The sequence below is a fragment of the Malus sylvestris genome, chromosome 15 (genome assembly GCF_916048215.2).
Source record: "Malus sylvestris chromosome 15, drMalSylv7.2, whole genome shotgun sequence".
Taxonomy (NCBI): Eukaryota; Viridiplantae; Streptophyta; class Magnoliopsida; order Rosales; family Rosaceae; genus Malus; species Malus sylvestris.
Genome location: NC_062274.1, coordinates 27,455,742 through 27,527,567, shown reverse-complemented (window position 1 = coordinate 27,527,567; position 71,826 = coordinate 27,455,742). Strand labels below are relative to the sequence as shown.

Genomic DNA, 71,826 nt, shown 5'->3' with positions numbered 1-71,826 from the left:
AGCGGAACAAGCATGGGAAAGAGGCAGATCTAGTAACCTTTTTCCGTGAATGTCATACACGAAAGGATAAAAGTTGGATTGATGAAACGTCGGAGCATACAACGGTAATTGATTTTTTCGTGTTAGTATTTTGTTATTAATTTTTATTATCTATAGCTTATTTTTCTGTTTTAAGATTGTTTGAATTTTTATTTTTAAAAATTGTAATGCAAGGCAACAATGGAGGGCAATTTGCAAACCTTGATTGAGTCGAGCCAAGAGAATAACGAAGAACTTAGGACCCGTGTTTATGTTGATACAATGGGTCTTGAGAGTCAATAAAGTCAGAGGATATGGTCATGGGGTGACTCATGATATGGTGTCCTATGCATCTTCTTCATCTTCTACATCAAGTTCCTCCAGGAGGTTATCTAAAAGTGCAATGACATTGCTGATGACTCAAAATAATGAGTTGAGAATGAGGGAAGAAAATACTAATAAACGGATTTCAGACCTAGAGGGTAAGATTGAACAAAGTAATCAGTTGTTTGCTATGGTTCTCCAAAAATTTCAGCCGTAACCACATTATAGCCCGGGAACCCAATAGTTAGGTCATAGTCAGCCTTCTCAACAGTCAGGCCAAAGTCAACCTCAACCTCCCCCTGCATATCCGTATGCTGGCCATAATCAGTAACTTTTATAGCATATGTATCTGATGCCTACGCCGCCCATGACATACATGCAGCAGCTGCCCATGCCGCCCATGCCATATATGCAGTATCCTCCCATGTCATACATGCAGCAGTTGTTGTCTTATCAAATGCCAGTATATCGACCCGAGATGGCTGCTCCTGCTGGATTTTGTCCTGAAGTTCTAGCTGGGGGGTTTTCTGGAATGCTTGCGAGTGATGGATTTGATGTGGACTTGACAAGGATTTTTGTAGCAAATGGAGGATCTCAAGGAGGAGAAGGAACTGGGCCACATTCAGGCTCAAGTTCGGTTGAGTAGTATATTTGGTTCACTTTCTTGTCGGATAAATATGACACATTCGTTCTATCTTTTTGTTTTAGTATGTTATGTTTGTAATGTCGGATTTAGTGTTTGTTGTGATGGATGAGTTTTTGTATATTATGTGGAATGTTAGATGTAAAATATTTGTATATTTTGGCACTATTTTTCTTGTTAATAATTTTTATTAATGTTTGTTTTGGCCAATACTTGAAATTTATTAATTTGGTTATACAATTTTTTTTTTAGTACCAATTAATTGAAAATGAATGCAGATTCACGTATTTTTTTTATTATTAACAAGGGTAGTGTCAGTTAAGACCGTTACTAGTTTGAATATTTTATTTATGTAATTGTTTTCTGACGTCGATTTAGGTATATTTTATTTATTTAATTTCACCACAATGTCGGTTAGAACCTACAGTAGGATGGATATATATTATAATTAAATTGCTAAGTTTGAATATTTTATTTATTTAATTGTTATCTAACGTCGGTTTAGGTATATTTTATTTATTTAATTTTATGACAATGTCGGTTAGAACCGACAGTAGGATGGATATATTATACTTAATGTTCAAGTATACGTCGCCTTAAACCGACATCAATGTCAGTGTCGCTTTTAAACAACGCTGCATAGTGGCGGATTAAACAAGCAAACCGACACTGAAGGCCTTTTGTGACGCTAGCATTAGTGTCGCTGTTCCAATCCGGCATTACATTGTTTCTATCGGATTTTTGCCAAATTTTCGACAGAAATTGGGTTTCTTGTCGGTTTTTGCTTCGCCAGTGATAGCCTATATTGTAGTAGTGCCCTACCCCTCTCTCTCCCTTTCATGCTCTCTATTCTATTTTCAGTTCAAAGAATTAGGGGCTTGTGCATTTGGAATTTTGAAGAATTTCTAAAGTTTAAAATTTATGTGCTTTTAATGGACTCCCACGAAATCCGTGTGAATTTTGAGCAACTCTGAATTTTAAGTTAGTTCTCTCAAAGATTCATTTTAAGTTAGTCCATAAAAAGTGAACACTTAAAAAGAAGTATGAAATCTCTTCTAATTCCAATAAAATACTTAATTTAAAAATTAAATTTTTATGAACTTTTATAAACTCTTTTAATTTTTTATTGAATACCTCTTTTACTTTCAAAAATTCATTTAAAATCATAGTAAATTATAAAATTCTTCGGCCCACCTGAAATTAGGGCTAGGTTTATCTTGTTTGGGCATGAAAAATAAAGGAAAGTATTATTCACACACTTATTTTTACTTCTCATACATTTTTATTAATTGTGTCCAATTCATTCAATTCTAGGGTTGGAAATTCATGTGTGGGTAAAAAATGAAAATAAGTGTGTGAAGCACTACCAAAAAAAATAGGGAACTTTAACGAAAAGTTCCAAGTACTATTCACTTTAACAAAAAAATCATATTTTTACACTAAAAAGTAAATCCTGATACTATTCATTTTACCCTTTATTTTGTTTATTTTGTTCTTTTCGTTAAAACTCAAAGTTTTCAAGTTATTTTCATTAGTTTTTCTAAAAAAGAAAATATGATTGGTCATGACCTTAAATAAATTCATGATCGAAGAAAAGGTATCAACGTATATGAATAATAATTCTTCTAAAGGAGGAACGTCCTCATTTTTCACTCACGTTTTATTATTTTACTATGTAAACATAACAATTAAATACATTAGTTCTCTTTATCATCTAAGGGCTCATTTAGATGTGCTTTTAAAATGACTGAAAGTTTTTTTAGAGAAAATATTTTTAGGTTTCAAAAGCACGTAAAGTGTTTTCTGTAAGAATCATCAGCTATATTCTTCTTCCATGAAACACTTTAAGTGCTTTTTCAGGATTTCCTTACATCTAATGATTGGTTCTAAAAATATTTTCACCAAAAGCGCTTCCAGTTATTTCAAAAGCACATCCAAACGAGTTCTAAATATCATTTCACAAAAAAAAGAATTATTAGATTTAGAGCGATTTAGGGGGTGTATTCAATTGAGAATTTGAGAGACTTTCAACAACAACAAAGCCTTTTCCCACTAAGTGGGGTCGGCTATATGAATCCTAGAACGCCATTGCGCTCGGTTTTGTGTCATGTCCTCCGTTAGATCCAAGTACTCTAAGTCTTTTCTTAGAGTCTCTTCCAAAGTTTTCCTAGGTCTTCCTCTACCCCTTCGGCCCTGAACCTCTGTCCCGTAGTCACATCTTCGAACCGGAGCGTCAGTCGGCCTTCTTTGCACATGTCCAAATCACCGGAGCCAATTTTCTCTCATCTTTCCTACAATTTCGGCTACTCCTACTTTACCTCGGATATCCTCATTCCCAATCTTATCCTTTCTCGTGTGCCCACACATCCCATGAAGCATCCTCATCTCCGCTACACCCATTTTGTGTACGTGTTGATGCTTCACCACCCAACATTCTGTGCCATACAACATCGCTGGCCTTATTGCCGTCCTATAAAATTTTCCCTTGAGCTTCAGTGGCCTACGACGGTCACACAACACGCCGGATGCACTCTTTCTATCCAGCTCGTATTCTATGGTTGAGATCTCCATCTAATTCTCCGTTCTCTTGCAAGATAGATCCTAGGTAGCGAAAACAGTCGCTTTTTGTGATCTTCGCTAGATTGCTCCGGTCATTGGTGTGGATAAGTATATAAATGGATAGAGATAGGAAAGCAAACACAAGATGTACGTGGTTCACCTAGATTGGCTACGTCCACGGAATAGAAGAGTTCTCATTAATTGTGAAGGGTTTACACAAGTACATAGGTTCAAGCTCTCCTTTAGTGATTACAAGTGAATGATTTAGTACAAATGACATTAGGAAATATTGTGGGAGAATGATCTCGTAATCACGAAACTTCTAAGTATCGGAGTGTGGTGTCGTCTTGACTTGCCTTATCTGTCTCATAGGTAGATGTGGCATCTTCTCTGGAAGTACTCTTCCTCCATCCAAGGGTGGTATCTTTAACTGGTGGAGATGCACAAGGTAATGTATCAATTTCACTTGAAGCTTACTTGTAGTTTCAGGCTTGGTCAAGCGCGATACAAACCATGTAGTAGGAGTCCCCCAAGTCGCCGAGCTAGGGGGTCTGCTGAAAGAGGTGACAGACAAGGTAAGCAATCAGAGCTCCGACTGATTGTTCACCTTCTCCCCATCTTGCAGCAGCATGAAGGATAAAGAGAAGAAAAATGAGAAGAGATGATATGAGATACTTTTGCTTTTGAAGAAGTAACTTTCCACAGGCTTATTCTTGAACTGAGCTGGAGGGTTTTCTGGTTTCCTCCAGAGTATAAGGCCGACTGAAGAATTTGAGGGTCAAAACAAGTCCATCAAATCTAGAGTACGTTCCACCCTGCTGATATGGGATACTTTTGCTTTTGACAGAGTAATGGATGTATCGGCACGTGTGCTGTTACGCTTGTCTCCACATGCTTCCTTGTATCCTTCGCACTTGCCCTATCTGTTCCTCAAGCAGATGCGGAATCTTCCCTGGGAACATAAGATGTTGAAGATGAGTACTCGAGAGCAATGCCAGGTAAGTAATCAGGTAAGGGGTTCCAGGCAGTCAGTTCCTGGATGGAAGCTTGATTCCAAGTGCTGACTGATTGCTCTCTTTCTCCTTGTCTTGCAGGTAAAAACAAGGCCAAAAGAAAAGACAGGGAAAAAGCATGATATGGGATACTCTTGCTTTTAACCCTGATGATATGAGATATTCTTGCTCTAGTATAGCTTGTTTGCAGAGGTATTATCGGGGGGAAAGAAAGCTGAATATTTCGAAAGGCTTCGTTGGGAGTGCCCTCTCAGATATGATGAAGGGTTGAGCATTTTTGCAGGTCTGCCTGTCCGTTGGGGATAGAGGTCGACATATATAGGAGTCTCCCTAACAACAAGTAGTAATGCTATTCCTTTACCCTGCTTGGTCATAGCACGGTAGTGGGAGCTGCCAGTTTCACATGTTTTAACTCTGTCATAGCACTTTGAAAAAGTGGTCTGTGGTATCTGGCTCTCGAGATTCGGAGAACGATGCCTCTTCGATTTTTGAGAAAGCAATCATGCTGGGGGTCTGACTCTCGAGATTCGGGGAGCAGTGTCTTTTCGATTTTTGAGGAAGTAATCATGTTGGGAGTCTGGCTCTCGAGATTCGGAGGGCGGTGCCTCTTCGATTTTGGAGCAAGCAATCTTGTTGGGAGTGTTGTCTCGAATGTGAGTAAAGGTTGGGCATGTTTGCTAGTCTACCTTGCCACGAAGCACAAAGGTAGTGGGAGCTGAGCTGCAAGCTTCACGTGCTCAACTTTGGCAGAGAACTTTGGCAAAGTTATCTGTGGTACCCATGAGCTATTGTTGCGTGTGGGAAGTGGGTGATTGAACAGTAAGATTCATGTGCTTTCTACTTCACCAGAAGTCTTCGACAGAATGCCCATAATTTCTGCAAAGCTGAGTGTGCGTGTGACAGGTGCTGACAAGGCTAGAAAAGTAGGTGCCTCTTCGAATTCTGAGATCGGCCCTCGTGGTCTCTGAGCAGCCCAGCTTTTGAGAAAGCGAGCGCCTCTTCGATTGATTCGGAGAACGATGCCTCATCGATTTTTGAGAAAGCAATCATGCTGGGGGTCTGGCTCTCGAGATTCGGGGAGCAGTGTCTCTTCGATTTTTGAGAAAGTAATCATGTTGGGAGTCTGGCTCTCGAGATTCGGAGGGCGGTGCCTCTTCGATTTTGGAGCAAACAATCTTGTTGGGAGTGTTTTCTCGAATGTGAGTAAAGGTTGGGCATGTTTGTTAGTCTACCTTGCCACGAAGCACAGAGGTTGACACACAGGGACTTTCCAATTATCCAGCAATGGTACTGTTCCTTTACCCTCTCTTCGATTTTTAAGAAAGTAGTCATGTTGGGAGTCTGGCTCTTGAGATTCGGAGGACGGTGCCTCTTCGATTTTGGAGCAAGCAATCTTATTGGGAGTGTTTTCTCGAATGTGAGTAAAGGTTGGACATGTTTGCTAGTCTACCTTGCCACGAAGCACAGAGGTTGACACACAGGGACTTTCCAATTATCCAGCAGTGGTACTGTTCCTTTACCCTTGTGGGTAATAATATGGTAGCTAGACCTTCAAAATTTATGGGTCTAAACTTTGTTAGTGCTGTTTCTTTGCTATTCTTTTACCCTTCTTGGTCAGAGCGATGTAGTGGGAGCTGCAAGCTTCACGTGCTCAACTTTGGCAGAGAACTTTGGCAAAGTTATCTGTGGTACCCATGAGCTATTGTTGCGTGTGGGAAGTGGGTGATTGAACAGTAAGATTCATGTGTTTTCTACTTCCCCAGAAGTCTTTGACAGAATGCCCATAATTTCCGCAAAGCTGACTGTGCGTGTGACAGGTGCTGACAAGGCTGGAAAAGTAGGTGCCTCTTCGATTTCTGAGATCGGCCTTCGTGGTCTTTGAGCAGCCCAACTTTTGAGAAAGCAAACGCCTCTTCGATTTCTGAGATCAACCCTCGTGATATCTAAGCAACCCAGCTTTTGAGAAAGCAAACGCCTCTTCGATTTCTGAAGCTCCGTCGAGTGCAGATTTTTATAGGGGCTGGCATTAAGTTCCAAAGCACACTTGAATCTCCACTAGTAGAAGCTTCATTCTTGCACTTCTAAGATCTTGATTTGTCCGACCTCTTCTCTCTTCAACACCTTTGAAAATGTCTGGCCCCTCCGACCGTCGTTTTGACTTGAACCTTGTTGAAGAGGCAGCCCCGCCTTCTCCAGACAACATATGGCGCCCATCCTTCGTCTCCCCTACTGGTCCTCTTACCGTTGGGGATTCCGTGATGAAGAATGATATGACCGCTGTGGTGGTGGCCAGGAACCTTCTCACTCCCAAAGATAACAGACTACTTTCCAAACGGTCTGATGAGTTAGCTGTTAAGGATTCGCTGGCTCTCAGTGTTCAGTGTGCAGGTTCTGTGTCTAATATGGCCCAACGCCTATTTGCTCGAACCCGCCAAGTTGAATCATTGGCGGCTGAAGTGATGAGTCTCAAACAGGAGATTAGGGGGCTCAAGCATGAGAATAAACAGTTGCACCTGCTCGCACATGACTATGCTACAAACATGAAGAGGAAGCTTGACCAGATGAAGGAAACTGATGGTCAGGTTTTACTTGATCATCAGAGATTTGTGGGTTTGTTCCAAAGGCATTTATTGCCTTCGTCTTCTGGGGCTGTACCGCGTAATGAAGCTCCAAATGATCAACCTCTGATGCCTCCTCCTTCTAGGGTTCTGTCTAGTACTGAGGCTCCAAATGATCCCCCTCCGGTGCCTTCTCTTTCTGGGGCTCTACCGACTGCTGAGACTTCTCCTAAGCAACCTTTGTGAAGGCTCCCTCTTGTGTGTTTATTTTGACTCATGTATATGTACATATTTGTAACTTATCGGGGATATCAATAAATAAGTTTTCCTTCATTTCAACGTATTGTGTTAAATACACCAAAGCCTTCTTCGCTAAGTTCTTTGAATTTTCTTTTGTTGAAGCTTGTATGTTGAAGCTTTCTGAGTGGAGCATGTAGGTTGGGGTAGTGTTCCCTTAATTTCCCGAGTGAGGAAAACTTCTCGGTTGGAGACTTGGAAAATCCAAGTCACTGAGTGGGATCGGCTATATGAATCTTAGAACGCCATTGTGCTCGATCATGTGTCATGTCCTTCGTTAGATCCAAGTACTCTAAGTCTTTTCTTAGAGTCTCTTCCAAAGTTTTCCTAGGTCTTCCTCTACCCCTTCGGCCCTGAACCTCTGTCCCATAGTCGCATCTTCTAATCGGAGCGTCAGTAGGCCTTCTTTGCACATGTCCAAACCACCGTAACCGATTTTCTCTCATCTTTCCTTCAATTTCGGCTACTCCTACTTTACCCCGGATATCCTCATTCCTAATCTTATCCTTTCTCGTGTGCCCACACATCCAACGAAGCATCCTCATCTCCGCTACACCCATTTTGTGTACGTGTTGATGTTTCACCGCCCAACATTCTGTGCCATACAGCATCGCCGGCCTTATTGCCGTCCTATAAAATTTTCCCTTGAGCTTCAGTGGCATACGGCGGTCACACAACACGCCAGATGCACTATTCCACTTCATCCATCCAGCTTGTATTCTATGGTTGAGATCTCCATCTAATTCTCCGTTCTTTTGCAAGATAGATCCTAGGTAACGAAAACGGTCGCTCTTTGGTATTTCTTGATCTCCGATCCTCACCCCTAACTCGTTTTGGCCTCCATTTGCACTGAACTTGCACTCCATATATTCTGTCTTTGATCGGCTTAGGCGAAGACCTTTAGATTCCAACACTTCTCTCCAAAGGTTAAGCTTTGCATTTACCCCTTCCTGAGTTTCATCTATCAACACTATATCGTCTGCGAAAAGCATACACCAAGGAATATCATCTTCAATATGTCCTGTTAACTCATCCATTACCAACGCAAAAAGGTAAGGACTTAAGGATGAGCCTTGATGTAATCCTACAGTTATGGGAAAGCTTTCGGTTTGTCTTTCATGAGTTCTTACGGCAGTCTTTGCTCCTTCATACATATCCTTTATAGCTTGGATATATGCTACTCGTACTCCTTTCTTCTCTAAAATCCTCCAAAGAATGTCTTTTGGGACCCTATCATACGCTTTTTCCAAATCTATAAAGACCATGTGTAAATCCTTTTTCCCATCTCTATATCTTTCCATCAATCTTCGTAAGAGATAGATTGCCTCCATGGTTGAGCGCCCTGGCATGAACCCGAATTGGTTGTCCGAAACCCGTGTCTCTTGCCTCAATCTATGCTCAATGACTCTCTCCCAGAGCTTCATTGTATGACTCATTAGCTTAATACCCCTATAGTTCATGCAATTTTGTACGTCGCCCTTATTCTTGTAGATAGGCACCAAAGTGCTCGTTCGCCACTCATTTGGCATCTTCTTCGTTTTCAAAATCCTATTGAAAAGGTCAGTGAGCCATGTTATACCTGTCTCTCCCAAAAGTTTCCACACTTCGATTGGTATATCGTCTGGGCCTATTGCTTTTTTATGCTTCATCTTCTTCAAAGCTACAACCACTTCTTCCTTCCGGATTCGACGATAAAAAGAGTAGTTTCTACACTCTTCTGAGTTACTCAACTCCCCTAAAGAAGCACTCATTTCATGTCCTTCATTGAAAAGATTATGAAAATAACCTCTCCATCTGTCTTTAACCGCGTTCTCTGTAGCAAGAACCTTTCCATCCTCATCCTTGATGCACCTCACTTGGTTTAGGTCCCTTGTCTTCTTTTCCCTTGCTCTAGATAGTTTATAGATATCCAACTCTCCTTCTTTGGTATCTAGTCGTTTATACATATCGTCGTAAGCCGCTAACTTAGCTTCTCTGACAGCTTTCTTCGCCTCTTGCTTCGCTTTTCTATACCTTTCACCATTTTCATCGGTCCTCTCCTTGTATAAGGCTTTACAACATTCCTTCTTAGCCTTCACCTTCGTTTGTACCTCCTCATTCCACCACCAAGATTCCTTTTGGTGTGGGGCAAAGCCCTTGGACTCTCCTAATACCTCTTTTGCTACTTTTCGGATACAACTAGCCATGGAATCCCACATTTGGCTAGCTTCCCCCTCTCTATCCCACACACATTGGGTGATTACCTTCTCTTTGAAAATGGCTTGTTTTTCTTCTTTTAGATTCCACCATCTAGTCCTTGGGCACTTCCAAGTCTTGTTCTTTTGTCTTACTCTTTTGATATGTACATCCATCACCAACAAGCGATGTTGATTAGCCACGCTCTCTCCTGGTATAACTTTGCAATCCTTACAAGTTATACGATCCCCTTTCCTCATTAGAAGAAAATCTATTTGTGTTTTTGACGACCCACTCTTGTAGGTGATCACATGTTCTTCTCTCTTCTTAAAGAAGGTGTTGGCTAAGAAGAGATCATATGCCATTGCAAAATCCAAGATAGCTTCCCCATCCTCGTTTCTCTCCCCAAAACCATGGCCACCATGAAAACCTCCATAGTTGCCTGTCTCCCTGCCCACGTGTCCATTTAAATCTCCTCCTATAAATAACTTCTCCGTCTGAGCAATTCCTTGCACCAAGTCTCCAAGATCTTCCCAAAATTTCTCCTTCGAACTCGTATCCAACCCTACTTGAGGTGCGTACGCACTAATCACATTGATAAGTTCTTGTCCTATTACAATCTTGATTGCCATGATTCTATCTCCTACCCTCTTGACATCTACAACATCTTGTACCAAGGTCTTGTCCACGATGATGCCAACACCGTTTCTCGTTCTATTTGTGCCCGAATACCAAAGTTTAAACCCTGAGTTTTCTAGATCCTTTGCCTTACTACCAACCCACTTAGTTTCTTGTAGGCACATAATATTTATCCTTCTCCTCACCATAACTTCCACTACTTCCATAGATTTTCCCGTTAAGGTTCCTATATTCCACGTTCCTAAACGCATTTTGCTCTCTTGAACTCTACCCTTCTGTCCTAGCTTCTTCACCCTCCCCCGTCTAATAGGATCAAAGTACTTCTTTTGTGTGTCCCGGGTAAAGATAAACTATCTTAAAATTCTAATTGAATACATATTAAATTTCAGAGAATCACTTAAAATCATGATTGAATACCCCTAGATTCATTAAAAGACTTAAAATCCCTCAAAAGTCCAATTGAATACACCCCCTTGTCTTTCAAAGAATATAAATTTAATAGTTTATTCATTTATTCAGTGATCTCAAGTATTAGGATTTATTCATTAAAAAAAAGCTTTATTTCTTTTTGTTGGATAAAAATACTTTATTAAACATCAAGAGAATATACATATACATATAGAATAATGATACTAAATTGTTAAATCAAATTTGCAAATCAAATAATGTGTAACCAATAAGATAATCAACAACTAATTAACAATCCAATCAACAACCATCATATTATTTGATTTACAAATTTAATTTAAAATTTTGGTCTTCCTTACATTACCTGTATACAAGATTCTAAAAGATACTAGGTGCTAGTTAGGCAGCATGCTAGAGCCTAGCACCTAGCCGGCTAGGCGGGCGGTAGGGGAGGACCTAGTAGACTTGGCAATTTTTTACACGACCCATTAACACGACACGTAAACAATACGAAAATAACGGGTTTCGAGTCGACATGATAACTAATCGGGACCTTATCAGGTCACACGATAAGAACTCATTAATAACGGGTCCTTAACAGGTTTACATGAGAGTGATACGCAGGTAACCAGTTTCGACACATTAAGAAAAAAAAATTATTTTGATGATTTTAATTTTTTAGACTACTAAAAAAAACTTACTATAAAATACAATAGCCATAGTGTATATGTAAATATTGTATATTAAAATCTGTATTATTGTATTATTATTCTATATAAATTTTAAAAGCTTAAGTTTTATTTATTTTTACAGTACACTATAAGCAAAGAGTGAGATTAAAAAAAATTATTAAACACATTAAAAATAAAAATATCAAGTAATTTAAAAAATACCAAACACATTAAAAGAATATAATAATTAATTTACAAGTGCGAAAAATGTGAAAATCCATACAAACCCTCAAGAATAGTATTTTTAAGGGAGTTCAAAATAAACCAATATCATTTCCCTTAGTGATTGATGAAAGTTAAAGTGTTTTATTGTCAACAACGTGCAAGGTTTCCTCAACCTTGAAACACAACTCCTTTCATTTTGCATCTTTTTGAACATTTGGTATTTTGTAGCAAGGTTCTAAAAAAACGCTAAGCGCTAGTCGGGTGGTGGGATGGCGCCTAGCGCCTAGGTGGCTAGGCGGGATCTAGGCGGGTGCCTTGGCGACCTGGCGGATTTAGGTAAATTTCATATATTTTATATGAATTAATTAAACTTACTATATCATATGTAAATAATTATTGAATAATATGTTATTTCTTATAGAAGAACATACATATGTGAATGTTTTATGTACATATATAATATGCTTGCCTAGGGAAAAAAAATATTATCTAAATAATTTATATAACATTTATATACATATGATATAGATATACACCCCAAACTTTTAAAATATAAAAACCCTTTTTAAGTCTATATCAACTTGCATAAAAGCATCCCGCACCATGAAAAGCAGGGATTTCAAAAGCTCTGACCCTTTGTAAGTGGGGTGGTTTTCAAAAATATCAACTTGCATAAAAGCAAGGATTTCAAAAGCTCACGTAAGTGGGGTGGTTTTCATGATTACAACCATGAAAAGCAGGGATTTCAACTTGCACGCAACCGGTCCTTTCAGAACCTCAAAATTGGTTTTTTTCAATCTCTCTCTCTCTCTCACTCTCTTCCATCATCTTCTTCTTCACCCTTTCAGATCTCTCTCTCTCTCTCGCTCTCACTCTCTTCCCTCATCTTCTTCTTCGCCTTTTCAGAACCTCAAAATTGGATCTCAAATCCAACTTGCACCACCACAGATATTCGACTTCTCTTCTAGCAAACAGAGAGGTAGACGGCGAGACTCGGGGAGACAAGAAGGTTGTGAGTCTCACGACTGAAGTTTCTTTTCCAGGCCGCCCAGCGTCTACCGAGCCCGCCCAGGCAGCCGCCTTATACTGCTTAATGTCCTTGCCGATTTAGTGAACGATTTCTAGTTAATCGCTGCGGAGCACTGCCGCCTAGCACCTAAGCGCCGCCTAGACCGCGTTTTAGAACACTAATTTGTAGTAATGTACTAAAGTTTTTTCATTAGACTCTTATTTTGGGGTATGTAATACTTAAAAGATAAATGTTGTTTTGTTTTCAATTTTTTTTAGGTCAAATTATGTTTTTCATTTTCATTATTTATTGATTTAAAATATGTTGATGCACAAAACAGGAAATCTTGGAACAACGTAAATCCGACCACGAATATGCAAGAAATGTAAATAACACAAGATGTATTGTGGTTCACCCCAAGGTTTGGGCTACGTCCACACTGATTATTGTATTACTCTGAGAGGTGAGGGAGAGAACCTCTGAATATGAAAGGGGATGTGAGAGGGGTGAAAAGGCCTAGGAATTAGCCTCCTCTAATTGTAAGGGTGAGGGGTCCTTTTATAGAATAAGGACTCCTCACTTATTACATATTTGCCCTTTCCTTTATCACATAATTACATTTAAGTCCCTCAGTATTTGTACGAGATCTAAATACAAGGCCCTAAATATGGTATAAACAGTAGTCCCCCAAGTCTTCAGTCAAGAGAGTCTTTTGGTTGGAGACCTGAAATTCAGTCCATGTGTGGGCCGAAGTAACTAAATGTTGTTTTAAACTGATGTTCAATTTGAGGAGGTGCTCAATCTGAAATGATGCTCAACTAGAAGTAGCACATGCTGGGAGGCTGCTCGGCTCGTGGCTTATGTTGCCTTGGTTGGCTCGGTTTGTGGCGTTGAAGGTGAGGGAGTCCCTTTTATAGAATAAGGGATCGCTCCTCAATACATAAATATGGGCTAGAGTTGATGCTCACGACAAGGCGGTTGCTCAGTAGGCAGCGATTCTCTCTAATGATGGTGAGGGAGTCCCTTTTATCGAATAAGGGCTCGCTCCTTAATACATAAATGATGGGCTAAAGTTGATGCTCGCGGCGAGGCGGTTGCTCAGTAGGCGGCGATGCTCTCTAATGGTGGTGAAGGAGTCCCTTTTATAGAATAAGGGCTCGCTTCTCAATACATAAGTGATGGGTTAGGAGTGATGCTTGCGGCGAGGCGGTTGCTCAGTTGGCGGCGTTGCTCTCTAATGAAGGTGAGGGAGTCCCTTTTATAAAATAAGGGTTCGCTCCTCAATACATAAATGATGGCCTAAGTCCCCCAAGTACTTTTCATGAGGCCCAGTTGAGGCCTAATATATGGTGTATAGTGTACTCCCCCAAGTCTTCGGTCAATAGAGTATGTTGGCTGGAAACTTCAAATTGAATCCATGTATGGGCCGAAGTGGCGGTTGTTCGGAGGTGGTATTTGTATACCCTGTATTGAAGCTTTGTAAGTGAAGCTTTGCAAGTGAAGCTTTAAAGCTGGAGCTCTGTAAATGAAACTTTTGAAGCTAGAGCTTTTGTAAATGAAGTTTTTGAAGCTAGAGCTCTGTAAATGAAGCTTTTGAAGCTGATTGACATGACTGATGCTCATGAATGTTTATGTTGATTGACATGAGTGATGCTCATAGATGTTGTCATGAGTGATGCTCATGAATGTTAACATGAGTGATGCTCATGAATGTTGACATGAATGATGCTCATGAATGTTGACATGAATGATGGTCATGAATGTTTATGTATGATTGTCATGAGTGATGCTCATGAATGTTTATGTATGAATGACATGCGTACTTTTGATCACCTGATTGGGGGCATGAAGGAGAGTACGGGTTGTACATTTCATCACCTGGTTGGTGGTAATAGCGGCAGGTTGCCGAATAATTTTTGGAGTACTGGGCGTACCTGGTTGGTGATAATTTGCCGAATAATTTTAGAGTACTGGGCGTACTTTTGATCACCTGGTTTGTGGTAATAGCGACAGGTTGTCGAATAATTGTAGAGTACTGGACGTATTTTTGATCACCTGGTTGGAGCTATTTTGGGCTTATGGGCCTTTGCCCTCTACACAACATTCCAACCCATTTATTTTGGGCTTTGCCCTTTTTTTTTTTTTTTTTTTTTTTTTTTACCCTTTGATAGGGTTTATACAGATGTCTTTGAAAGATAAGAAAAATAATTTACACCATTCAGAAACAAGAAAGGTAAATCACATCATTCTGGTGAGGTGTTTATTCCTTGCTTTTGCTTTCTGCTTTCCGTCGCACTCTCTCTGTCTCTTCACCTGGTAGACAATAGGAACCTTATAATTTTGCCCTTTTTCTTCTTTTTTCTTTTCCTTTTCTGCTTTACTTTTTCTTTTGCTTTGTAGAGTGCAGATGGAACTCAAGTTCTCTGTTTCTTTTCCTGTAGCTTTACCGGTGGTCTCCCCGCTCCTTGCTTTTTCACTTTTCAGCTGGAAAGCTGAAGACCCAAGACCATCTTTGCTACTGAATGCCCAGATGCGCCACTTTTCAGCTAGAAAGCTGAAGACCCAAGACCATCAAATGTTGATGCGCCACTGCCACCTGGAAATTTCGAACCTAAACCCTAGCCCGAGAAGAACCCGATTCCGATTCCGTCTGCATCGCTGAGATGGCCCATCATAGACGGCCCACTGGGTTTGTCAGAGGAAGAGTCAGTGAGCCACTCCCGCTCCTTGAAATTCCGGTCAGCGAGCTGCCATGTCGTGGCAAACAATCACGTTGGGCCTGTCGGGCAGCGACAGGGAAGGCGACCCAGATTGCAGAGCAAACATGGATTTGTTAAAAGGGTAGTGAAAGAACTCGAAGTAGAACCTAGACTCAAGCTCTTCGAGGGTTTTGATCGGATATGAGATGGGTACGGCGGGTTGGGTCGGGTTGGGTCGGGTCGAACGACGGAGGGGTCGGGGCGGAGGATTGGTGGTCCGGGGCGGATATTTTGAATAAGGGAAGGCCATTTGGGCTTTTCGACGGATCAGGCGGAGGAGATTGTGTGCATGCTTCTGATTCAAAATCGTACCTCTTCCTTCTCTCTATGTGGAAAGCCAGAGATAGTTAGAGAGACTATTTCAGAGTTGCGAGGCCCATTTCATCTCAATACTAACAGAGTTGAAGAGAGACAAGCAATGGCGAGCGGTGCAGAGCTGAAGTCGGAGAGCTTGCTGGAGCTGATGAAAGAGCACCTCTAATGCAAATGTCGAGGTTAGAGAGGCTCGGGATGCTCCACCATGATGTAGTGGCTCTGGGATCTCCAGCCATGGTTGGGGAATTTTGAAGAAAGGAGGTGGAAGAGTGAAGGGATAAGGCGAGGGAGGCAGTTACAGAGAGAGTTTTCCTAGATAATCACCATCTCCGATCTTTGATGCCGGTGATAATCTTTTTGAGATGATGGAGTCCAGTTCACGTGAAGGAGGAGGCGCGTCCTGATCTTGCGTTTGAAGGCCTGCTCCTCGTACCTGGCCGATTCTTCGTGCGTGCTCGGGGTGGTGTTGGTGTAGACGACGATGATATTTCTGTGGGATAATCTGACTAACTTTCTTCTGATTGTTCTGAACCACTTGCGAGTAGTTCCCCTGTTCTTGTACAGTTTGGTTGTAAGAAGAATGCGAGCTTTGTTGGGGCATTTCTCCACTTAAGAGCATATTCAAAATGTGGCGTGAAAGGATGAGATGTGGCCACCATGTTTTCTCAGAGAGAGAGAGAGAGAGAAAGAGTTTTCTGCTTATCTCTGTATGGGTTTTTGCAGATTCACGGCGGAGGTGAAAATTTGAGAGAGAACCGACATAACTTTTTGTGTCAATTTCCACAGACGGCGCCAAATGTTGATGCACAAAACCAAAGGTCTTGGAACAACGTAAATCTGATCGTTAATCTACAAGAAATGTAAATAACACAAGATGTATCGTGGTTCACCCCAAGGTTTAGGCTACGTCCACACTGATTATTGTATTACTCTGAGAGGTGAAAAAGAGAACCTCTAAATATCAGAGGGGATGTGAGAGGGGTGAGAAGGCCTAGGAATTGGCCTCCTCGAATTGTGAGGGTGAAGGGTCCTTTTATAGAATAAGGACTCCTCACTTATTACATATTTGCCCATTCCTTTATCACATAATTATATTTAAGTCCCTCGAGTATTTGTACGAGATCTAAATACGATGCCCTAAATATGGTATAAACAAAATATATTTCCTTAACAGGTAACGAGTCGAGTCATATTATTTGATAATAATAATGAGTCGATTTCGAGTCGAATCCTATTACCCTTTTACTTTAAAGGGTGTTACATAATACTACCCGTTAAGATATCGGGCACATCACGAGAACGATACGAACATGGAAAACATGACACGAATGTCAGGTCTGGGACCTAGGAAGACTAGGCAGATTTAAGTATATTTATTATATAACGTATAAATAAGTGCATGCTTACACTTAAAGAATACAAAATGCATTGGGGTAAATAAGTTACAAAATAAAATGACATATAGATTATAAAATATTAGAACATAATAAAAACATGGGTAACAAGCATATAAGTGAGAGTCGTGGTCTCAGCGGGTCTGGGCGGGATAGGCAGGTGCCTAGGCAGTCTAGGTGCCCTTTCTTAATTTTAAACGTTTAAAGATTAATCGAGACCATAGGTAGACCTAGATGGCACTAGCAGAAATTTTTAAAACAATGTCTATATGTAATAGTACAAACTATTTAAACTCAATAAAGAGTTGTGTCTTTATAAAAGGCATGTGGCATGAATATCATCATGGGGCAGCATAAAATATAAAAATGCAATAGCATCAACACTCCTTATTATATACAAAAATTGTCGAAAGGGAAATCCAACAGACTAGGCAACATACAACATCGATGTAAGCTTCAGTAAAATAGAGTATGATTCTCTTCCCTCCTATTTTCATCTCATTGTTTTTCCTCTTCTCACATTACTTTTTGTCTTACTGTCTCTATAAAAAAAAATCAATATAAGATGTTAACATAGCTTAACCGTGACCGTTCAAATAAGAGAGAAGGGAAGAGAATAAAGATTAGAAGGGGAAAGAATCTTCCTCCCGGTAAAATATCTTCTCGAAAGAATTTACGTGAAAAAACGAAAAGAGTACATGCTCTAGATCAAATATTAGGAAATAGACATGAACACGCATTTTTTATGTAAAATGAGTCCAACACGGAAGTCATACTAATAGACACTGCATTATGAATATATCGAAGACAGTTTGATACATGTGTACTAATACAATTAGCTAGAAATTTAAAAAATTAATTTTTAATGTATTATGATATTTGTGTGTTGGATCGTGTTTCCGACTGACTGAAAAAACTTTTTTTGTGCAGCATTTATGTTACCGTTCAGACTTCAGCAGAAACGTAGAACAAAATACGAACATGTGGCATCGGCCATGCAACTAAAGCAACACTGAAATACATATACAGTTTGATAGCGCGCCCAAACAGGGGAACGGATCCCCTCCTAAGCCTAGGAGATTGAGCCTCCCGAGCAAATTATATGGGTCATTAGATTTTGATCCAAGGGCTACAATTATTATAACTTTTAAAGGAATTCCATGTTTGTAGCCGTTTGATCAAAATCTAACGACCTGTGTGATTTGCTTAAGAAGCTCAGCCTCCTAAGCTTATAAGCGAATCCGTTCCCCCAAAAAACACCATGAAAAGAAAAGAAAAAATGGAAGCACTACTTTTTGAGAGCATGCTGGGAAAGTTTATTTTTGCCAAATATTTCAGGTGGCTTTGTTTGCATACGATATTTGTGCTGCTTCTTTTCTCAAAGCCACAGCTGGTTTCTTGCAGTGCCATTATCAAAACCCTACCAGGATTCCATGGTTCTCTTTCCTTCAAACTAGAAACTGGGTGAGTAATCTTTCATCTTCTACTGATTGAAAATTTCAGTCTTTGTTCTTCATTTACTGCATAATTTGCTATTATTTTGGTGTAATATATAATAATAGATTCTCGTTCTCTTAGTCACCCGATAACCAAGAATTTCATAGTCGCCCAATCTTGAATATGTAGAGTTCAGATTAAACATTAAAAGCACGTTCATTTATTCTTCTCCTTTGATACCAAAATCAACTAGTACGTGACCATTCATTTCTCGGTTACGAAATGATCAAGTGAACATCTATCAATATTAATAATAAATAATCCATAAATCTGTAAGAACACCAAATTTTCAGCACATTTGTGTATTAATTGTAGGTATATTGGGGTTGATGAGAAAGAAGATGAGCAGCTCTTCTATTACTTGATTGAACCGAAAGGAACCCAAGAGATGATCCTCTTTTTCTCTGGCTTACTGGTGGTCCTACTTGCTCTGGTCTATGCGGACTTGTGTTTGAGATAGGTGCTACATCCAATAATAATATGCAACTACGTACACAAATATACTGCTATATATAGTGTCCCACAACGGCCATCTCTATGAGAAAAGAAGTTTAAATATCTTTAACCCCATTCTAATTAACACCAAGATTTTTGTGATAAAATTCTACACATGATAGATTGTGCAGGTAGTAATTACCAAATTAGAGACAATATCGATTATGTTGGATGCCAGCCTTTGGCTCTCTCTGATAATTCTACATATAATATATATTTGTATGACATGACATGATATGCCCATCATGTTTCTCCTTCTGCATATATATCGATAAGGTATATAGATAGGATGAGAATTGAGGGAAACATACTTATAATACATATTTTTGTAGGGTCCACTCTGTAATGTATTTTAACTATCCAAATGTTTATCTTTTATCTTTTACTTCAAAGATCATGTGTTCCATGAATTACCCAAATCAGAAATCATATGATTGTTTGATTATTATTTTTTTTAGTGTCGTATTTGTTCATTTTCTTCACTATAAAATGAATGTCTTATTGGTTTTGGATTTGTCTAATTTTTTTTTAATATTATTTTTTTTGCAAATGATGACCTATATATAAATAATATACTAAAGGTTTGGATCATTGCAATATATTACGAATTGGGCCCTAGAATATGCATATGAAAATGCATGTCAAAATGTGTCTAAAAACGTATGTCTCCTTATTCTAATTCATATATATCCTAATTTTTATGTATCCTTGATTTTTTTTTTTTTTTTTTTTTTTTTTTGCTTCCAAATGTCATAAATAAATAAATAAATAAGAGAGTGTGTGCATAGGTAGGGAGAAAGAGGGAGAATAAATAATTTCCCTTTTAAGATACGAACCTTTTGTATTTTTCTTAACTACACATACAATACATCACAAGACAGTCACGCTAGTTTCGTGCCAATGCTTTCAATTAATGTGAAACTCTGACCTACGTACTAGTTTCGTGTTAAGACTGTGAATCTCAACAACACATACATCACAAGACAGTTGCGATGTTGTGAATATGAACAACACACATCACACTTAGGAGCAAAAACCTATGTAGTGTGGCGTTTAGACTGAGAGTTTGACAAAATAATGTTTATTATTGTTGACCCTAAAAACTACCAAGCCTACGTAGTGCACAGGCCGAGTAACTATGAGCTAACTACATCCTTTGGTTGTATGCGGGGCGTCCCAACTCGTCAGCCGAGCTCGGTTGAGGAGTGAAATATGTTGATGTTGTGTTGAGCGCGTGGCTGACTTCTCAATCTTGCGACTGCGACCGACGAAGGAACACTCTCGGCCTTCGGGTTCTAAAGCTTGAAGACAAAGCTACTAGTTCTGCGAAGTTCACAAATCGTCGGCATCGGATTCGGTCACAATGATTATATTCGTTAAAGTATAAGCACGTCGAATCGACACCAAACTATATGGGCACAAGTACTCAAAACAAATGTATGTCTTGATTGTGAAAGTGGTTCAGCCGTCAGAATGCCGAACTCTAAAACCTACTTGTGAATAACCAATCATAAACAACTCGGTGTTCAATGTGCCGAGCCCAGTAATTCGTAACACCTCACTTCGTCGAGAAGGCTAATGAGATGACATCTGCCAATAAGGACTCGAAAATCTTTCTCGAGCGAGACTTAGATAGATAACTAGTCGGCCTCGACGCAGTGCTATTTATCCAAACTGAAGGTGCTTCGCGATCAGCTGATTCTACACAACAGTGTTGTTTATCCAAACTGAAGATGTTCGTCGGTTGCCTTCACAGTACTGTTTATCCAAATTGAAGATGTGTCGACGAAAAAAGAAAATAAAAATCTCAAGGTTGTTAAGAGGTTTCGGGAAAGCGAGGGTTTACGCAGGGTAGTTTGTGTGTTGAATTGGAGGGGGTTTTAATGATGTCCTCCTCCCTCTATTTATAGCAATCAGCCTGCTTTCGATCGAATCACAACCATGCTCGAACTAGAACTCCTTCCCCCGATCTAACCTTATCTCGACCACTCCTACTCCTACTAGGACTTTGAACTCAACCCCCTTATCAGACCGCATTCAATCCCAAACTTCTACATCCTTATCCTATCAAAACTGTTTCTTGTATCAGGATTCAACCACCCATGAACTCCTAATAGGACACGGCCGGCCTTGGCTATGTGGCCCATAAGCCGGATGACCCCCAGCAACTCCTAAGCACCATATCTGGATTGAGAACAATTATAAACTCGGCCCAAACCAATATTTTGGGCCCAAACATTGCCCTCTCACTTTTGAGGTCGTCGACCTACACTCCTTAGTTCGAGCATCGACCTTGAAGAAGTGAAACCGACCTAAAGACAATCATTGAATCCTCTTGAGAAATACTACCATGTGCATTTATAAGACATAACCCCATAACCTTGATTTCCTAACCCTCATGCCACATGTCGGTCCCCTAGTTAACCTAGCAGCCTTTAATCATGACCCTCGAAAACATGCGACCACCGAAACATCTCTCTTGCATTAAACCATCCACAACACGCAATCGTGTGTCCTCAAACCGCGAAAACCTCGGTATTTTCGCCTAGATTTTCTGAATATCTACAAGGATTAGCAACTTGCCTGCTCGATTTTATCCTTAATTTTGAAAATCAAACGTTTAGCCTTCCTTCCCAAATGCCTACAAATACCCAAATCCTTTCCATTCGTACCTTACACTTTCCAAAACCCTTGAAACTTTCTTGCCACTTTGCTTTCAAAACTTTCAAAACCCAGAAAATCTTAAGCTTTCACCTAAGAAATCTTTAAGCCTTCATCAATGGCCCCTTTCATCTGTCAGCTTTCCAACGAGTGCAACAAGTGCAAAGACTTCATCGATCGGAATGCCATCAAGACTCTGCATTTCAAAAGTGACCTAAACACTACTCATCAAATCCTGGGACCACTCTTTAAATACACAGTGCCATCGTCCATCACCAACATATTCAAAGAACACTGCCTAGCACATTTGCTGCAAAGATTTGATTGGTCGAAGTGGTGCCTGACAAAGCCGCAAGGAGCCTGGCCCTCGACCAACGCGAATTGGGCGGCCTGGGTCGTACGGATGGAAAAATTCTTTTGTAAAGAGTGGGAGGCTCTCGACTTCCACGACACCATTAAGCTTTCGACCATGGAAATTACCATGGATAAAGAACTCCTTATGGCAGCTCTAAGCCTCTGGTGCTCGGCCAACAACACCATGGTCCTTCCGTTCGGCCTTATCACCCCCACCATCCTCTACATCTTGGCTATCCTCTGGACTTCTCCTTCTGGCATTCCAATAGACGCTGGCCTTATTGGATGCCCATCAAACCTCGACCTCAAGGTACTATTCAACGAACAGGTCGTTGAGACGTTGAGCAAGAAGATCAAGAGCCTTCAAAAGAGGAAGTTCAGAAAATGCATAAGAATTTTCTCAACTACAACACCCTCATCCTCCATTTTACAGGCCGAGGAGAGGCGAGTCTACGGAGGGGAGAACACGAGACCTTCATATTTTACTAGTGCAACAAGTTTATCTGTTGTACCAAGTTGAATAAATGCTTGGTCGAAAATATGCCGGTGGCAGAAGCCCTGGCTAGTGGTCACTCTCTGGCGCTCAATCCGGCTATCCTTGCTAACCTTTTACATTGCCTGGCGGAAACGACCATCAATAAGATCTACCCGTACCAGAATGGACCTCTCTGGGTATTCCAACTTTGGCGGCAGGTTTATTTCTCCACACTTTGGCCAGAAATCCCAAACTTCTAATTTACTACAGCACTCGACCTTCAGTTGGCTCCTCGACCAGCATCTCCTCACCGAGCTGAAGAAGTCTTCAAACATTTTTTCAGCCTAAACATCTTTTCCAACGATAAATTCTTGATATGTTGTCGTCAAGAATACCCCTACTCCATTAGGCTTCCCACATTAACCTGGAGTGATGGTAAAGATGCTGGTTTTCGTCAAAACTGGGGGTCATTCGTGTTGACTCGCGACCTTCCCCTTGGTTGTGATGCTCATCTAGCAAGTTGGGAAATCTACCACCCCCACTTTGTTACCCAACAGCTTGGTTACCTCCAAGGTTGCCCGATGCCTCTACTTACTTCCTGCTCCCTTCTAAGTCAAGAACGCTTCTCTGGTTCCTCAGAAAGGGAGTGCAAGGACACCGAGAAAAAGTTTCAGGAACGGTGCAAAAAATTCCTCATTCGACCAACTGTTCCTGAATCTCTTGGCACCGACACCTTCGGCGACTGGTGGGAAGAATACACCCACGACTTTCTTGATGCCCCGGTCGACAACGTGGTTAACAAAAGTTTTGGCGACCGACCCAACAAAACTTCTGCCCCTCAATCCAAAGAGACGCCCCAAGGTATACGACTATCTCTACCTTTATTCTTTAAACAATTAATCAATTTAACTAATTAGATTTTTCTTTCTCAGGCGGTCGAGTATTGAAACAAGCAGATGTGATCACACTGGCTGTGGCCAGGAAAAAATTGGCCTTTTCTTCCAAGAAATCTGAAACCAGCGTGCAAAATGCACCGAGCAAACAACCTTGCCCAGACATCGAGATGGCAGGTGAAGTCCCTCGTCCCTCAAAACGCGTCAAGAAATTGGGGAAGAAATGAGCACTGGAGATTCACGTTACCTCCAGCCATACCACCGGAGCAACCGCTCCTAGTGCCTCCCTCCTACTCCTGTTGTCCACGCCTCAGTAGAGAAACAGCTATCTTCAACCAACCCGGTAACCCAAGCTCACCCGGCCCTTGAGGACCTCGAGGTCGCGGTCAAACCAGTTGCTATACTGCTAGTTGAAACATTTGCAGCTCAAGGGCCGACCGTAGCACCCGTACTAGGGGAGGCAACCCCTTCGGTCAGGAAACATCCCCCCAAGAATCCAAAACAATCAATGATCATTTTAGAAGAGGTATGATTATACTGTTGGTAACTTTCTTTTCTTATTAAATTCAAAAGTATTAATAGCTCTTTTGTTCCAGGATGACGATAGTGACCAGATTCTGCCAACGAGTCGCCCTCAACCAACTGAACCTCCTTCTATCGACCTTCCCCCTATGGTTAAGGTGACTTCAGCTTTTGTAAGGCTCGATTACTTCCTATTATTAATTTTGCTATAACGAGTCTGAACCGAGAAAAATATTAAATGTCAGGTACCCAATCATTCATTTCACCAAAAATTCTATGCGCCGAAGGGTGTTATCTATATTTCTTGGCCACCCCAGTGGCCGTCGAACATAGATAGCCTTCATTGGCCGCATGAATTAAGAAGCACTCTAAAACACTGAGCTTGGCCATTAAGTTCTCTCGGTTCAAGCAATGAACCAGGAGACATGGCCGAAGTCTCATCTCGACAAGTCTAAAACAAATTATCTTCGCTATATTCTATTATGATTTTCTTTTTTCCTAAATCATTTTCATGTGCAGTCTTCATGGGAAGTCAAGTTCGATGCTCTCCTATCGAGTACTTCGGGAGTAGCTGGCCCTTCAGCAGCTACAACCAAGCCGGCTGAATTGACTGTTCTTGTTCGATTGCAAGAGCTCTTGTCTCTCTCAGCTTCACAAGTTCTCGAGCGGCAGGGCCTTGATTTGGTGGGTTCATGTCTAAAAGGTATCGCAACTGATGGTCAATTGAGCACCGAGGTTATTACTCAAGCGTCTTCTACCTTGGAACGAACCTGAGAATATTTTAGTATTTTCAAGAAAGCTCTTCGGGCTGACGACGACTTGAAAGCTACAACAGTCATTTGAGATGCTATTCATCCAAAGGTCGAAGCGTTAAAGTCAAAAAATGAGACCCTGACTGTCATTAACTATCAAATTGTCGAACTTTAAAATCGAAGGTCTGCAATTGCTTCCAAGCTTACAAAGGATTTTGAGTCAAGCGGTAAATTTTGCTTAACCAAATATGCGGCTGGTCAAACAGCTAAAGATGGATAAGAGGAATCAGCAAGCTAAGGTCACGATGGGCGAGGTGCGGTGGTTGGAGTTGAAGGTCGTTCTTGAATCTCTCCTACCTTCATCGCCCTAGAATTATTTGATTGTAACTGATCGACCCACTCCATTTGTGCACCTTTTTGCGAATTTAATGGAATGAACTTTTATTCCTGCATTTCCCATGTGATTGGATAATATTTCTTTAAAAACCTCTCGTTGATTGGCAACTTGTGAACTACACCAGTTCGATTTTTAAGATGGTATGCTCCATTGCCAAGAACTTTATGAATAACGAACGGCCCTTCCCAATTCGGCGACCACTTGCCGAACCTGGGGTCTTTAATTCCTACGGGTAGTACGATTTGCCAAACCAACTCTCCTTCGCTGAACGTTTTTTGTCTGACTCGTTGATTGTAAGCTCGCTCGGTGATCTTCTTTTGTGCTACTAATAAGTTATAAGCATCGAGCTGAGCTTCTTATAAATCTTATAACTCTTGTCTCATAGCCCAATCATACTCGACACTGAACAAACTACTTTGTTCAATTACTTGCAACGAGTTTATACTTAGCTTGACTGGCAACATTGCGTCGTGTTCATAAGTCAACGCGTAAGGAGTCGTTCCAGTGGTTGTCCATAGAGAAGTTCGATAAGCCCATAACGCTTCGTTTATCTTTAAATGCCACATACCTGGCCTCTCTTTTATCATTTTTTCAAGAATACCGATTAGAACCTTATTACTCGCTTCGGGCCTGTCCATTCGCTTGCGGATAATAAGGCGTAGATTGCTCAAGTCGAATCTTTAGATTTTCCGTATATTCCTTAAATTTGTCGGATGTAAAGATCGTACCATTATCTGTTATGATTGTTTCTGGCACGCCGAATCTAGTCACAATGTTTTCTTCAACATAATTACAAACTTCTTTAGACGTTAGCTCAGCATATGACTTGGCTTCGACCCATTTGGTGCAGTAGTCCGTTGCAACGAGTATCCACGCATGTTTGGTTGCACCAGAAGATGGTGTGATTTTACCGATAGCATCCATGGCCCATCCTCAGAACAACCATGGTTTGGTGACCGAATGTAATGATTTGGCCGGTATTCTCTGTATAAGCCCATGGATTTGACACTGTACACAACCCTTTGCGTACTCAATACAATCCTTCATAATACTCGGCCATAAATAGCCATGCCACCAAAGTAGCCAATGCATTTTTCATCCAAATTGGTGGGCTCCGCAAATTCCTTCGTGTAATCTGCCATTGCTTGAGCAGCTTCCTACGGGCTGAGGCACAGCAACAATAACCCTAAAATTAATCTCACTCATGTTTCTTATGTGATTACTACTGGTTCTTTTTATGAATCCTGGATTCTTATTCGCCATTGATACAACAGCAACAAAGTCTTATTGTTAACCCTAAAAACTACTAAGCATACGTGGCGCGCATGTCGAATAACTAATGAGCTAACTACGTCGTTCGGTTGTATGCGATGCATGCCAACTCGTCGGCTGAGCTTGGCCAAGGAGTGAAATATGTTGATGTTACATTGAGAGCACGGCTGACTTCTCGCTCTTGCGACTGCGGCCGAGGAAGGAACACTATCGGCCTTCGGGTTCTAGAGCTTGAAGACAAAGCTACTAGTTCTGCAAAGTTCACAAATCGTCGGCACTGAATTCGGTCACAGTGATTATATTCGTTAAAGTTTAAGCACGCCGAATCGACACTAGACTATATGGGCACAAGTACTCAAAACAAATGTACGTCTTGATTGTGAAAGTGGTTCGACCATCAAAATGCCGAACTTTAAAACCTACTTGTGAATAACCAATCATAAACAACTTGGTGTTTAATGTGCCGAGCCCAGTAATTCATCACACATCACTTTGCCGAGAAGACTAATGAGATGACCTCTACCAATAAGGACTCGAAAATCCTTCTCGACCGAGACTTGGATAGATAACTAGTCGGCCTCGACGCAGTGCTGTTTATCCAAACTGAAGGTGCTTCACAGTCGGCTGATTCTACGGCAACAGTGTTGTTTATCTAAAATGAAGATGTTCGCCGATTGCCTTCACAGTGTTGTTTAACCAAGCTGAAGATGTGTCGCAAAAAAAGAAAATAAAAATCTCAAGGTTGTTGAAAGGTTTCGCAAAAGCAAGGGTTTGAGCAAGGCAATTTGTGTGTTGAATTAGATGGGGCTTTAATGATGTCCTCCTCCCTCTATTTATAGCAGTCAACCTGCTTCCGATTGAATCACAACCATACTTAGACAAGAACTCCTTCCCTCGATCTAACCTTATCTCGGCCACTCATACTCCTACTAGGACTTTGAACTCAACCCCCTTATCAGGCCGCATTCAATCCCAAACTTCTACATCCTTATCCTGTTGAAACTCCTTCTCGTATTAGGATTTAACCACCCATGGACTCCTAATAGGACACGGTCGGCCTTGGCTATGTGGCCCATAAGCCGGATGACCCCTAGCGACTCTTAAGCACAACCTCTAGACCGAGAACAATTCTAAACTCGGCCCAAACCAATATTTTGGGCCCAAACAATTATTCATCACAAGATTTAGAAACAATTATCATTGTAAGTTTCCTTTGAGTTAGCAACAATTACATTTTGTATAATAAACTGTCTCTTTTCAAAGTTGTGGTGCTTACCAGCTTCTAATTCCTTCACAATGCAATACCTTCTGATTTTGTGATTTTTTTTTTTTTTTTTTTTGTTAAGGCCCTATAAAGTTTAACATGGTTGAGTATAATGGTAGCTTACCAACTTTTGCGCTCAATCTGTACTCATGGATAAAGGTATTAAGGGTAGTGATGTAAATGATGCTGAGTAAGTGTTGTTAGAGTTGTTGTGAGAAGTTTGTTGTACCTTACTTAGTTAATAAGTTAGCTAGTTATCCTATAGGTAAATGATGGTATATATACCAAAAGTGTAACATTATTCAAGTAATGAAAATTCACCATTTCATTTCTCTCTTCTCTCTCTATCTTTCTTACTAGATCCCTCTCTAGATTCTAACATGGTATCGCCCCAATAACTCTTGTTCTTACAATTCTCGCCCGAATTTCTCTTGCCAAGGTCAACAGAAGAATAATCGTGGCTCCATATCCAATTTCAATAATTTCAACAGAAGAAATTCATGTCAAATTTGTTGTCAACTTGATCATGAGGCTATTGATTGTCCGCATCGTATGAATCCTGGTTATGGCAACAAGAATTCACAGACAGCCTTTCATGCAAACACTTCTTCCACTGCTCTAACATGGCTTCTTGATACTGGGGCCAGTTCTCATATGACCAACTCTTACACAAATTTTCAAAGTCCTGAATCCTACAATGGTCCTGAGCAGTTTTATATTGGCGACAACAAAGGTTTGCCTATTACTCACTCTGGTTCTTCTAGTCTTCATACTTCTACTCATACATTTGATTTGAATTATATGCTGCATGTTCCTGATCTGAAACAAGATTTGATTTCTACAAATCAGTTTATAGTTGATAACTGGTGCTCCATTCATCTATATCCCTTTCACTTCATTGTGAAAAATCTCACTTCGGGGAAGGAGCTTTTTGAAGGCCTTGTCAAAGTTGGATTATATCCCTTTCTTGCACTCTCTATTGCTAGAAATCATCATGCTTATGTGACCAGTACTAAAGCTTCTCAGGGCATCTGGCATCAACGTTTAAGCTATCCCTCTTTCAAGATTTTAAATAAACTAGCTTCAAAATCTAGTATCTCTCTTTTAGATATGATAAATAAATTTGTGTGCTCCAGCTATGCTTTAGGTAAATGTTCTCGAAAATCATTTACCTTTGTTTCTTGTAACACAAGCAAACCTCTTGAGATATTGCACATTGATGTATGGGGTCCTGCGTCCATTTCTTCTGTCAATGGATATCGGTATTATCTTCTCTTAGTTGATGATTTTACTAAGTATTCTTGGTTCTTTCCATTGAAGTACAAATCTGAAGTTTTCAGTACATTTATTCATTTCAAATCAGTGGTTGAAAACATGTTGGGATTCAAGGTTATTACTGTGAGATCTGACTTTGGTGGTGAATTTGTCAATCACAACTTCTCTAATTTCTTTAAAACACATGGGATCTCTCATCAACTCAGATGCCCTCATACTCCAGAACAAAATGGTTGTGCTGAAAGAAAGCACAGGTATATAGTTGAAACTGCCCGGACTATTCTTGCAACATCTCAAGTTCCTCATATCTATTGGGTTGAAACATTTTCAATAGCTCTTTATCTCATCAATGGAATGCCCACTGGTGGTAAACCCTCTCCTTGGGAACTCTTATTTCATAAACCACCAGATTACACAACTCTCAAGGTCTTTGGTTGTAGGTGCTTTCCTTGGTTAAAACCTTACACATCCTCTAAGCTTGATCTTAAAAGCAAACCTTGTGTATTTTTGGGATATAGCCTAAATCACAAAGGCTATAGATGTTTGGATGCTCCAGACATGTAATCTTTGATGAACACACATTTCCATTTCATCATAACCAATCCACTATGAGTCATCTTCCTCCAGTTCAACCTATTTCCAATTTCCCATCCATCCCAACCTCATTAACCTTTACTAATTCTTTTACTCTTTCTTCATCATCTGCTTTATTAAACTCACCCTCACAATCCAATTCCTTATCTACTTCACTTACTATCTCACTTGCAGATCCCTTACCTACCTCATCCCCTATTCAATTTCATCCCCCTATAACTAATATTCATCCTATGACCACTAGGTCTAAGTCTGGCATTTTCAAACCTAAGGCTCTTTTAACAACTAAACATCCTCTCCCATCTCATTTATCTCCTAATTACACACTTTCCACATATCTTCAAGCATCTAAACACTTGCACTGGAGGCAAGCTGTGCAGGAGGAGTTCAATGCTCTACTTACATGGTCTCTGGTACCTTCTGTATTAAAAGAAAGTCTGATGGTTCAATTGACAGGTATAAAGCACGTCTTGTTGCTAAAGGATTTCATCAACAACAAGGTCTGGATTATAATGAAACCTTCAGTCCGGTTGCAAAACCAGTTACCATTTGACTTCTCTTAACTCTAGCAATGAAATTTGATTGGTTTATCAACCAGTTAGATGTTAGTAATGCATTTCTGCATGGAAATCTCACTGAGTCTGTTTTCATGGTTCAACCTCCCAAGTTTGAAGATCCTGCTCAACCACAGCATGTTTGTAAATTGCATAAGTCTATGTATGGCCTAAAACAGGCTCCCAGAGCTTGGTATGCCAAGTTAACAGCTGCATTACACTCTATTGGAATCTCTGGCACTCAAAATGACCATTTTTTATTTATCAAGAAAGATGCTTCAGTGGTATATGTCTTGGTGTATGTTGATGATATTTTAGTTACAATACCAGATTCTGCAGCATGTAAAACTGTGATTTCTCAACTTTGTGAGTTATTTCCTGTTAATGATTTGGGACCACTTCATTATTTTTTAGGCATTGAGGTCAAGAGATCTTCCAAGGGCATATTCATCTCTCAAACTAAATACATACTGGATCTTCTCAAGAAGGCACATATAGAGGGTGCTAAACCCTATGTCACTCCACTGAGCACAGCTAAATTGGATCACTCTTCTCCATTACTGTCCCATCCAGAAGAATACAGATCCTTAGTTTGAGGGCTTCAATACTTAACCTGGACTCGACCAGATTTGTCCTTTGTAGTAAATTTTGTCTATCAGTTCATGCAATGTCCACGAAAATCTCATTTCCAGGCTGTTAAATGCATTTTCAGATATTTGAAGGGCACTATTTCTCTTGGTCTTTGGTTTCCAAAATGTTATGCACCTCTTAGTATTCATAGTTTTTCAAATGCAGATTGGGCCAGTTGCACTATTGATCGGCGATCCACAGGTGGTTTCTGTATTTTTCTGGGTGATTCACTTATAAGTTCGAGTGCTAAGAAACAACCCACCGTGGCTAGATCATCAACTGAAGCAGAATACTGATCTTTAGCTACCACTGCTGCTGAGTTAACTTGGATTTGCAAATTGTTAGTAGATGTTGATCTTGTTCTTCCCTGTCCTCCTAAACTTTGGTGTGACAACATATCTGCTATATCTCTTGCTAAGAATCCCTTTTTTCATGCTCGAACCAAGCATGTGGAGATTGACTACCACTTCATTCGGGAGAAAGTTTTGGCAAATTCTATCACAATGCACTTTGTATGTACACAGGATCAAACTACAGATATTTTCACTAAAGCATTATCCAAGGATCGGTTCCTATTTCTCCGAGACAAACTTTCTCTTCGGCTACCTTAGCTTAGTTTGAGGGGGGATATTAAGGGTAGTAATGTAAATGATGCTGAGTAAGTGTTGTTAGAGTTGTTGTGAGAAGTTTGTTATACCTTACTTAGTTAATAAGTTAGGTAGTCATCCTATATGTAAATGATGGTATATATACCAAAAGTGCAACATTATTCAAGTAATGAAAATTCACAATTTCATTTCGCTCTTTTCTCTCTATCTTTCTTACTAGATCTCTCTCTAGATTCTAACAAAAGGCATTTAAGATCATATGTTGTAAACGATTGTATGTTAATTGTCTTTATTAATCCTTGGGTTGTTGTTGTTGCTACAATTTCCTAATGTTGTTTTCGACGTAATCATGATGTGTTAATTAGGTTTCCAGCATTCTATTTATTGATGCCCCTATTGGCACTAGGTTCTCGTATTCAAGAAGCACCCAAGGATCCAGCAATATATTGTTTGTTGATCATATGTATAGCTTCCTCACAAAGGTAATTGACACAACAACAATTGCATCGCTATGATATGCAAACACAAGCACCCAGACTTGTATATGCACATTAAGATATGTGTTTCATCAACTAGATTCACGTTGTGTCTATTGTGATTTTCTTATACATCATGCAGTAGTTGATCAATCACCCTGAATTCATTTCGATTCCATTCTACATTGGCAGTGACTCGTTCTATGGCATGATTATTCCAGTTCTAGCTGAAATAATAGCAAAGAGTAATGGTGCACATTCAACCCTAATCAAATGATATAATATAACGCCTGTAATTGAATGTAGTCTAAGAACTTATAACGTATTACCTAGCTTGTTGCAGGTATTGAAGCCAAAAGGATACCAACAATTAATTTCAAAATATTTGTTCAAGCTAGGACCAACTTTTAACTTTTATTACAGGCATTCAAAATTCATTACTCTGGAGGCCTAACAATTATAGAAAATTTTCCATGGTTATTTACTCAGCAACCCATTGACAGATACAAATAGTGATGATAATGCACGGGTCACAGATGGCCCATCGCCAGGTACTTATACCTAATGAACTCTACAAGGTAGTTAAAACAATCTCTTCACTAGCTATATTCTCAAATACATCATCCAAGAATGCATCTACACTAGTTTCCATCTACCGTTTTGGCACACGCTATGTTTGCAATATGAACATCTAAATGACAGCATGCATTTCTCAGTCGGCAAAAAAGAATTGTAAAGGACAATACAGAGGAATCAACCAAAGCAATAAACAATGTGCAAAAGATCTCTAGGCTATCACAATGGTGGGGAAATACATAAATTTTTTATATATGTACGTATATATTCTTTTTCCTATTCCAATTCAAATGAATTTCGGGCCATTTTGTTTGCCTTTGCAGTTGACTGAAAAAATAAATCATGAATGCATGGAACCTCAGTGCAGACCAATCTCTGGTGCATATGGTAAGATGGCTGACCACCAAAAAGCTCTCCTGGAAAGGTCGGAAGAGTCGCATATTAAACTCAACTCGATGCAAACGAGAATTAATCCAAAGTTTCAAGGACTTCGTTTTCCTAAATTTGGGAGCAGGGTAAATTCTCATCTTCTATACAACCACTAGTAGCTCCAATGAGCAGGCTGCTTCAGAAATATAAGGGCCTTCTCCTCTTTGTCGCAGTTTTACAAGAATTTGTTGCTCCATGTTTGGGCAAATGATGTTAACGTTCAAACGGCGCTTCGCGTTCACAAAGTAAGTGAATGTTGATCACCAACCACAAAATAATCTGATGTAACAAAAACTGATGACATTTCATATAATTACTTTTGGGAATGCACTAAAGGAGTTACTGAGATGCAATAGCAGCAGCTTGCCATGCAGAAAATATTTCCAAAATGTGGTTAGTTATCATCTATCGCTCAACAATCGAGGGTATCGAACTCTAATATACAGGTTTTGTTACTTGTTCCTTTTCATGTAGTGAACATCCTCTGAAAGTTTAATTACCGTGTATGGTATATATATACTAAGGCTTAATTGCCCAATCAGTGTGTTTATGCAGTGGTGACCAACATGACTATATCCTACCTCGGAACCCTAGGGTGGATTAGGCCATCTCCGAGCCCTCTGGCCATTCAAGAAATTAATATTTTAATGAACAATGCATGACCATATTTCTTACCTTCTCTAATCGAGGGCCATAGGGCTCATTTTAGCCCTGTCAAGAAAAACCATCTCCAACCGAGGGCTATAAGGCCAAACATAATTTATTATTTAAATTTAAAAACTACAACTTAAATTTAAAAACTACAACTAAAATTTTAAAAATACAACTAAAAATTAAAAACTACAACTAAAATTTAAAAAATACAACTTATATATTTCAAGTCAAATGTGAGAGGTTTTATTTAGAGTATAAAAAAATAAAAAATAAAAGAAAAAAGGAAGTGGGTCAGAGAGTCCCACATCGGCTGTGGGAGAGGAAGTAGAAAAAAAATGGAAGTGGGTGAGAGTCCCACATCGGCTATGGGAGGGATTTGAGCAAGCTCTAAAGCCTATAAAAAGAACACCCAAACATTCAACCAAACATAATTTATGGGCCATTATTAAACAAATTTTGTAAAAAAAAAAAATTCAAACATAACAGCTAGCTGACTGTTGCTTTTTGAATTCCAGCCCGACCCGGGGTTGGCTGGCTCATTTGGGCCGGCCGGTTAGCCCTTTGGCCCTTTTTGTCCAGTGGGGCCCACAAGCCCTTTGGCCTGGCCCTCGGTTGGAGACGGTTTTAAGGCTATTTTCGGCCATTTGGCCCTCTGGACCCTTAGGTTGGAGATAGCCTTAGGTCTCTGAACCTTACCATCGTGGATCACTAGAGACCGTGGCTGGTTGCTGGTGAAGTTGTAAGGTAGGTTTTGAGTATTGACTCCGTGTCAAGTATGGTTTAATTAGAACAAAGCTTCACACTTCGTAGAGGTACGAAATTGCGAGTTGAATTCTCCTTTACTGTGTTATATGTTATATTGTTTGCTGCCTGCAGATACTCAACTAAATATTCAAACAACTTTATGTTTGCAACTGTTAAAGGAGAAGGACACACAGCTCTAGAATATAAGCCTAAGGAGTGCTTTGTCATGTTCAAAAGGTGGATCTCCCAAAAAGCACTTTGAATGTTGGGAATGTTCTTAAAATATGTTCTCCCCAGGAAGTACTTTTTCTTCTGTTTTGCCAATAGGACCATGTTTTTTCCTAGATGTTTCATGATATTGATGTTGGATTTGATATCTTGGACACAAGATATTTGGATTTTTGTTTCCTAGTTGGTTTGGGATTTGGTTTTAGTATAGGATTTGGTTTCCTATATACTAAGGACTTTGTGTAAACCTATGACACCTATTAGTATAAATAGATGGGTGTGGGATAGAGTTTTGAGTGTGAAAGTTGTGAGAGGCATAAGTTTGTATACTTGAGAACACTTTGTGTTTGTGAGTTCTCTTGTATTTGTTGTAATCAACAAAGTTTCCGCTGTTAGAGAGGTACTCCTATATTGGATGAACTCTAAAATTGTTGTGTTTTGTTTATTGCTTGATTGGTTTTTGGTTTAGTTTACAACAAGTGGTATCAATAGCTTAGGTTCTTACGTGGGTTGTGACTATCAAGCAATGACAAAGATTGGTGATTCCACCAGTAGTGATGATGTTGAAGAAAAGTTTGGTACTAGTGAAACCAAAATGACGGTTCAAAGTGCTAGGTTTGAAATTGAGAAATTTGATGGAAATGACAACTTTGCTATGTGGCAATGTGAGGTTCAAGATGTCCTAATACAACAAGGTTTGGTTGTTGTATTAGGTGACATGCAGTTTTATATGAAAAAAAGAAGAATGGGAAAGATTGAATGCTCATGCATGTTCTACAATTCGGCTATGCTTGGGAAAGCAACAGAGTATGGTGTGATGAACATACCTTTTGCGAAAGAATTATGGGTTGCATTGGAGACAAAATATATGAAGAAGAGTGCAGAGAATCCACTGCATCTCAAGAGCAAGTTGTACAGGTTCTAGTACAAAGAAGGCACGAAGATGATTGGCCATCTAGAAGAGTTTAACAAGCTTCTAGCTGAATTGGCAAATCTTGAAGAGATAATCAAAGATGAAGACAAGGCCTTGATCCTGATGAACTCATTGCCTAAATCCTATGAGCCTTTCGTGACTACTTGGATTTATGGCAGGGAGATAATTAAGTATGATGAAATCTCAAGTGCTCTTATGAATCATTAGGTGAGACACCTTGACATGCAAGAAAGGAATAACTTTGAAGCTTTGATGGTGAGAGAGAGAGAGAGATCTAAAGAAAATAAAAGTTTGTACAGGAAAAATAGTAGGTCTCATACTAGAGAAGTCTCAAAGAATAGGAAGTTCTTGGACAAAGATGATTGTGCTTTTTGTCATGAAAAATGACACTGGAAGAATGACTGCCCTAAAATCAAAGAAAAGACTAGAAAGAAGAAGGATGACTCAAAAGCAAATATGGTTGAAGTCGAGAATGAGGAACTTGTCTATGCCCTAACTGCATCGAGCACTGTGGATTATATGAAAGAGTTGGTGCTCGACATAGGTTGTACTCATCACATGACTTCTCAAAGACGTTGGTTTTCAAGCTTTAAAGTTATGAATGGAACTGTGTATATGGGAGATGATAACCCATGTACAACTCAAGGAATTGGAAGCATCATGATCAAGCATCATAATGGTGTGATTCGAGAATTGCATGGTGTAAGGTATGTCCCAAAACTGATGAAGAAAAGATGAAGATGGATGGTATTCCATATGCTAATTTGGTTGGAGGATTAATGTATGTTATGGCGTGTACTCGTCGTGATATAGCACACTCAACTGGAATTGTTAGTAGATTCATGCACAATCCTGGAAGAGAGCATTGGAATGCTGCTAAGTGGATACTAAGGTATTTACATGGAGCGAGGGACAAATGTATTTGTTTTGAAAGATGTGATGAAGAAATTGATAAGTTCTCAGTTGGATATGTGGACTCAAACTTTGCTGGAGACTTGGACAAGAGAAGATCGACGACTGGGTATGTGTTTATTATGGCAAAGGGTCCTATATGTTGGAGATCAATATTACAACCAACGGTGGCACTATCAACCACAAAAGTAGAATACATGGCAATCGCTGAAGCTATCAAAGAAGCAATGTGGACTCTAGGGTCGTTAGAGATTTAGATGTAGAACAACACAAGTTGGATGTATATTATGACAGCCAAAGTGCCATTTATTTGGCCAGATATTAGTTACATCATGCTAGGACTAAGCACATTGATGTACAATATCATTTTGTGAAAGAAGTGGTAGCTGAAGGTGAAATTTGTTTAAAAAAGGTTGCTACAGAAGATAATTCAGCTGATATGTTGACAAAGGTGGTTAATGCAGCTAAGTTCGAGAACTGCTTAGATTTGGTGTAGTTGAAGCAAGTTTGATCTTGCGATATGGTGGAGCAACAGAAGTTGTTTGATGCCTCGCTATAGATTTCATGCCAAGGTGGAGATTGTTGGATTGGCATTAAATCAACATGCCTAAACTAAAACAAGAATCGAACAAGGATTAGGATATCTTAGACACAAGATATTTGGATTTGTGTTTCCTAGTTGGTTTGGGATTTGGTTTTAGTATGGATTTGGTTTCCTATAATCTAGGGACTTTGTGTAAACCTATGACATCTATTAGTATAAATAGATGGATGTGGGATAGAGTTTTGAGTGTGAAAGTTGTGAGAGGCATAAGTTTGTATACTTGAAAACACTTTGTGTTTGTGAATTCTCTTGTATTTGTTGGTAATCAATAAAGCTTCTGTTGTTAGAAAGGTACTCCTATATTGGAGGAACTCTAAAATCATCGTGTTTTGTTTATTGCTTGATTGGTTTTTGGTTTAGCTTACAACAATTGACTCATTTGAATAAGGAATGGTGTTCAATAAATTTGTAAATATACAACTCTATGGACATAAAGAGTACTTGGATGTGGATGTAGCTTCAATTTGTTTTAGATGTTAAAAATCTTCTTAATTGAAAGCTGCAATTACAATTTGCAAAGCAACGTTATACTACTAAAGTAGACGTTGATGATGTTAGTTAGTAAGGACATTGTGTCTACTTCTTGCACTAAGATTGCACTCATATTTTAATCTTTTTTTTTTTTTTTTTTTTTTTTTTTTTTGAAAATGGCACTGTCAGTTATGGTATTCTGAGATATTGATATGACTATATGTGTACATTTTTGGCACTACATTTTATAAAAACTAAGTTGCTCCCCTAAAATAGTGTCAACTATAACCTGTGAATAAAAAAAATGTGTGGCAGGCAAACTTTCTTCTTCAAACTCAAAAGGTTAAGTTAACTAACATCTAAACGAAGCAAGGAATTGGACCAATTGGGTTCCTTTTGGTCCCCTTATTCCATAAAAAATGCTAAGGGAGGAGAAACGACGCAAGCTGCATGAAGCCGTCCTCAACATGCTCCATCCTCCTCCATCACCTCCAGTACTCTCTCTTTCTCTCTCTCTCGGATTTTACAGTTTCTCTGCAACTTTTTTATAGTAAACATGGATTGTTTTTACAGCCAAAAGATGAGCCTGGAAACGTACCGTTGAGCATTTTAGGCGAAGACTTTGAAGCAGACGGCTTAGGGGAAAGTGGGTCTTCAGCAACGAGCAGCGAAGACTACGGCAATGACGAAAGTGAGGCTCAGAGACTTACAAGGGCTCAGAGGAAGAGACTCCGTAAGAAGAAGCTCAAGGAAGATGCTTCTCGCCGTAGGGAAATTATTGGGCCTCTATTACCTTCAGCAACCGATCAATGTGACAATGAAGCACAAGGTGTTCGACGTAATGCCTCTGAGAAACCTGGCGCTGCTGTCACTGAGGAACCAGGTTAGAAAGTTGACATATTTCTGTTGATGGTTTATGTAACAAATTGAAGGGCATTAATAACCATTTTGTCTTCAGTTTTCAAATTTTTTTAAACCGAAAAGGAAATGGTTATCAAACGGCTCCGAAAATTAACGTGAGGCTGCATTTGTTCAGGAGATGAGCCACCCGCTTGCAGTAATCAGAACAAAGTAAAGCAAAGGAGGAAGGCAAAGAAGCAGGCTAGAGAAAGAGAGCAAGTTTGAAAGGAAGGGCAAATATTAAACTATTCAATGTTGTTTACATGAATGATTTGTATTGGTTTGTACACTTAAGTGTTGAATTGCATACAGGAATTATGTTATTGACCTACATTACTGTCATGGAATTCTCTCTTTCCCATCACAGATTTCGTTCTCCTGCATTGTATTAAAATCATACTGAAACTGAAAACTGCGGCTAGCTTTAGAGAATGGCATTCTCTTTCACTGAATTGTTGGAGAATGAAACTGAAAATCCCAGGTCAGATAACAGTGGAAACTTGCCCGGGCGTGGTGCTACTGTTATCTGACGTGAGATTTTCAGCACACTGGATGTGGCCTACGTTCCATACTTTTTGTTAAACTTTGGCAAAAACGACATACCTGGGATGGGATCGGTATGAAGATATTTGAGAAACGGCGTGAACAACTGATTGCCTCCAAAAACGCCGCAGACAACCTGACGTTGTGTACCATCTAGCGACAGCACTGTAACTCGGTTGAACACTATTGTTGAAGCGCTAGTGGACTACCTAATTAACATTTTAACCATCGGCTTAGCAACTTCATTGTTTGGTTTGCCTATGGGTTTGACACTCTTCTACTCAATCTTCCACCGCAATTATGGGTTCGATTCGATTTGGTACGCAAAACTTATTTTGGATGTTGGATGAAGAAATAAATGCGACTTTCAAATTATAATAAAGAAAACTTATTACTAATAATCTACTATTTTGAGGGGATTAATAAAAGGAGTAACTTACAAATTTATCTTCTACCTTCAACTTGTTAGTCTCGTTAAATGTCTGAGATTTGATTGAATAAATAATCCATTATATTCAAGATATGTTGAAAGAAGAAATAAAAAAGTTTTGTCCAACTTGAAGATGGATGATAAATTACTCGTTAAGAATATTATCCGTCTCAATCTCTATAAGATAGTAGGATTAGAAGGGAGAAGTTTCCTTCATGTCTAATCTCCCCAAAATCCACCTCTACCCTTAATACTCATTGAACTAGTATTTTTTTTTTTTTTTGAACAAATGATATTACATACACTACGGGGAGGGAATAGGCTTAGCCTCACAATGAGCAAGCAATAATGTGATTCAAATTTGTCTTTGGAAAGAGTTGAATATAAGATCTCTCACTTACAAGTAAAGAAGAATACCATTAGACCGTAGTACTAAGTGGCAATGCATTCTAATCCTAGATATCGAACAGGAACATTGATCAGGAGTTGTACCGTTGCCACTTGCCAGTTGTGTGCAATGTCATTTGATGTCCTACGTTCGTCGCATCTAAGTTTTTTCATTTTCTTGTATTTTTTTTTTCTTGTTATAGCAAAGGGAAGAGAGCGGGGTGTTTCAAACTTAAAACATGTACAAATGAATTAAGAGCTAGTTAGTTCTTTGGCACAAGTCTTGGTATTGCTAAATTTCGGCTACAATGTTAAAAATGTTGTAAGTTGTGGGAGCTTGCGATTTTTGTGAACCAAATTTATTGCATAGTGATATGTGAATTTACTAGAAGTACATCCAAAGAAATCAGAGGCGAAACGGAAGGGAGAGATGCACTCATAACTTATATATACATCTCCAATATATATATATATATATATGTATGTATGTAAATGGCGTAAGAAGTAGGAGGGGGATAAATAATGTAGAAGAAAATCTCAACATAAAATAGAGATTAAAGTGTCTCCTACGTGACGTGAAAATGTCTCCTCCATATAAGCTCCTGCCATCTGCATGCCATCAAAACATGAAGGAAAAAAAAACATCATAAACTTTAATAAAGCCATTTATTTTGAATCCACCAAACTCTATCTAGAAATGCCCCAAAATAAAGTCATTAATTATGCAAATCTGTCAATATTTCTGATTAAGAAGCAAGTCTCTCGCTACTTAGTACGTAGTCTAGTGGTTTTCTCTTCATTTGTTAGTGAGAGATCTTAAATTCGATTTTCGCTAAATGTGAAGTTAAACCACATTATTATGGCCAGAAATTGTAAGGCTTAGCTCACTCTCTGAGTGTAGATACTATCGTTTTGAATGAATTGATACAATGCCAAAATAAAAAGGGGTAGGTAAGGTACCTATGTGACACAAAAACCCTAATAAAACAATCATGAGAAATTAACAAAAATAAATGTGTTTCTTACCGTGTTTGATATAACTTACAAGTCTTAAATTTCCCATTAAAAAAACAATTATATTTATCCTGATTTCATTAGGGTTTTTCCCAATATGTCATCATCATCAACAGCTGCCCTACATACCTTTGACATGGGCAACTTAACTTCCAAACTCAGAACAAACATCCAATATTTTAGTTACCTTCTTAGGTGCCATGTATAGAATTTAGTCAACGATAAGTCAACCGCTTTCATCTCATCATACTCCAATCAACCATAATTTAGCTAATTAATTAATTAATTAATTCAGCTTTACAAAAGCCAAACCACCAAAAGCAGAACAACCAAAAGCCAAAAGCAAAAAAGCAATCAAACAAAAGCTCTATGCTAATGCGCACCTTTTCAAAACTCGGCCGGGTAATCAAAAGGCACCGGAGTGGCCGCACGATCCTCTGTGCTCGGGTGCACGTACCCATATTTACGGAGCACCTGGTTATCCGCGAAATTCAGCGCCTTCCGCATCCCGTCCCAGCACGACTCCCCGGAATACATTTCATTGTGGGCCCCGCTGCAAGGCTGGCATCCGGTAAAGTGCGTGACGAACGGCCTCCTCCAGCTTCCCTTACCATACCCGGCCTCACGCAAGTACTCCTCCCTAAACACACCGTACTGCTCGCTCACCTTTTCCGCGTGCCGCCTCCTTAAACGCATCGCACTGTCCTCCTCCCCTCTCTCTATCTCCGCGTACCTGGCCTCGATCTTATCCAGCGTCCCCACGATCTCCGCCCAGTACCCTTCGAAATAGTACTCGCTCTCCAGATAAATCTTGTCCGCCCATTTGTCCCTCTCTTTGTATATCAAGTAAGCGAGACCCGTCTGATCGTCCGACTCCGGGAACGCCTTGTCCTTGAACGTTGACCGGAGGGTCTCCCCCCATTTCTCGTAGTCCGGAGTCTGCGGGCCCATGCTGGCCCACACCTCGAGAAAGTCCATGGCCCACTGGGAGTTCCGGATTAGGAACACGCCGGCGTTGAGCCCGGTCCAGCTGTGCGTCTCCATGACGAGGTGGGTCCACCCGTGGACGACGAAGTTGTGGTTCTTGTATCGGTCCAGCGGGAGCTTGAACTCCATGTCGGTGAACAACGCGTCCGAGTCGACCCACCAGATCCACTCGGCCTCCGGGTGGGCCACCATGGCGGCCCGGATTACGGGGAGCTTGGCCCAGTATCTCCCCATCCGCGGGTGCAGCAACGCATTGTTGTAGAAGATTTCGTGCCCGTGGATTCTACAGTAATCCACCTTGTTCTTGAAGAATCTCAATAGCAGGTGATCGCCGATAGGATTTCGACAAGCGGAAGGCTGGGATCCCGTCACCATCAGAATCCTTCCCTGGGCTCCCGCCGCCAACGACGGGTGGTGCAGCAGCCACTGCCGCCGCTTCTCGTCCCAGTCCTGAACCGGCTGCCCGAGCGTGTACCGGACCTCCCGGTCGTCGTAGAAGGTCTGGTTCGTCGGGTCCCGGCGCAGGTTATCGTCGTCGGCGCATTGATCAGGTTCGGCGGCGGTCGGCGGCGGAGTTACCATCCGACTGAAATTGGGGATGGAAGAAGGGCTTACGAAGGTCCAGAGGGTGAGGAGGAGGAGAAGAGCGAGAAATGCGCCGCCGAAGAAGAGCAGGCTGTCGGCGACCCAGGAAGAAGGCCTGGTTCTGGCATAGGGTTTCGACATTGGAGGAAGCTCAGAAGAGAGTATTGGAAATGGAAAATGCGACAGGGTTGGGTTCTTAACGGTGTCGTTTTGCAGCCACTGAATAAGGGTTACAGCTTCTATTGTGGACTTGTTAGCAGAAGGGTTTAAGCGGGGGAGTGTAGAGTGCATAATCGGTTTAGTAGAGCCAAAGATGCTACAGTGCGCCATGATCTACGGCAGTCGTTGGGGTCCCTTTGTCTGGCTTACGCCTTCATCTAGCTGACACGTGGATGTATGTGTTTAGGAACCGACACTTTGGGGGTCGAAATTAGAATTTTCTGCTTTACTTTTATAACCCTGACCATATGCAATTTTTACAGTTTGGGCGTGATTCACAATAGTGGAATGGATGAGGGTTTTACGGTCATTTTGGTGAGGGAAGAAAGGACGTGGACCCACTTTCGTGTCATAATGAACATGGGGATGTTTCAAAACTTGCATTGGGAAGGAATTGATTTGGTAATTATAGTGGGCATAATCTCGATTTGATTTGTGTATGATGTTGATTGTTAATAACCCATTAATATTTCTGTGGCAACATTCAAACAAGTGATGATCGATCAGATTTAAGCTTATAAATATGCAACCCACTAATGCAAATCATTGTCACATAATCTCCAGATCATAGCAAAGAGATTTTAGTTCAAGTAACTAAGCAACGTTTATCCTTGCATTTGCGGTTAAGTATCTGATTTTCGCCACTTCACATATCACTTGTAATAACTTTAGCCATTGAATTAAATTTCAAGGATCTGGATTGATGGATTTGTTGAATTTGGTGGAAAAAGATCTGGAAAGAATCCCTTTCCGGAATGAAGAACGAGGCAACCAAGGTGGTGTACTTCCTCATTAGCTTGAAGGCGGATGTGGGATGTCACAGCCCGTCCCGAGATATCTATTTTCGACGGCATGAGATTACTTATTTACCCTGGACGTGTTGTGTGGTGGTGTGGTAGGTTAGAAGTTGGACCAATTAGTGCTAAGTCCTATTATTTTGGAACCAATTAGGACTTAGATATTATTTTCTTTGGTTTTGATTGGTGACCCACGTGTGCCACACACACACACTTACTCCCTCTCTCTCGTGCTCTCTCTCTCTCCTTCCTCACGGATTTTTCTGAAAATCCGTACAATTGTACAGACGAAATTGGAACCAACCATTTCACGCACGAATCGACGTCAAGAAGGTAAGATTCTAACTCCTTGCAAGTCTCTGAGTTCATATATGCCATTTTTAGATCTTGAAACCCTCAAAATCCCGAGAAACCATAACCCCAGATTTCATGCACTGTTTATGCACTAATTAATGTGAGGTTTTTAGGAGTTTTTAAGGACATATAAAGCTTTGAATCACCCTCACGAAGCTCGGAGAAGAAAAACCAAGCGATTTGGACGTCGGGAACTGGAGATTGGCGAGTTTTAAGTTTGGCCGGATTATCGTGGATTTTTCGGTGAGATCCCGTGAGTTTTAGATCCTAAAACTAGTAAGGGTTTGTTCTACTTGTCTTAAGCTTCATTTTGGTATATAATTTGTGAAATTTGGTTGAGAAATTAGACGAGAAATGAAGGTTTGAAAATTTTGCAGTTTCCGGCGACGGCGACAGTCGCCGGAGTTCGAAGCTAAGGGATGACAGAATATTCCTAACGGCGTGGTTAGTTTTAACGGTTTCTGTTACTTTTTAACGGAATATTCCTAACGGGGTTAGGGGATTTCGTTAGGGTCCCTGCGCGTGGCCGCGAGTGTTGACGTGCTCTTGCAGGCGCGTGGTGGCGTGTGAGACATCGGAAAATTTTTCTAAAAATATGGGGATGTTCGTGAGGTTGTGTAGATCACGTTGTTATATTCAAACATCCCATTTGAGCAATGTATGAGAAGTTATTAGCTAGTATTGGTTATGTACTTTAAATAATGTTTTTATAGTTGTTTCGCATATAGGGGAGACTTATCCCGAGGATAAGCGCAGTCAAGGGCAACTCGGGGGCTACGACCCTTCGACATACCAGTGAGCGAGCTTTTGGTTTTAAGTATATACGTATATGCTTGATATTTTCCCAGAAAATGCATTTAAATGAGTTATGCTTTGAAAATGCCATGTCTATTGATTTATGCTTAAACCATGAGTTAGAATTGTATGCATAAATGTGATTTGGTGCTGTGGGTGCTCAGGTAAGTTCCAGGCGAGTTTATGAATTGTGAATGTGTATTGAATGGCTATGATTAATTGAGAAACATTGTGCTCATAAACCTGCACCCCGATGTTAGTCATTAGCCAGAGGTATGACACAGGCCTGTATATAATGTCACCTCTCGCACCATATGCTCACATTGGATCCAATTTAGTTGCACAATCTTGTCGTATAGACCACTATAGGTGGTTCCGACTCGTAGGTGACTAGCGATTTATCGCATAGCTATCATGAGTGCGTAGCATTGAGCATAACTATATTCCACCTAGTCTTGTCGTACAGACCTTTTAGCGGTTCTGACTTGTGTGCAGTGTAGTACCGTATAGGTCATTTGTAGTGACTCCGGCTAGATTGACTAATGAGCTATGAATTCAGCCGTATAGACTTTTGCAGAAGTTTCGACTAATATATTATTTTCTATGAATCTATTTTCACCTGAGTTACTTATTCTGCTTTATATTTTGGCATGGCATACTTATGATTATGGATATGTGAAGCATGACTTGAATATATATATATATATATATATATATATATATATATATATATTTATATTCATATTCTATTTCTGGGAAAATTATACATGTTTTACGACGAGAGGTTAAAGCATTTGATAATGAAATGGTTTTGAAAAGTTTTGTTTTTGCCCACTCACATTTTTTGTTTTGCGCCCCTCCAGGTTTTAGGTAGACTTGATGTTGGTGGCATTGAGGATCTCGACGGTTTTGACAGAATAAAAATTAGTAGGACATCTTCTGGTACTGTATAACTAGTACTTGTCTTATTGGACTGCACCTAGACTTTCTATGCTCTGATTAGAAGTATTTACTCTTGTATCTCACTCCTAGCACTTTCTACTTATTAGTGCACATTAGTAGCTTTTGGTTTTTATTTATTCGTATATTTCTTATATTTATTGCTTCCGCATTGTGCACATGGCTACGTCACCCTCACATGTCGGCCAGCATGCCTCGATCTCGGTCGGGGTGTGTCATGGGAAGCCTTAATGATCAAATCGAAGCAAAGCCTTAGTGATCAATCAAAGCAAAGCCTCAGTGATTAATTGAAGTCCAGTTCATGATTGGTTTAGTTATATTCGTAAGACGGTGTGAAATTAGGAGGCAGATTGTCTGCTCTCCTGTTTGGGTGCCCTTTCCATTCCCTACTATTTTGTGCGGTCACCGTTAAGTCACGTCAATATTTTATATTAATTTTTTATGTAGATAATAAAACAAAAAACAATAAGAATATAAAATATTGACGTAACTTAATGATGACTGTACAAATAGGAGGGGATGGGAAGGGCATCCAAACAGGAGGGCAAACAATTTGCCTTCGTAAAATTAACCTCTTTGGTCATTCCAAACTATGATACATTGTGAGATAATGAGTTTTTTATTTTATTTTATTTTTATTTACTATTATTAAGAACATGGGGAAACTATTACATTAATTTAAGGAATGATAGAGTTTTGAACTCAAAGCGCATGGGTAAAAACACTCAACACTCAATCTACTAGGATATTGACCACATGCAGATAATGAGTTAATATAAGCATAGATTTAGAATTCGATTTTCTCCAAACATAACCAACAAAAGAGAGAATTTTGTAACAAATTCAATATTACTTTAAAAAGTAATTTTTTTTTCTTCTTTTATATTTATAAATTATAATGAGGGGATGAAAAATTAAACTCGAAATCTCAAATATAAAAATGAATGTTTTTAATTAACTAAGGTGATAAAACTTTGAACATGAAAAACCAAGATGTAGATCTGCTGGTTCTCGGCCAGCCCTCGAGCTAAATGCAGGATCAAGTTTTAAGCGGTTAGCCATTCAAGTTACTAGTTGAAAAATTGTAAGTACGTGATAACCAGAAACATAATAGCTACAAGAAGAAGCATCGTATATTTATCTCTTTCCGCATCTAACAATTGAAGAAAATGCCCTAACTGACACCTAGAGGGAAATAATGTTTTTAAAATTACAAGTTAATAATATGGATATTATTAATATTACCATTGTGACACTGATTCACAACATACACAAAAATCTAATGTTTTAGTGTGTGATCAATCGTCACACCAGAATACACTCTTCAACAATGACATAAGAATAGTCATGTGATTTTATACTGACCAAAGTTTTTTAATTTGGCAGCACTTCCGATTTCTTTATTGGTTGTCTTTGATCCCAATAACTTAAAAAAATCCCATGTATATTTGTTTGTACAGTGTATTTGACCTCTATATAACAACTAAGACAAATTAAATTACAACCTCCTCTTTTACTACTATTTTCATTTATCATATTTGTCTTCATTTTCTCTCTTTTTATATGAAATACTTTAGTTTAAAAACCTTGGTAGTCTTCAAAATTACTCCATAGTATCTTGCATCCACTCTCAACAAGCCTCTGCAAGTAATATTAGTTGTCGACATATGGTGACATAAACTTCCGGTATATGTTAACAAGAATCGACAAGTGTCTACTAGGTGCTCGACGAAATAGCCTTATGAAATTTTTTTGTTGATATTATGACCCATTATTTAAAAATTCTGACTACGTGATTGCACACCCTGGAGTCTAAGGACCATTTACTTGAAATGACATACATTGTAGTTTCGGGGAATTCAAGTTGGACCAGGTAATAATTGCAGTGCTTGTTGTGGTCTGGGATTTTATGAGCAGAAATGAACGACCTATGATAGGAGAAAGAAGAAAGATCAAGTTTGGACTATGGCTTCTACTTTACTGCGGTTCAACCAAACACAAGATGACAATGTAAAATTTGGATTATCATCTTTGTTGTTTTCTGAGAAACGCTACTTACCGGGTTTTGAGGCCAAGCTCACCACATTTCGGAGTTAACCTCCCTCCTTTAGCAGTTTAGATGAACTTCTTGTTGTTTAGTTCACATCAAAATGCATATGTGATTCATTGTGAGCATGGTCTAAAATATCCATAATATCCCGATATTTCCATCGAAATTTTTGTGTTTTTGGACTACTGATATTTCCGATATCATCGATATTTTAGACCTTGCTAAGTCACTCATGTATCTTACCATGCAATGTATAAAGTGTAAAATATTGTACTAATTCATTATATATAAATGATTATGGTGTGTTTAAACTTCTACTACATATTTTATACACTCAAAATGTTTGCCAGCTCACTATATAATCAACTTAAATCAGTTATATCCATCATGCAATGCATTTCCTTCCAATTTTTTGTGATAAACTAATAGATAATTGACTAAATAAACATCCTGCAAAGTTTCAATAAAAATTTCCAAGTTTTTCTTATAATTTTCGTGGTTTTTATTCAATTATTATCGATATCGATAATATCCCGATATTTTCATCGAAATTTTCGTGTTTTTGAATTACCGATATTTCCGATATTATCGATATTTTATACCTTGATTGTGAGACATTAAGTATGGAGGGGGACTAAGCTCCCTGGCATCTCCTTTGATTGTATAGTTATGATTGCGACGATTGTAGTTTGGACGAAGTTCTACTAATTTAATTCAGTTGGAATTTTCACGATTTTAAATAATTTACTAATTCTGCTAATTTAAGTTTGGACGTTCGGAACACATGTGAGACATTTCTTGTACAATTTAGTTGACCCTTAAAATTAACATCGAAGAATTAATAAAATTAAAGTAAAACTTTAACCAAACTCATTACTTATACACACTAAAAAAAATTCATTAATCATAATTAGAAATTCATTTATTAATTCTTGCTTGAATCTATGTATTTATTTTTGAACAAACGGTATCTTCTACATTAAGGGAGTGGGGAGTGGGATAAGTGATAGGATTTTTAGGTACCTAGGTAAAGAGGTTAAAATCACACAAAATACTTAGAACAAGATAGTTGCAGTATAAACGGCTTAAGTAAGATCGTTTTCCGCAGGTTTTATTTAAAACAATTTATGAAAAACCCTAATCCTAGTTAATTACCTGAAAGTAAAGATTGGAAAAGGTTGATTTTGAATTTAAAAGTAATAAAAACGAATTTTAATAAAAGTAATTTAGGGAAAGCAACTAATAACCAATTAAAAAGGAAACAAATCAAAGAGAAAATGTTTTGAGAAACAAATTTGGAAAAGCACTAGGGTTCTGCCGTTCCCTTAACAATTCTACATGGATTTACTAATTACTTATGATTTACCCATGCAACTTTGACGATTAGGTTTTCCTAAAATATATCCTACTTGGAATCTCCAACATAGAACGTATATCTAACATGCAACTCGTCTGTGACGTCCAGATCGAATGTGAACATGTAAGACTCATTAAGTTTTACGATAACCTTTTGAAAAACCATATAACCCTTAAGATGTGTCCTTCATCCTAAGCAGCTACACATATTAAACACAAGAAGCCTTAGTCAAGTTTAGGGACAGCCCTTGCATCAAATTACTTTTTGGACAGCCCTTACATCAAATTACTTGTCTAAATATCCTAATGGTCACGAATTATTAAGACAAATAGATAGTTTAAAGCATAATGATTAATAATTCAAAACTTGCATGCATAAATTCATAAGAAAGTGAAAAAGAGACTACATATTCATGCTGAGGCTTAGGCATCGCCCTAGCAAAAGAAAATTAGTTACGTATATTCATAATTAAAATCAACATAATTGTATTAAACTAGAAAAAGAATGAAAAAACCTTGAAAGTATAAGTCTTGAAATCTCTAAGCTTTGCACAAAATCTTCTCCCAATCTTGCGTACATCGAAGAAGCCCCCCTAGGTTTGCCAAAAGACTTATTTATACTACTCGAAATAAAATCCTCCTAGTAAAAGGTCTTAGAATAAGATTAGGAAACTAAATAAATTGAAATAAAATAAGAAACATAATTCTAAATTAACTTGGTAAACTCGCCTATAAATCTGCACAGCCACGTTTTGAACCCAAATCACTCCAAAACTGTGCCAAAATAGCTGGATTTAAAGCTTGGACTATTCTGAACACTTCTCCAAAAGGCCACGAACCTCTTGGGCTCCAAAACTGCAGTTTAAGCGCAGAAACATCATTTTTCAACAACACCCACTGCTCCTTTATTAAATCGCCAGAAAATAACCGCTTGGTAGAAAAATCTCAAATTTTGACACGAACAAACCAAGAGACACACGAACATCCTCTAATTTGAATCACTCCAAAATTCGTCTGTTTGGTCATGTTTTGCTCCACATGAAGTCGAATGTCCTACATTGAAAATATAAAACAAAGTATCAAAATTCTACCAAAATAATTACCAAACTATATTGAGAATAGGGTAAAATATATCATATAATATTGACTCATCAATAAGCATCACAATAAAGTAGCAATAATATAATTCAAATCCACATTTAGCGATAATCAAATTTAAGACTTCTCACAATAGGGATATCACTTAAATATACAAATTTTCGTCTCACAATTTCCATGCTAATGAGTTCAGAAAGTATGGATGAATGGGAAAAGCGACCGCGTTGGAAAAGGAAAATTGGATAAAATGTCTGGGTAAAGTAAACCCACAGGCGGAAGTGTTGTCAAGTATAATTCTGATGGCATATCCAACAAGCAGCTTTCATAGCTCAGTTGGTTAGAGCACCCGTTTAGTAAGCGGGAGGTCTTGAGTTCAACTCTCAATGAAAGCAAAAAAACTCAGTTCTTTCTTACATCTTTTACTTTTTGTTCAAGTATTGCACAGTCGCACTGCAAGGAGAGATCGAAAACCAGCTTCATCATCTTATTGAATTTTGAAATGAACACAAAGTCTTTATTTACCACAAGTTCTATACATGTCCAACTAAATACTCCAATAATTTTTTTTTTCCTTTTTTCATTTTCTCCCTAACCAAACACGATTTTCTGTGCTTGATTCTGGTCACAAATTGGAAATTACATTATCTGCACTACACAAACTCCGTTCTTCACCTACACATAACAACAAAGAGTCTAGAGGCGATCTTCCTATTTCACTAATTCAGCAACCCGCTAAGTCGCGCCACTTGAGGTAAACGAGCCCTGCACGGTAATGGGTGTATGCGCCTGCCACTACCAATACGTGAAACAGCTGGTGGCTGTGCCCTGCTATGTCGAATTTCCCTGGCATCCATCTTTCTGGAATCCTCGTCGCATAAACCAGGGCTCCAACCCCGTAAAGAAGCCCCATCAGAATCTCATATCCAGTTGTATGGAGTGCCTCAGGTTGATCAGAAAACAAGATGAGTTTGTGCATAACAGGTAAAATCCCGGACAGGCCCATGCCAAGAAAAAGAGATACACGGACAATTCGGTATTCGGGATTTTGAAAGACTGGGACGAGGGAAACCAAGACTGTGGCAATTCCCAAGAGGGTTATGAATCCCATGTAGAGGGCGCAGAAGAAAGGGTCGCACATGAAGGTGTAGTAGACGAGAGGGTAGAAGGAAGTAGATATAAGGGCTGCAATTCCAGCATAGTCCATCCTGAGCATGATATATGACATGCGTTCAGAGTGGCAAGAGAGAAGATGGCATGCGCTGCTGGTCAGTAAGCAAAACATGGCTCCCCCCAAGAACGCAAAAAACGGCCATCTTGTGATTGGTCTAATCATCAGTGGTGCTATTATGTTTGCTACATCCTCCTTCATGCTACGCTGCATTAATCCAAACAACAAATAAAAGTAATCTATTAGCTCGACGCATCTGCAAAACTACATGAACATTGACAATGGATTATATGAATTGGGGATTCTAACTGCTCATCCTTTTACAAATTTAATGCTCCAAACAACAACAACAACAACAAAGCCTTTTCCCACTAAGTGGGGTCGGCTATATGAATCCTAGAACGCCATTGCGCTCGGTTTTGTGTCATGTCCTCCGTTAGATCCAAGTACTCTACGTCTTTTCTTAGAGTCTCTTCCAAAGTTGTCCTAGGTCTTCCTCTACCCCTTCGGCCCTGAACCTCTGTCCCGTAGTCACATCTTCGAACCGGAGCGTCAGTCGGCCTTCTTTGCACATGTTCAAAATCACCGGAGCCGATTTTCTCTCATATTTCCTACAATTTCGGCTACTCCTACTTTACCTCGGATATCCTCATTCCCAATCTTATCCTTTCTCGTGTGCCCACACATCCCACGAAGCATCCTCATCTCCGCTACACCCATTTTGTGTACGTGTTGATGCTTCACCACCCAACATTCTGTGCCATACAACATCGCTAGCCTTATTGCCGTCCTATAAAATTTTCCCTTGAACTTCAGTGGCCTACGACGGTCACACAACACGCCGGATGCACTCTTTCCATCCAGCTCGTATTCTATGGTTGAGATCTCCATCTAATTCTCCGTTCTCTTGCAAGATAGATCCTAGGTAGCGAAAACGATCGCTTTTTGTGAGCTTCGCTAGATTGCTCCGGTCATTAGTGTGGATAAGTATATAAATGGATAGAGATAGGAAAGCAAACACAAGATGTACGTGGTTCACCCAGATTGGCTACGTCCACGGAATAGAAGAGTTCTCATTAATTGTGAAGGGTTTACACAAGTACATAGGTTCAAGCTCTCATTTAGTGAGTACAAGTGAATGATTTAGTACAAATGACATTAGGAAATATTGTGGGAGAATGATCTCGTAATCACGAAACTTCTAAGTATCGGAGTGTGGTGTCGTCTTGACTTGCCTTATCTGTCTCATAGGTAGATGTGGCATCTTCTCTGGAAGTACTCTTCCTCCATCCAGGGGTGGTATCTTTAACTGGTGGAGATGCACAAGGTAATGTATCAATTTCACTTGAAGCTTACTTGTAGTTTCAGGCTTGGTCAAGCGCGATACAAACCATGTAGTAGGAGTCCCCCAAGTCGCCGAGCTAGGGGGTCTGCTGAAAGAGGTGACAGACAAGGTAAGCAATCAGAGCTCCGACTGATTGTTCACCTTCTCCCCATCTTGCAGCAGCATGAAGGATAAAGAGAAGAAAAATGAGAAGAGATGATATGAGATACTTTTGCTTTTGAAGAAGTAACTTTCCACAGGCTTATTCTTGAACTGAGCTGGAGGGTTTTCTGGTTTCCTCCAGAGTATAAGGCCGACTGAAGAATTTGAGGGTCAAAACAAGTCCATCAAATCTAGAGTACGTTCCACCCTGCTGATATGGGATACTTTTGCTTTTGACAGAGTAATGAATGTATCGGCACGTGTGCTGTTACGCTTGTCTCCACATGCTTCCTTGTATCCTTCGCACTTGCCCTATCTGTTCCTTAAGCAGATGCGGAATCTTCCCTGGAAACATAAGATGTTGAAGATGAGTACTCGAGAGCAATGCCAGGTAAGTAATCAGGTAAGGGGTTCCAGGCAGTCAGTTCCTGGCTGGAAGCTTGATTCCAAGTGCTGACTGATTGCTCTTTCTCCTTGTCTTGCAGGTAAAAACAAGGCCAAAAGAAAAGACAGGGAAAAAGCATGATATGGGATACTCTTGCTTTTAACCCTGATGATATGAGATATTCTTGCTCTAGTATAGCTTGTTTGCAGAGATATTATCGGGGGGAAAGAAAGCTGAATATTTCGAAAGGCTTCGTTGGGAGTGCCCTCTCAGATATGATGAAGGGTTGAGCATTTTTGCAGGTCTGCCTGTCCGTTGGGGATGGAGGTCGACATATATAGGAGTCTCCCTAACAACAAGTAGTAATGCTATTCCTTTACCCTGCTTGGTCATAGCACGGTAGTGGGAGCTGCCAGTTTCACATGTTTTAACTCTGTCAGAGCACTTTGAAAAAGTGGTCTGTGGTATCTGGCTCTCGAGATTCGGAGAACGATGCCTCTTCGATTTTTGAGAAAGCAATCATGCTGGGGGTATGACTCTCGAGATTCGGAGAGCAGTGTCTCTTCGATTTTTGAGGAAGTAATCATGTTGGGAGTCTGGCTCTCGAGATTCGGAGGGCGGTGCCTCTTCGATTTTGGAGCAAGCAATCTTGTTGGGAGTGTTGTCTCGAATGTGAGTAAAGGTTGGGCATGTTTGCTAGTCTACCTTGCCACGAAGCACAAAGGTTGACACACAGGGACTTTCCAATTATCCAGCAATGGTACTGTTCCTTTACCCTCTCTTCGATTTTGAGAAAGTAGTCATGTTGGGAGTCTGGCTCTCGAGATTCGGAGGACGGTGCCTCTTCGATTTTGGAGCAAGCAGTCTTATTGGGAGTGTTTTCTCGAATGTGAGTAAAGGTTGGGCATGTTTGCTAGTCTACCTTGCCACGAAGCACAGAGGTTGACACACAGGGACTTTCCAATTATCCAGCAGTGGTACTGTTCCTTTACAGTTGTGGGTAATAATATGGTAGCTAGACCTTCAAAATTTATGTGTCTAAACTTTTGTTAGTGCTGTTTCTTTGCTATTCTTTTACCTTTCTTGGTCAGAGCGATGTAGTGGGAGCTGCAAGCTTCACGTGCTCAACTTTGGCAGAGAACTTTGGCAAAATTATTTGTGGTACCCATGAGCTATTGTTGCGTGTGGGAAGTGGGTGATTGAACAGTAAGATTCATGTGCTTTCTACTTCACCAGAAGTCTTCGACAGAATGCCCATAATTTCTGCAAAGCTGAGTGTGCGTGTGATAGGTGCTGACAAGGCTAGAAAAGTAGGTGCCTCTTCGATTTCTGAGATCGGCCCTCGTGGTCTCTGAGCAGCCCAGCTTTTGAGAAAGCGAGCGCCTCTTCGATTGATTCGGAGAACGATGCCTCATCGATTTTTGAGAAAGCAATCATGCTGGGGGTCTGGCTCTCGAGATTCGGGGAGTAGTGTCTCTTCGATTTTTGAGAAAGTAATCATGTTGGGAGTCTGGCTCTCGAGATTCGGAGGGCGGTGCCTCTTCGATTTTGGAGCAAGCAATCTTGTTGGGAGTGTTTTCTCGAATGTGAGTAAAGGTTTGGCATGTTTGCTAGTCTACCTTGCCACGAAGCACAGAGGTTGACACACAGGGACTTTCCAATTATCCAGCAATGGTACTGTTCCTTTACCCTCTCTTCGATTTTTAAGAAAGTAGTCATGTTGGGAGTCTGGCTCTCGAGATTCGGAGGACGGTGCCTCTTCGATTTTGGAGCAAGCAATCTTATTGGGAGTGTTTTCTCGAATGTGAGTAAAGGTTGGGCATGTTTGCTAGTCTACCTTGCCACGAAGCACAGAGGTTGACACACAGGGACTTTCCAATTATCCAGCAGTGGTACTGTTCCTTTACCCTTGTGGGTAATAATATGGTAGCTAGACCTTCAAAATTTATGGGTCTAAACTTTGTTAGTGCTGTTTCTTTGCTATTCTTTTACCCTTCTTGGTCAGAGCGATGTAGTGGGAGCTGCAAGCTTCACGTGCTCAACTTTGGCAGAGAACTTTGGCAAAGTTATCTGTGGTACCCATGAGCTATTGTTGCGTGTGAGAAGTGGGTGATTGAACAGTAAGATTCATGTGTTTTCTACTTCCCCAGAAGTCTCTGACAGAATGCCCATAATTTCCGCAAAACTGAGTGTGCGTGTGACAGGTGCTGACAAGGCTGGAAAAGGCTGGAAAAGTAGGTGCCTCTTCGATTTCTGAGATCGGCCCTCGTGGTCTCTGGGGAGCCCAGCTTTTGAGAAAGCGAGCGCCTCTTCGATTTTTGAGATCGACCTTCGTGGTCTTTGAGCAGCCCAACTTTTGAGAAAGCAAACGCCTCTTCGATTTCTGAGATCAACCCTCGTGATCTCTAAGCAGCCCAGCTTTTGAGAAAGCAAACGCCTCTTCGATTTCTGAGCAGGCGCCTCTTCGATTTCTGAAGCTTCGTCGAGTGCAGATTTTTATAGGGGCTGGCATTAAGTTCCAAAGCACACTTGAATCTCCACCAGTAGAAGCTTCATTCTTGCACTTCTAAGATCTTGATTTGTCCGACCTCTTCTCTCTTCAACACCTTTGAAAATGTCTGGCCCCTCCGACCGTCGTTTTGACTTGAACCTTGTTGAAGAGGCAGCCCCGCCTTCTCCAGACAACATATGGCGCCCATCCTTCGTCTCCCCTACTGGTCCTCTTACCGTTGGGGATTCCGTGATGAAGAATGATATGACCGCTGCGGTGGTGGCCAGGAACCTTCTCACTCCCAAAGATAACAGACTACTTTCCAAACGGTCTGATGAGTTAGCTGTTAAGGATTCGCTGGCTCTCAGTGTTCAGTGTGCAGGTTCTGTGTCTAATATGGCCCAACGCCTATTTGCTCGAACCCGCCAAGTTGAATCATTGGCGGCTGAAGTGATGAGTCTCAAACAGGAGATTAGAGGGCTCAAGCATGAGAATAAACAGTTGCACCGGCTCGCACATGACTATGCTACAAACATGAAGAGGAAGCTTGACCAGATGAAGGAAACTGATGGTCAGGTTTTACTTGATCATCAGAGATTTGTGGGTTTGTTCCAAAGGCATTTATTGCCTTCGTCTTCTAGGGCTGTACCGCGTAATGAAGCTCCAAATGATCAACCTCTGATGCCTCCTCCTTCTAGGGTTCTGTCCAGTACTGAGGCTCCAAATGATCCCCCTCCGGTGCCTTCTCTTTCTGGGGCTCTACCGACTGCTGAGACTTCTCCTAAGCAACCTTTGTGAAGGCTCCCTCTTGTGTGCTTATTTTGACTCATGTATATGTACATATTTGTAGCTTATCGGGGATATCAATAAATAAGCTTTCCTTCATTTCAACGTATTGTGTTAAATACACCAAAGCCTTCTTCGCTAAGTTCTTTGAATTTTCTTTTGTTAAAGCTTGTATGTTGAAGCTTTCTGAGTGGAGCATGTAGGTTGGGGTAGTGTTCCCTTAATTTCCCGAGTGAGGAAAACTTCTCGGTTAGAGACTTGGAAAATCCAAGTCACTGAGTGGGATCGGCTATATAAATCTTAGAACGCCATTGTGCTCGATCCTGTGTCATGTCCTTCGTTAGATCTAAGTACTCTAAGTCTTTTCTTAGAGTCTCTTCCAAAGTTTTCCTAGGTCTTCCTCTACCCCTTCGGCCCTGAACCTCTGTCCCATAGTCGCATCTTCTAATCGGAACGTCAGTAGGCCTTCTTTGCACATGTCCAAACCACCGTAACCGATTTTCTCTCATCTTTCCTTCAATTTCGGCTACTCCTACTTTACCCCGGATATCCTCATTCCTAATCTTATCCTTTCTCGTGTGCCCACACATCCAACGAAGCATCCTCATCTCCGCTACACCCATTTTGTGTACGTGTTGATGTTTCACCGCCCAACATTCTGTGCCATACAGCATCGCCGGCCTTATTGCCGTCCTATAAAATTTTCCCTTGAGCTTCAGTGGCATACGGCGGTCACACAACACGCCGGATGCACTCTTCCACTTCATCCATCCAGCTTGTATTCTATGGTTGAGATCTCCATCTAATTCTCCGTTCTTTTGCAAGATAGATCCTAGGTAACGAAAACGGTCGCTCTTTGGTATTTCTTGATCTCCGATCCTCACCCCTAACTCGTTTTGGCCTCCATTTGCACTGAACTTGCACTCCATATATTCTGTCTTTGATCGGCTTAGGCGAAGACCTTTAGATTCCAACACTTCTCTCCAAAGGTTAAGCTTTGCATTTACCCCTTCCTGAGTTTCATCTATCAACACTATATCGTCTGCCAAAAGCATACACCAAGGAATATCATCTTGAATATGTCGTGTTAACTCATCCATTACCAACGCAAAAAGGTAAGGACTTAAGGATGAGCCTTGATGTAATCCTACAGTTATGGGAAAGCTTTCGGTTTGTCCTTCATGAGTTCTTACGGCAGTCTTTGCTCCTTCATACATATCCTTTATAGCTTGGATATATGCTACTCGTACTCCTTTCTTCTCTAAAATCCTCCAAAGAATGTCTCTTGGGACCCTATCATACGCTTTTTCCAAATCTATAAAGACCATGTGTAAATCCTTTTTCCCATCTCTATATCTTTCCATCAATCTTCGTAAGAGATAGATTGCCTCCATGGTTGAGCGCCCTGGCATGAACCCGAATTGGTTGTCCGAAACCCGTGTCTCTTGCCTCAATCTATGCTCAATGACTCTCTCCCAGAGCTTCATTGTATGACTCATTAGCTTAATACCCCTATAGTTCATGCAATTTTGTACGTCGCCCTTATTCTTGTAGATAGGCACCAAAGTGCTCATTCGCCACTCATTTGGCATCTTCTTCGTTTTCAAAATCCTATTGAAAAGGTCAGTGAGCCATGTTATACCTGTCTCTCCCAAAAGTTTCCACACTTCGATTGGTATATCGTCTGGGCCTATTGCTTTTTTATGCTTCATCTTCTTCAAAGCTACAACCACTTCTTCCTTCCGGATTCGACGATAAAAAGAGTAGTTTCTACACTCTTCTGAGTTACTCAACTCCCCTAAAGAAGCACTCATTTCATGTCCTTCATTGAAAAGATTATGAAAATAACATCTCCATCTGTCTTTAACCGCGTTCTCTGTAGCAAGAACATTTCCATCCTCATCCTTGATGCACCTCACTTGGTTTAGGTCCCTTGTCTTCTTTTCCCTTGCTCTAGATAGTTTATAGATATCCAACTCTCCTTCTTTGGTATCTAGTCGTTTATACATATCGTCGTAAGCCGCTAACTTAACTTCTCTGACAGCTTTCTTCGCCTCTTGCTTCGCTTTTCTATACCTTTCACCATTTTCATCAGTCCTCTCCTTGTATAAGGCTTTATAACATTCCTTCTTAGCCTTCACCTTTGTTTGTACCTCCTCATTCCACCACCAAGATTCCTTTTGGTGTGGGGCAAAGCCCTTGGACTCTCCTAATACCTCTTTTGCTACTTTTCGGATACAACTAGCCATGGAATCCCACATTTGGCTAGCTTCCCCCTCTCTATCCCACACACATTGGGTGATTACCTTCTCTTTGAAAATGGCTTGTTTTTCTTCTTTTAGATTCCACCATCTAGTCCTTGGGCACTTCCAAGTCTTGTTCTTTTGTCTTACTCTTTTGATATGTACATCCATCACCAACAAGCGATGTTGATTAGCCACGCTCTCTCCTGGTATAACTTTGCAATCCTTACAAGTTATACGATCCCCTTTCCTCATTAGAAGAAAATCTATTTGTGTTTTTGACGACCCACTCTTGTAGGTGATCACATGTTCTTCTCTCTTCTTAAAGAAGGTGTTGGCTAAGAAGAGATCATATGCCATTGCAAAATCCAAGATAGCTTCCCCATCCTCGTTTCTCTCCCCAAAACCATGGCCACCATGAAAACCTCCATAGTTGCCTGTCTCCCTGCCCACGTGTCCATTTAAATCTCCTCCTATAAATAACTTCTCCGTCTGAGCAATTCCTTGCACCAAGTCTCCAAGATCTTCCCAAAATTTCTCCTTCGAACTCGTATCCAACCCTACTTGAGGTGCGTACGCACTAATCACATTGATAAGTTCTTGTCCTATTACAATCTTGATTGCCATGATTCTATCTCCTACCCTCTTGACATCTACAACATCTTGTACCAAGGTCTTGTCCACGATGATGCCAACACCGTTTCTCGTTCTATTTGTGCCCGAATACCAAAGTTTAAACCCTGAGTTTTCTAGATCCTTTGCCTTACTACCAACCCACTTAGTTTCTTGTAGGCACATAATATTTATCCTTCTCCTCACCATAACTTCCACTACTTCCATAGATTTTCCCGTTAAGGTTCCTATATTCCACGTTCCTAAACGCATTTTGCTCTCTTGAACTCTACCCTTCTGTCCTAGCTTCTTCACCCTCCCCCGTCTAATAGGATCAAAGTACTTCTTTTGTGTGTCCCGGGTAAAGTTGATAGGAGCATATGCTCCCAAACAACTTTGAGTGGAGTCGTTCGAAAAGAAGTTTCTATGGCCCCCTTGCTCATTTAACACTGCATCCGGGTGCCGATGGAGATACAGCGACCCTTGCTCACTTATCACTGTGCTCAGGCCACACAGCGCGCCACTTACGGGTGACGCCCTAGCTTTAGCGCGATTTTGTTCTGGATTCATTTTCATAAGGATTCGACGTGATCATGGAGTGCCGGCTGTCGACTACCTGACGCCCTCCCCCTCCTCCTTTAATGCTCCAAAGAGACAATAAAATTGTGTGTGTTTCTCTGTGTGTGTGTGTGTGTTATTTTTAATATCAGGGGCTACGGATGCATTGCAACTAGCACTATTTAGTCACACAATAAGATTATAATGGATTGGGGTGTGTGTGTGTTAAATTTAATATCAAGGGGCTACGGACGCTTTGCAACTAGCACTATTTAATCACACAAACTATTAGGGGAAACAGTTCTGCAAACCACATTTATACTAAAAATGATCTCAATAAATGATAAAACTCTAAGCACATTATGCTAGAACATCAAAGCCTTATAAATGGGGTATTGGGGCTTTAAAGGTAGAGCATTTACCAGAACACAGACATCGGTTTGGTTGCCATGGGAGAATCGTTGCGGCAAACAATTATTCAGAAGTTCCATAACATGCCAACCAGAGAGTGATGGCAGCAGATCCATTGAAGTTAATGATGTCTTTAACTCTTCTCTAAGTCTGTTTAGATCTGGCATGTTGGGTAGGGAAGGGAGGCATGTCATGAATTCTTCACTTAATTTGTGCAGATCAGCCTTTTTGAGCACATCAGGAAAATGCTGTAGAGCATGAAGATCAACGACCTCTGGAACCTTAATCGCAGTGTATATGGTCAGGGAAAGAAAAAGGAAGAATCCGATCAAATGCCTGGAAAGCAATAAATTGTCATATTCACAGTTTAATCCACTATAGTTAACTTCAGAAGAAAAAAGGAATATGGTAAACAGTTTTTACTTTCGCATTGAATATTGCAAACTTCAAAAGGGGAAACATAGAAACTGTTTGAAAAAACACCCATCAGACCTATTAATCATATAGGTAAAGACCAAAGAATCGCATAATTCCATTTATGTACAAACATACAATTTTCAAAAAATACGACTCGTAAACGGATAGAGGCTTACGTCCAAACATTTAGCGTCTCGTTGTGGATGGTAAACATACTAAGCAAGACCTGCTTCAATGGCCATTCGGACCGGTAATGGCCCAAAATGAACTCATTGTCCCTCAAGTAGTTCGGCAAACTGTGGTACTCAACCAGCTGATACTTCACCTTCTTCCACAGCCGCTTTCCTTTGCCTTCCTTTGAAGAAGATGCCCGATTGTTCTCCATTGCCTCAGGTGCAAGTTTTGGATCTTCAAAATTTTCGACTTCGCTCCCCATTTTCTGTTCAACCCCAAATCATACAATGTCACACTTAACAGAAATGAAAAATTCTCCATTTGGTCGCCAGACAAAATTATAAAATACCAAAAAGTGAACCCACATCCTAAAGCAACGATCTTTATCAAATCCAGAGTAAAAAAAATCCAAATTTGCATCAATTTTTTCACTTTTGTAGTCAAATTTCAAAACTTGCAGAGAGAATCCGCAAACCCATTAGTCCTAATCTCACTGTCCATTTTCTTTGGCTACATTTTCTTGGAAACCAAAGCTAAATTAAAGGAATGCAAAATACAATATTAACAATCTAATCACAATTAGTAAGTAATGGTGCGAAATCAAAGCATTTCAAGCAAAACCCAGATGAGAAAACATACGTAAAAATTGAACGGCTGAGGACAATCAAAGCAGCCCCCAGAAGGAGATCCCTCTTCCGTCCCAGATGGGGCTTTCAGAGTTCGTCCTTTTTATATATATTTGTGTAAACAACGAAGCGGTGATAATCAGAGAAAAGAGAGTTGTCCCTGTGAGAAAGTGCCAAAAAAAATAATTGGATTATGAGAAGAACCCACGAGGGGAACGTGGACGTGGGTTATTAAAATAGAGGTTTGGGAATTGAGGGGAGAGATTCGATTGGGGAGATGCGGAGATGCCGATGGAGGTCGATTGGGTCACTTATTAGGTCGCCAATTAATAAGTGTTACGAAGTTTGGCACGTCTTGTAGGAAAATGACTTGTCTCGTGAATCGTGATGAATGAAAATGAAGATATTTTTTCAAAGTGCTTTAAATTATGATTAAGCCAAGGCAGTCTGGTCTTTCAGTGGTAAAAGTATTCATCATCAACCGTCAGTTTGTCATCTTCTAACTGACTTAAAATTGAGGTGCTCTTTTATTTTAGACATTGAATTTGAAGTTTAGGCCATCTCCAACCGAAGGGTCCAGAAGGCTAGAAGGCCGAAAATAGCACTAAAATCGTCTCCAACCGAGGGCTAGGCTAGAGGGGTCTGGAATCTGGGAGGGCCCCACGGGATCGGAGAGGGCTGGAGGGCTGGCTTATTTTTTTTTTAATGTTTTCTATTGCTGTCGGTTAAAACCGACAACATTAAAGAGGTTTTATTTTATTTTTAATAGTTCTACTATTAGTGTCGGTTATAACCGACACTAATAGTTTGAATGTTTTTTAATATAACGGCTAGTAGCTGTTGTATTATTAGGCTTTTTTTTTTTTTAATGAATTTAAACTTTTTTTTTCCCTTTTTTTTTTCCTTTTCATATTAATCAAATTTTGTTTCATATTTTTTTTCAATTCTATTTTACAAAATTTGTTTCAATTTTTTTTTAAATTCTATTTTTTTCCTATAACTTCTATTTTACAAAATTTGATTCATATTTTTTTTCCTATAACTTCTATTTCACAAAATTTGTTTCATAATTTTTTTCAATTCTATTTTTTTCCTAGGCCATTTATACAACATTAAATTAAATTAAGTAACATGAAACAACATTAAACAATATGAAATAACATTAAATAACATTAACCAACATACAAATTATACAACATAAAAAAACATTTAACAACATGAAACTTAAACAACATTTTTAAAAACATTTAACAACATAAAACTTAAAAGCCTACTCCATGCTTCTTTTGGCCCAAAGATGAGCAACAAGATCCTGTTGTAGGTACGTATTTGTGGCACGAGAACGTATCATTCTACAGCGCCTCATATACTCATTTATAGAGATACTACCAGTTCTTGGATTGAAAGGCAAATTAGGCCCATCATATATTTTTGCTAGAGCCCTTCTTGACCTATTTGGATTGACCTGCTCTGTCCTGCTTCTGTTGAAAGTATGGATTGACCTGCTGGACATCACGAAGTAAACGCTCGAAGACATGACGCCTCATCCGGAAGCGACGTCTGAAATCCTCTTCTGTGTACACCGAGTCGGGGTTGAAGTAGTTGTTCATCAGATTGGCATGCGCCATCGCTCTGTTTCGTGGTTTGTAAGAGCGACCAGCAACAGAGCCACCCCATTGAGGTTGTTCCTCAGTTGGCTGACACACCATGGCCGCAGCCATGGCTGCTACCATGTTTTGTGTGTTGCGCCTTACTTGAGCTTCTTCATCAGACTCCTCATCTTCTTGTCTCATTTGCGCCCATTTTGCTTCCAATTTGGAATTGGATGAGGACCCCCAATTGGAATTGGACGAAGATCCAAAGTTGGAATTCATTGCAAACTTGAATTGAAAGAGATTGAATTGCAAGAGATTGAATTGAAATAGATTGAATTTAAAGTTGTGTGAATTATAGCCCAATATCCACCCTATTTATAGCAAAAAAAATTCAAATCCAACCGCTAGCTGACATCATGTTGACGTCACCTAGCCGTTAGATTTGAATTTAAATTGTAGTTTTTAAATAATAAATTATGTTTGGCCCTATGGCCCTTTGGCCCTCGGTTGGAGACGGTTTTTTGTGACAGGGCTAAAACGAGCCCTTTGGCCCTCTGGCCCTCGGTTGGAGACGGAGGCAAATATGGCCCTGTACTGTTCATTAAAATATTAATATCTTGGGGAATCTTGGAGGGCCAGAGGGCTCAAACGAGCCCTCTGGCCAGCCCTCGGTTGGAGATAGCCTTAATATTATCAGGATTTGTATGTGTCATGTGATTCATAAATAACATGTAACTCAATTAAATAAAAGGTCTTGATTTTAATTGATATGTTTTTTCGTAGAAAAGATATTTATAAAGTGATTTATAACATAAACAGTTTTGATTATAAATAAGAAGTTTGTTGAATAGAACACGAAGTAAATTAATGAGGAACTCCTTCTCAATCTTAAAGGAGTCAAGCTTTTCTCTTAAAGAATATGTCGCTAGTAGTACTGTCTAAATATTTCTCTCCACTTGTAAGCCTTCATAGTAGTTTGAGTGAGTGAGATACTTATATAGGAATCAAACTGCTTGAGTTTGATACATATATATAGGGGAGGTCGCGGAGCTGGAGGTGTCTGAAGAAGTTAAGTTAGGTTCTGACTTTGAGGCAACACCAGAAGAAGCCACTCCTGCCGATCCAAGGCTCCCAGTGGAGTTCTATCTGCTGCAAATAAGGTAATGGCGTCGATGTCATGACTAGTTCTGAGATGTAGTTTTAGATTTAATTCTAAGACGATTTAATTGGCCAGGAAGGGGACTGTTTCTTCTATAATTCGAAAATGTGCCCAAGTCACGGACTTGGGTTCTCGCACCTTTTCTTTGAATGAATTGATCTTTTGCATGATGATCGTATTTGATTAGGTAGTCCTACTTAGATATTTAAGCCTGATATAGTAGAATGCTTCAAATTTCTCATCACTTGCTTCCACATTGTGAAAACATAGTATAATCTTCCAATCTTTCTGAAGTAAGCTAATTTTGAAGTATGGAGTATTGAAGCGAAACACGGGTAAGTTTGTAGGCCCAAGACAAAGCTTGAAGCCCCCTAGATAACATTGATTCCGAGAAATATCACTTCCCAAAATTAGTATTTATAAAGAGTACCACTTTATAATTGGAGTACCACTTTACTCCGACACTGGGTACTAAGCTTATGAGGAATCATTTGTCACATTCTTGTTTTAATGCACTGATCAGACTAAGGTAAAACAATGGCAACCCTACCCTTGAGTGAGCCAGAGTGTTGTTTGCTATGTATACTTGTTGTGATATGCCTTTTGGTTTTCTGATTTTCAAGTCGATTTTGTCTAAGTCTAAACGTTCTGGAACTCAACAGAGGGGCACTACTATTCATCCTTCTCTAATCACTTAGTTATGTGAGCGTGCTAGTGTTCAAAATTTGAATGATTTGTATCCTAGAACCACTATGGATCTTGACAGAAATATGATGAACCTGGGCAATGTAATGTGTGTTGTTGCTCAGGGTGATCTATAATACCTTGAAAATTTAAATATATGAATATGTGGGGAAAATCGAAAATAAATCGATTTATGGTTATGAAAAATTGAATTGAGAACTTTTAAAATTTTGTTACCGGAAATTATTATAATTTACGTCGAAAAAATTATCGTTTGGTGAAAGGATGAAAATGCCCTAGTTGGTTTAACGTAACTATACAAGGACGTATTTTACCCCTCATATATTTTATTGCATTTCTTGGCATATTTGGATAGAGCTCGATCTCATGAGCGTCCAGGCGTAAACCGTTCGTGAAACAGAGTTATAACGAAGAAGATATAAACGAACAAAATTGAGGGTGAAATGGTCATTTAACCATAATATGGAAGGCGAGCAATAAGACGTGCCACGTGTGTGGCTGGGATGAAAGGAAAATAAGATAAGGGAGAGAGGTAGACGGCTGAGATAAAAATGAGATGAGAGAAAAAAAAAGAGGGGAGGAAACAGATAGGCCAATAAGGGAAAGGGAGAGAGGAAAAGGACGAATGGGAAAGGAAAGAAAGGAGGGGAAGGGAGAAAAGGGGGAGTATCGGATCACTTCTGACTCGGTTTCTCCTACGACCCGACCCGATTTTCTTCACCCCATTCGACGGTTTTCCATCGGGTTTTTCGGCGAACCATGTCAAATTAACACCTGGAAAACACTCCATGACCTTCTCTCTACCCATTCCACCCAAAAAATTGAAGGAGTTTGGCCTTGAAATGGTGAAACCCATACGGTGGGTACGATGGGGTTCGTGGCGACAATCCATCAAATCCGAAGGTAAATCTGCCAACCACCACCACTAATAGGCTCCCCTCAACCCCAAGAACAAAGCCCAAGCAGTGATTGAGGCGTCGGAGCTTGTTTGGAGTCGAATCAAGAACAACCATTTCAAGGGTTTTCGGCGGATCGAGGTGGTTTTCAGGTGTTTCCCAGCCGAATTGGACTTTGGCCTAGGTATGAAAGTTGTTCATCTCATTGAAATCTACTTGCCTGTAAAATTTGATAATTTTTGGAGTTCGTCGGAAAACTGGGTTTCTGTTCACTGGAAACCGCCACCCACAGCAGCGCATGGCCAATGGGCCGATGCTGTCTTTTCTTGCAGATTTTGATATTTTAAATCCGTAATTGGTACCCATTTGGTGTGATTCAATTTTGAAATCTAATGTTGATTATTGCCATTATTAGATTATTTTCGGAAATGGATAAAATGATGAATGGTTAACTACGAAAGGTTTGATCCCGCTCAAGGGTACGTAGGCAGTCTAACAAGGGTTAGATGCAGCCTTAAATAATCGAGAATTATATTTTGTTGGCAAGTTGATTTAAGAAAAGAAATTCGATGAATAAGATGAAATTAAGTCTTATGTTTTTGGTAATTAAATTTTGGTTGTAGATTTTGTGAGTAATTAAGAAATTTAAATAAAGAATAGGGTTTAATGGTAGTAAAATAAACAAGAGTTTGAATTGGGCCTATCATCGGAATTATTTCTCGAAAATAAATATTTTGGGGCGAGGTGTTACATGATCCTAGACCAGTCCCTCCACCAAATGCTTCCCAGGATTGAAAATAGCTTATCTTGAGTCCGAAATCAACTCCCTTAGAAAACAATTTGTTGATTTTAAGTCCTTGGTCAGTTAATCAATGTCTTCCCCACTTGTCAGTTACTCGTTCTTTACACCATCTCTAAGTCAAACCTCTATTCTCCATCGTTTGTCCCCGAACCGTCTTTGCATCCTACAAAACTTGTCCCTCAACATCTCGTGGATCTGTCTTATGTGTCTTATCATACAGCTGCATCCTCCGGCCATTCAAGTGCCATTGCTGCTAAGCAATCTATGCTACTAAAGGAAATGGTGTGACCATCAATCAATGTTCATCAACATGTCTCTTCCACTCCTACCTCAAAGGGAAAACACATCAGATTTACTTATTCATCTGATGAAGATGAAGATGCAGAAGATTTTGGTAGTGGTACATGCCCTAGAGATGCCCCTGTTGAAGATGTCATTGTTGCTCCTGTCGACTCAAATGACTTGTCACAATCCAAGGAGTTTTAGGATTATGAGGGAATTCTTGTAGGGATTTTTAGTTCATTTGAGAGCAAATGTTATAGGAGAGTTCCATTTTGTTAAATCTTAAACAATGGTTGTTAAAGTTGAAACTCCATTTCCTTTTGGATTTTGTTGTAATTAATCTTGCTACTCTTAGTTTGGTTTTATCTTGAATCTCGTGACCCTTGAGCTTAAATTGTTGGATGTTTATCTTTTTTGTTCCAAAAATTTACACCATAGTGGGCTGTTTTGGTTTTCCTAGATGCATTGACCCTTCTTTGTTCTTGTTATGCTTCATTGTTTATCCCTTCATTGTTCTTCCCTTGTCTTACCATGACAAAAAAAATTTAAGTGTTTTAAATGTGGTACTGGAATAACCCGTGTTGTTCATGCAATTTGTGGTGTCATTTTTAAGATGAGCTTATGTTATAATAACCCATGATGAATTTCACTTGTCTCTTGTCGAGAAATATATGTTTGCTGTAGGAGTTGTTACTTGCTCTTCTCTTGTCACTGTATGATTTCTTGGGTGTGGTGAAGTGTGAATTTAGTTATAAGTTTGGGGTTATTTTGTCAAGGAATGCCAAATAGGGAGATTGTTAAGTACTAAGTTTATTGTTTGGCTTCCATTGTCAAAATTTGTAAATGCTACCACACATGCTCATAATTTAGAGTTAAGAGTACAATGTTGATCTGGGATTACTATTGGGATTTAACTTGTCAAAGCACTAGCCTTCTTCACTGAAAAAGGTTTGAACTATACACTTGCATATTGATAGGAGCATATTTATGCAACTTAGTTAGCTTGTTTCTTGGCATTTACTTAGTTTAATTCTAGTTATTTTAGTACTTTAAGCTATTTTCGTGTGTTTGTAGGTTCAAATAACAAAGTTAGCAACAAAGTGCTATTTGGAGCATTTTGGAGCATTTTTGGGCCAAGATTGGATAGTGCAAGCATGGAGACATGAGGATGGACGTTTTTGAAGATTTGAAAGCTAGAAATCAGCATGTATGTGTGCAAGTGTGTTGACCTACAACTACAAACATCCATCCACTACACCCATTACATCCACTCATTACTAAACACTCACCCACTACACCCATTACATCCACTCATTACCACAACATACACCACTACCACCTTAATTAGATGGTGGTCCTCTCCCTAGCCTATAAATACATCCACCCTTCACCATAACAAGGGAGAAAAAATCCATCCAAAACACACACACATCATCTACACAATTCTCCACTCTTTGCCGCATTCAATACAACCTTCATCCAAACACATCCATTCATCTTCACATCCATTCCTCCATACAAACAAACCTTCAAACACTTACCAACACCTTGTGCCATAGTAAAGGAAGGGAAGGAAAGTGCTTGGACGTGCTTGCTGTCCAACTTGGATCGTTGGAGCGTTTAGGTGTTTTCTTTCTTTTGTTTCCAATGTTTAAATTCATTTTATTTTGTTTTGTTGTGAATATGAGTGGCTAAACCCCTCTTGGCTAGGGGTGATTTCAAAGCCATGATTATGTGTGCAATATAATTTGATAAATTCCAGTTATGAACTCTTGAATCGTGAATGTAATTGGCTTAACTATTTGATTGATAACTTATTTGTATTTGTTAATTAAGGGTCGACACTTAATTGGCATGCATAAATCCGTTGCTAGAATATAAGGAAGTTTCACATAATCGTTACAAACTTATATTCACATGTAGTGAAGGTCGCTTATAAACGATCCCGTTAAGTTCAATTCCTAGCATGAGTGACATGATGTCATAGTTGCAAGTGCTTTGTCAATGCTTATGATTTTCATTAAACGTAATGATCTTTTATTGTATCTCTATTATGATGTCATGTAGGGAACTTTAGAAGAATGTTTTGGGTTGTCGAATGATGTCATCCAATCCAATAAAACAAGGAAAATCTGAGAGTTAACTAGTGATGTCACGATTAATTTGGAGCATTGTCGTTCATAATTCAATGAAGTGGTAACTGGAAATCGAGTTATTTGCATACATGTCATGTGTGGAGAAAAAGCCTCTAGCTATCCCATCCATCATCTTATTTCTCAAATTTGTTTTACAATCTGTCTAGTTTTTCATACTTGTTTGTTTGTTTCAACTTCGTTCAAAACTCAATCCCCCTTTACTTTAATGTGTCTAATTAGTTAGAATCTGTTTTAATTTGTGTTTTTAAATGTTTTGATTCAAGTAAAAGTCAATTTTCGTCCAAAGTCATTCCTAGTGTCTAGTTTAAGTTTATTTAGTTGTTCTAAGCTGGTTTGAGTATTTTAAGTTTGCTTTGAGTTTTGTGAGTCGTGTTAAGTATTTTTAAGTTAATTTGTATGTTTTTGAGTCATTTTAGAGGTTATTAGCAAGCCCTCATAATCTCCGGTCCAGAACGATCCCTACTTATACTTATACTACATTTGTCAAAAGAGGGTTAAATTTGTGTGTTAAGATAATTTTCGCATCACATATGCATATCAAGCTTATTTTTCCAGATTCCTTTTGTTTAGTGTAGTTGTCTAGTCAGAAATTCCTTTTGTTGTCCAACTATCTAGGCACGTAAATTAAGAGAGCCCACATGGGCCATCTGATACATTTTCTCGTGCGTGGATCTCTCACCCTTGATTTGAAAATGTTTCTTTGGCTTGTGACACGTGTTCCATGGTTCCTCTTGTCTGAAACATCAAACTCTTCCATTAAAAGAGGTTCCAAGGTTTCATTTGGTATTCGGCTAGGCTATTTACATTTCAAGAGAAAGAGTGCATTTAGCCTAGTGCTACCTCTTAAGCTTCCAAATCAAAACCCTAGCTACAAAACCATCTCATGCACAAACACTCAATCATTGCATATTAGGCTTGCATTGTTTTCATGGTTTTACATTAAGTTGTGGGTCTATACCTTAAGTTTCATATCCTTCATAGACTAGACTTTTGGATTCAAGTTAGATTCTTCCTTCAACTGTTTGATTGGAGAATCTGACTGGTCATTTGAATCCAAATTTTATATGCATATCATAAAATCATTATCATATCATTGATCGTGTTGATCTTGGTGCCACAAGGTGATGAGCTCAAGAGGAGCTGCCACTTCGTGAAGACCGAATGAGTCCATCTCGTGTAAGGTAAGGTTACAAAGGTAAATATGCTCTGTAGATAGGGATCTAGGAATTGAGCTTGTGTGGTCTTTGTATGAACCTTTGTTTACACTAGTGGATTGGATTCAGTGGAGAGTCCCCGGTTTTTTAACCTAGAGATGGGTTTTTTCGGCCAAAAACTTCCTTGTGTTCAATACTTTACAAAGCATCATTCATGACCAAATAACCATTGTTAGAGGTAAACATTGTAGGGTTTACTGGTATTAACACTTTGTTAACCAAGTAAACATAACCCAAGAATTAAGGCTAAAACATAATTGAAGATCACATTGCATTGTTTTAGCATTATAAGTTAGCTTGGTTTATATACTTGTGAGCACCTAACAATCTGTACTCAGTTGACTAGTACGTTTAGTACGTTTGATTAGTCAATACAGTTGGTTTCAAAGTTTTTTATTGTAGGGTAATCTGTCTGGTACCAATTTCAAAATTTATGTTGGAACATTATTTTATTTCATTCGGAGCTACATTTTGATACAGAGAGAGTAGATAGATAACAATAATTATGCTTTTAGAAAAGGAGTTGAAGATGGCGAGCTATAGTGTGAAATTTCAAAACAATTCACCCAAATTTGTGCACTCTTTACCAAAGCCTTAGACTTGGCTAGTTTGGCAAGAGGTATTAAAAGAATGTTAAACACTAATACATGGTAACGATATTGATCCATTCCTACAAGTTGAATGCAACAATGGTGGGTGTCATTGACATGCCAACAATTTAGTATCATCATATATTTCTTTTCCACACTTGCTGCAGTTCTGTTTTTGCATGGATGAAGTGTGATACCTATTATTGCATGTCCTCACAAAACCATCATCTCACAACTACAAATTAAAATCAAGATTGCAGCAAAAAGTTTGAAAATTGTTGGAACTTGCCATCCTTTTTAAAAAAAGTTTTTTTTTCTTTGGCTAAAGGAAGATGGTGAAGAACAAATAATAAGATTGCCGTTTTAGGCCAAGTGTATTAATGACGTGAAACATAATTACAATATAAGGTAACATAATTTGTATCACAATTCTAAAAGGAACAATATATTAATTCATTATCTTTTATTTTAAATTTAATGATGTAACTGGCGTTGTTGCATTCCATCAGTTTTATTAATTAATAAAAATAATGATGGGCTAATTTGGTATTGTTGTGCTTTAAAAAAAAATTGTTTCTTATGTGTTATGAGAATAAACAGCTGTAAAATAAAGTTGTTGAGTGTTTGGTAAATTTTTTTTTTATAAAAATGTTTTTAATTAAAAAATCAGTGTCTAAGTGCTTGGTAATTTTTTATATAAATTGCTTTGAATATATTAAATGACTAAAAATGATATAATACTTAATGTGATATAATAATTGTCAAAGACAAAAATGTAGGAGCAAAGATTGTAATTTTGTAATACATGTGATGATATACTTGCCATTTGAAAATTTCATTAAATGAGCACTAATTACTTTGCCTTGAAAAAAAACACTTTTTATAGAAATATGGTAGACTCTACTTCTGTTTTTCTATGCTTTTCTACTGTAACATCCCACATCGCCCAGTGGAGTGGATCCTCTATGCCTTATATGTATATTCTCATCTCTACCTAGCATGAGGCTTTTTGGGAAATCACTGGCTTCAGATTCCATAGGAACTCTAAAGTTAAGCAAGTTCGCGTGAGAACAATCCCATGATGGGTGACCCACTGGGAAGTTCTTGTGTGAGTTCCCAGAAACAAAACCGTGAAGGTGTGGTCGGGGCCTAAAACTAACAATATCATGCTATGATGGAGTTGAGACTAGGATGTGGTAGGGGCTTAGGCTGAGATGTGACAATTTGGTATCAGAGCTAATCCCTAGCCGGATGTGTGCCGACGAGGACGTCGGACCCCTAAAGTGTCACAGCCCGTCCCGGAATTTTAATTCCGAG

At 39.6% G+C, this 71,826-nt stretch overlaps 4 protein-coding genes, 1 long non-coding RNA gene, 1 other non-coding gene and 1 pseudogene across 6 annotated transcripts; 4 read left to right on the top strand and 3 right to left on the bottom strand.

Annotated features, from left to right (window-relative positions):
• The first annotated feature begins 17,898 nt into the window (after positions 1-17,898).
• On the top strand, positions 17,899-32,137 carry LOC126602878 (serine carboxypeptidase-like 5; annotated as a pseudogene).
• Positions 19,695-27,531, bottom strand: LOC126603994 (uncharacterized). The gene is made up of 2 exons (XR_007616447.1): positions 27,230-27,531; positions 19,695-20,974 (listed from the first exon to the last, which is right to left on the bottom strand). It is a non-coding gene; the product is annotated as an uncharacterized LOC126603994 (long non-coding RNA).
• Positions 23,440-25,102, top strand: LOC126603991 (uncharacterized). Its single transcript, XM_050271034.1, has 3 exons — positions 23,440-23,908; positions 23,979-24,062; positions 24,424-25,102. Exons 1-3 carry the CDS (start codon positions 23,891-23,893, stop codon positions 24,676-24,678), a joined length of 357 nt encoding a protein of 118 aa, XP_050126991.1. The 5' UTR covers positions 23,440-23,890; the 3' UTR covers positions 24,679-25,102.
• Positions 32,138-37,539: 5,402 nt separating the features above from the next.
• LOC126603989 (uncharacterized) lies at positions 37,540-38,542 on the top strand. The gene is made up of 3 exons (XM_050271032.1): positions 37,540-37,772; positions 37,852-38,161; positions 38,315-38,542. The coding sequence occupies exons 1-3, from the start codon at positions 37,698-37,700 to the stop codon at positions 38,401-38,403; spliced, it is 474 nt and encodes a 157-aa protein (XP_050126989.1). The 5' UTR covers positions 37,540-37,697; the 3' UTR covers positions 38,404-38,542.
• A 1,339-nt stretch (positions 38,543-39,881) lies between these two features.
• On the bottom strand, positions 39,882-42,490 carry LOC126603978 (galactomannan galactosyltransferase 1-like). The gene is made up of 2 exons (XM_050271020.1): positions 40,936-42,490; positions 39,882-40,147 (listed from the first exon to the last, which is right to left on the bottom strand). Exon 1 carries the CDS (start codon positions 42,452-42,454, stop codon positions 40,940-40,942), a length of 1,515 nt encoding a protein of 504 aa, XP_050126977.1. The 5' UTR covers positions 42,455-42,490; the 3' UTR covers positions 39,882-40,147; positions 40,936-40,939.
• Positions 42,491-50,071: 7,581 nt separating this feature from the next.
• TRNAT-AGU (transfer RNA threonine (anticodon AGU)) lies at positions 50,072-50,145 on the top strand. The gene has a single exon. It is a non-coding gene; the product is annotated as a tRNA-Thr (tRNA).
• Positions 50,146-50,214: 69 nt separating this feature from the next.
• On the bottom strand, positions 50,215-61,403 carry LOC126603981 (heptahelical transmembrane protein 4-like). Its single transcript, XM_050271022.1, has 4 exons — positions 61,124-61,403; positions 60,487-60,749; positions 59,905-60,229; positions 50,215-51,128 (listed from the first exon to the last, which is right to left on the bottom strand). Exons 2-4 carry the CDS (start codon positions 60,744-60,746, stop codon positions 50,475-50,477), a joined length of 1,239 nt encoding a protein of 412 aa, XP_050126979.1. The 5' UTR covers positions 60,747-60,749; positions 61,124-61,403; the 3' UTR covers positions 50,215-50,474.
• Positions 61,404-71,826: the final 10,423 nt, after the last annotated feature.

Excerpts from the sequence above, each read along its gene's own strand:
- LOC126603991 (XM_050271034.1), top strand. Across the intron at positions 24,063-24,423 it reads ACCTTCCCCCTATGGTTAAG|TCTTCATGGGAAGTCAAGTT; the intron begins GTGACTTCAGCT and ends TTTCATGTGCAG.
- LOC126603981 (XM_050271022.1), bottom strand. The coding sequence starts at position 60,746 with ATGGGGAGCGAAGTCGAAAATTTTGAAGATCCAAAACTTGCACCTGAG. Across the intron at positions 60,230-60,486 it reads GAGACGCTAAATGTTTGGAC|GCATTTGATCGGATTCTTCC; the intron begins GTAAGCCTCTAT and ends ATTGCTTTCCAG. Across the intron at positions 51,129-59,904 it reads AAACCGATGTCTGTGTTCTG|CGTAGCATGAAGGAGGATGT; the intron begins GTAAATGCTCTA and ends GGATTAATGCAG.
- LOC126603978 (XM_050271020.1), bottom strand. The coding sequence starts at position 42,454 with ATGGCGCACTGTAGCATCTTTGGCTCTACTAAACCGATTATGCACTCT.
- LOC126603989 (XM_050271032.1), top strand. The coding sequence starts at position 37,698 with ATGCTAAGGGAGGAGAAACGACGCAAGCTGCATGAAGCCGTCCTCAAC. Across the intron at positions 37,773-37,851 it reads ATCCTCCTCCATCACCTCCA|CCAAAAGATGAGCCTGGAAA; the intron begins GTACTCTCTCTT and ends TTGTTTTTACAG. Across the intron at positions 38,162-38,314 it reads TGCTGTCACTGAGGAACCAG|GAGATGAGCCACCCGCTTGC; the intron begins GTTAGAAAGTTG and ends GCATTTGTTCAG.